A 63,002-nucleotide genomic window follows, 5' to 3' on the forward strand; every position below is an offset into this window, starting at 1 on the left:
CTGCCGTTCCAATCTGGCTCAGAACCGAGGGCTCTGGAACGGAGGATCGCGGACCGTCCCGCCGTGTCCAATCGCCTCACAATAACGGTCAGCCTTATCAGATTTGCTGGGGAGCAGTTTGGCTCGGCAGACGCGGCGACACTTTTCCATAGAAATGGTGACGGTAACTCTTCAGTGTGCCTGCTTAAATGTGCGGGAACACTGTGCTGGGCTGGGGCGTGTGTGTATGTGCGGAGCGAGTGGATGGAAGCACTCTGAAGAGTAATGGTGCAAATTCACTGCGGGGCATGTCCAGTTTCTGGTGGAGATTAGTATCACGTCCTGGCTGCGGTTTTTACCACCCTGCAAACTGCCATTACCCACCCGATGTTGCCTTCTTGCGTCCTGCTGCTGGGCGCCGACAGCTTTCGACCACAACTCGTCGCTTTGCACCTTACTTCTAAGAAAATTAACCGGAGTTGCGTAAATATGACATTTTGGGAGGGAATCATTATCCCCAAACCCATGTGCATGCCAGGTTGTCAATAACATGCAGTGTAAATGAACAGCCCTCATCTTTCTGGTCCCATACACACTGTTTACAGCAGCCCACCACCCCCTTCGTCCAAAGGTGTGCTGAAATGGGACGCCCCCATCGGGCCCTTAGTTAAGCTGGAAAGTACACTAATCACTGGCCCATACGCATGATCGTGGTATTAACTCTTTTAATTACCACTTTTAAAGGCAACCTTCATTCTGACTGCTCTGGTTGCCACGCCAGGCACAAGTAGCCAAGTTCAAATTTGAAATATTTATTTCAGTTCAGAGGTGACGGTTTTTTTGCATCTGCTACGCTGACTGTGTGGACGGTTGGTTGGGGGTGGGGGTGGAGCAAATGGATTGCAGTGATTGCACCTTGTTAAGAGTTTTTCCCCAGGGTGGAGGGGTATCTCGTGATGTCTGCTATGGCGGGGGATTTGGGTGTGTCGACTACAGTGTGCCACGACTTCAGAGCTGATGCTTCTTCAGGAACGTTTTATAGAAAACAACTCATTGCTTCGGATACAAGCGTGCAATAAATGAATGAAAAATGGAAAGTGAGTGCAGTCTAATTCGTCGTGTTCTTCAGCTGCCAGACGGTGAAACTAAAACCCTTCCTTTTAAGAGTTTGTTTTAAAGCAAAGAAGGTAAAGACCCTTTAAGTGTGTAGACCTAAAAACGTGCGCCTGTATTAAAGGCCTGGGTTCCGCGTTCTGGGTCTCCCGGACCAACAGCAGAGATGTCACAGTTGGCATCCCATCATGCACTTCACCCCCACGAGAACACAGCCGGTCACTGGCTAATCTATACCAGACAAATTAAGCCTGCAAACAAATAGTGAGAGAAAAGATTTACTCGGCGCAGGGTAATTACATCAGCTCATTAGGAGTCTTTAGGAGCCTCTGATTAGTGCTGTTTGTTCACTGTGCGTGCGTGTGAGTGTGTGTGTGTCTATGTGTCCCAGCTAATGGCACTAGGATGTTCCTGGCCTTTCACATGGGTCCAACGATGCATAATCAGCCTGTTGGAAATGATCAATAGGCTGCTAACAGGTACCCCTGACTGGAGACCCCCGGTGGGGCGAAGGCGGGGAGCGAGGCCCGGAAGCCCCCCTCCGCTGCCAGTGTGCTTTAGTGCATTATCCAGTCCAGCTGCGCAAGAGGTCCACCCTAGCAGGGTAACTGGAATGAGGATGGTATGAAACAGACACACACACACACACACACAGACACACAAGAAACCATTTTTCAAGGTTCGTTGTCTTTTTAGGGGCATCTCGCGCCACCTCACTTTACTCTGCCCCCTCGTGTGATTTTTAAGTTCTCGTGCGTTTATTTCAAGCATTTCTTCCTACTCTGTCCGCGATCATCACCTCGCACCGGAACCTGTTTAATCATTTCTATGTTTTACCAAAAAGTTGTGCGTGTCGATCTCCGCAGGCCGCTCTGCAGACAGACGCTCGCTCTCTCGCACAAGACACACCTGGAGAGGCGCCGAAGTTAGTGAACCTGGAGGTGAGACTCTCCCCCATTTCAGTGCCCCAACCCCCCCGGGACAGACGACCCGCTTCCGTCAACCCCCCCACCCCAACCGCCCCGCACCCCCTTTCCCCCTCCCTGCGGCGACACAACTTCCACAATGGAATGGAGTGCTTTGGGAAATGGAAGCCATTTATAACCGCCGCGCATCCCGTTCCGTCCCCCCAGTCCGGGGCGCGCGGAGACAAAGCGAGCCTTCTCCATGCTAATGTCACACAATTACCTCTTAACCGTTCAAACAAATAACGCAGGCAGGGAAAGTGACATCAAATCAAAACTGTCACAGGTGATCGAGTCGAGTCATCGAGGCAGGAGCCCGTCCGCCCGCCCGCCCGCCCGACGCCTGTCAGGGGATGATTATACCGGGGGGTGGGGGTGCCAACAAGAGGGGGTTCAGATTCACACTGATAAGTGACTGCTAATATTCTACCGGAACTCCTTTGTTTTTCGCTCTGTTCATTTAGGGGCTGGCGACAGGAAGGGATGAATAATATGCGCTGCCTTGTTGCGGACCCTCTCCTGTCTCTTCTCTCTCCTTCTCACTCCCTCGCTCCGTCCCTCTCTCGCTGTCTCTCGCTTTCTCTCCCTCTCTCTCTGGGGCTTTGGCAGGCAAGCATGGAAAATGGAGTGGTTTGGACTAATGATATTGAAAATGATGGAAAGGAGATTGAAAATTCCTTCCCCTCTGAACCATGCAGTGTGTGTACGTACCAAGGCACTGCTTTTAAATGGATTTCAAAAAAAAGGGGGCGGCGGGGGTGGTGGGAGTGCTGGTGGTGCTGGGGGCGGGGGGGGGGGGGGGGGGAGGGGGGACGCTCACACCAAACTATATCTGCCGTCAATGTCAATTTATCTTCTGCCCCTCTTGTAAGTTAATGGAGAGGAGATAACTTTTTTAAAAAGGCTACTGAAACAAATTTGTTTAATATTCAAATGAAGTCACGGCTCCGCTTGCCTTCTGATTGTGTTCAGTGGGAAAGAGGAGGCTCCCTCCGCGGCCGACGGTGGGCCGCGGTTAACGCTCTGTGCCGCGTTGGCGGGGGGCGACGTGTGCGTCGGGGGGGGGGACAGGTCCTCTCCCGTGATGTGTTCTGATGGCATCCCTTGCCAAGGACGCCTGCAGATCGTTTCGGCGCGAGGCCCAGAGTGAGTGTGTTTGAGGTGATTGTCACAGGGAACGCTGATAACTTGGAATTACAACGTTATTATCTCGCTGCGTGTCACCTCATAAATTCTGGACAGCGGCACCGCGTTCCCCTGCTATTCGCGGCCGGAGCTCATAACAGAGCCAGATTGCCTTCAATTGCTATGACGGTATCGAGGTATCAGTGACTTAGGGAAGTAGAGCTGAGGGTGCAGGCGACTCCCTCACAACCTCATCTTACACATTTGCAGGTGTGCTCTCATCTAAAAAAGCTGTTTTTTCCAGCAGATGTCATTTTTTTAAAAAAAGTTACATTTTCTGAGATTTATCTACGAAAATGTAGCTGTTTAATGCATTTGCATGAATCGATAATAGTCGATTAGTACCTCACTTATTTTACATTTTTTTTTGCCGGTGTGATATTTATATAACGCTAATTTGTTGAGTGTTTACCCTCTCTGGTTACCCTTTTGGAAACGAGCCTTTTCTTTGCCTTGAGTTAGAGGTTCGTCGTGAAGTTTGAACTTCATGGGGCTCAAATGGGATTCAAACTTAGGGCATCTGGTAGTGTATTGCTTAGAGCTGCTGCATTTAGACCTGAAGGTCACAGATCTGAATCTCACCTCCAACTGTAGTACCAACAAGCATGGTACTTACCCTAAATTGCTCCAGTATAATTAGCCTGCTGTATAAAAGTGTAAATAAATTAACATTGTAAGTCACTTTAGAGAAATGTTTAGGATGCATCTTGTAGGGAGGGCCAGTACCACTGAAAGAGACAGAAAGATGCTCAAATTTGTATGAAACTAGTTTCTCAGCAATAGTGAAAGTAAAAGGGTTGAACGTTTCACTCGGAGGAGTCGTCCAGCAGATGTTTCCGGGCCAGTGCATCGGTCTTTACCTCTGCCCCAGCGCGTATGCGGTGTCCCTGGAACATTTTGGTGACGATACAGCCATACCTCAGCAGAACGAGAAGTCTCTTTTGTCCGGTCTGGATCCTTCACGTGCCATCAGTCAAAAGTTGAGGAATAAAACAAAAAGCAAGGAGGACTGTGGAATCCTGGAGAGGAAACAGCCTGTCATTGTTAACTAGGCCTTTGTAAATGGCTCTGAAAGGTAGTGAGTCGCTGTCCCCTCGTCAATCAATTAGGCCCCCCGTGGTGTGCCAGTGGTGCTTACCCATCCATTTGTGAAGGCTCGTCTCTCTGTAGGGCCAGCCTTGGCACAGCGGTGGCCGGGCAGTGCTTTAATTGGCTGAGGGTGGTGATTAGAGCTGGGAGTTTGGGCCACATTGTGTGTGTGTGTGTGTGGAGGGTAATGTTGTGGGTGTTCGTTACAGTATTCAACCACACTGCTTGGCCGGTAGTGTGGTGTAAATGAGGTGCAGCTGGGCCACGCCATCTGGCCGTGGGGTGGCCGAGGGGGTGACGGTACGCTCTCTTGGAGTCGGAACCCGGAGCCAGGAGAGCTGTGAACGGAGCGGTCGCTCAGGCTGGGCACGGAGGCACGTCGTGCCAAATGGCCAATTCCCCCAAGCTCTTTTAACTTCTCCCCTCCTGCGGCAACACATAAAAAGAAAGAAGCGAAGGGGAATTTAGAGGAGGAGGGAAAAGGAGGGGGGAAAAACCATGCTAACGAGATGCTAATGACATGCAGATGAGGAGTTCAAGGAGGAAAACGGGTAAAGTTTGGTTAGGGAGCGTGCTGCGAGACAGCGGGCGAGGGGGAGACGGTCGGGTGAGCAGTGACTACGCGCTGTGCCGGCGGAGGGCCCCGGTTAGCAGAGAGAAAACAGCGTGGGCCGCCCGCAGGCTAATGGCTCCTGATTGATTTCCAAATTAAATTTCATGAGTGCTTCGCGCTCCCTGTTTCTTCTTTTTGTTTTATTTTTTCCAGGATCACATCCCCCCCCAATCCCCCATACTGATGCTCTGTGCGCAGCAGTCTTAAATACAGACTCGAGAACTGTTACAGCGGAGACATGGAACTCATTCTCCTTCCTGACTGCAGGGCGCGGGACGACTGATATGTCTTACATGATACTTTCAGCTTTATAAACTCTGTCCTTATGCTTGCACAAAAATGCCACAGATGTGGCTCTCGAAGAATGCAAGAAAAAAACCTTTTTTCCACTTAACCCGAGCAGGGTTGCAGCCAACTGGAGCCTAAACCAGCAACACAGGACGCAAGGCTGGAGGGGGAAGGGGACACACCCAGAACAGGACGCCAGTCCATTGCAAGGCACCCCAAGCAGGACTCAAACCCCAGACCTGCCGGAGAACAGGCCCTTGCCAAATCTGCTGCACCACCACATCCCCCATCCACTTAACTCTTCCATTTTTTTTAAACTTTATTCCACCATGTTCCACTGTTGGCCTTTGCACCCTTCACCTCTTTTAATAGTCATGTTAATAAATTCAGCATCGAAACTGGACTTCATTTCCCATCAGGCCCTCTGCCTACCATCTGAGGTGGCGGCATTAAGCACTGTCAGTTTCCAAAGTTCAAAATCTGAACCAGTGTCGAGGGCCCGAAAACACAGACACAGCTGAGCACAAATTCTTGTAATTCGCATCATTTGAAAATATTTGTATCCAGTGAAACGCAAGTGCATTATTTATTCATGTAGCTGACATCTTTCTCCAAAGCAACTTGCAATGAGACAATGTCTTTTGGTACACTAAGCTACTTAAAATGATTTGTCTATTTCAACGGTTCAGAAAGAGAAGAAGAAGAGTATTTCAACAGCTGTGTGATTTTTACTGTATCAGTAAAAATTGCTCAGTGGTACTACTGTAGAAAGGGGGTTTGAACCCACAACCTTCAGTTGCAAGATGACAGCTCTAAGTACTACGCTACCTACTGCCCCAGTATAACAGGATAGTTCATATTTAGTGTTTATGTAACATCGGCTGTCTCTTTTCCAGACGGCAGCATATGTGGGCATAATTTTTACGTCAAACTTAAAATCCAAGATCCCGTCTGAATTCTTTCGCCGGCAGTTTCTTTGCGGAGCAACGGTGACAGTGAGCCGATGGGAGAGCGCTTCAGTATCGGGGCCCCTTTGCTGAAATGGGCCGTTTTTGATAAAAAGAAAAAGGGACAGCTTTGCTACGCGTGTTTCCCTCCTCTTTTCTTTCGGTTTAATTTTTTTTTTAAATGAATTGTAAAATAAGACATTGCTTGGTGATGGCAGCATGTTAATGTCACCGCTTGTCTCCCACTCTACCAATTCTACCGCTGCCATCGTATCCATTTCAATTTTAAGGACCTTTTAGCAGGGACTGAAGAGGGGTCACATGTTTGTGTTTTTTTTTGGGTTTGGGGGGGCGGGGTGTCTAGGTGGGTGGGGGGGCAGTCTGGTCCCTAGTCGCCATAGAAACAAATGTAAAGGTGAGAGTGAGAGAGCGAGGTGATGAGATGAGAACAGGGACGGGGGGGCGGAAGACAACAAGTTGTGGAAATTCATTCTGGGTTTTTAAACGAAATATTAATGATCTTTCATTTGAGTTTCATTTACGAGGCGGGCGGAAGAAATTGCATTCTATTTGTAAGCCTGGAAAAGCACGGGCCTAGGTAATAGGTAATAGGTGTAGGAGAGAGCGGAGAGGAAGAGTTTCACTGCAAAGGGGTGCTGGGGGTGGGGGCCGGGGGGGGCGGAGTGGGGAGATTGGAAATTGAAATATATGACATTGAGAACGACGATGACAGAGACACTGAGCTCGGCTGTCTGTTTTTCTTTTCCTTTTTTTTTTTTTTTTTTTAAGAAATCATGCCAGCCAACCTTGCAATGAGGGCAAATCAAAGAAAAATAGGCTGTAGAGCGTACTGAGGGTAGAATGGCGGACGGGGGGGGTGGGGTGGGCGCAGAAGGACATTAGCGGGTAGATGATGTTGTCAGTGGCCGATGTAAATCGGAGCGCTACATAGTCAACAGACACAGGCGGCTGGATGTACGGGGCTGCAGTCAGGGCCTGGCACTGACAAATGGAATATTTTTGGAGGACTTAATCAGAGGAAATGGGGTTTCATCTGCGGGTGACACGTCTCCCCGCTCCAGCGCTTACAAAGAGAGAAATGATTGCCTGCCTCCCCTCGCCGCAGCCTCCCACCCCCACCCCCACGGTCCCACCCCTCGCTCGCTGAGCGTAGCCGCGGAACCCGGCGAAGGTTACAAAGGGGATGTAGCAGCTTCAGCCTTCAGATTTATAAAGGCGAGGGCAGCGAGAGACACAGTCAGGGTGTCCCGTAACGCTCTGCGCTCAGACTCGAGCACGCGCCGGGACGGTGCCTCCCCCCCGACTGACAGTGACTAACTGCGCCAGGGTTTTTCTTGTCCGTCTCCGATACGGGCCTCAAGTGCGCGCTCAATTTGAGCCCGGCTATTTGTCCGGCTGTTGCAAACTGCCATTTTGGTTTTGTTGGCTGAACATGTCAAAACCTTGGTCGCTTCAGTTCGGCGAGATAAAGTGGTCTGTCTGAAACCGAAGTGGTAACACTAAGCACATCAATTTTACGGCTGTGTGTCCTTTTAGACACGGGACTTTAGGAAGAAATGCAGCCCCACATTATGCTCGTAATAGCAGAGGACACTGTGCTCTTCCCGTAGACTCGCATGTTTCATGCATGTGCACCTACATGTCTTACCTTCTTGGCTTTGCAGAGATGTATAGGTGACAACGGTTAAGGCGCTGGGAGGCTACGGTGTCTCCCCTTGAAATACCAAGAGCGTGATGTACTGTTCTGGGTAACGAGACATACAAGGAGCTTTTTCCTTCGAGCAGTGTCTCTTATCAGCCTCTGAAATCACACACACACTGTCTGAAACCGCTTGTCCCAAGCAGGGTTGCAACCTAACCCGGTAACACAGGGCACAAGGCTGGAGGGGGAGATGGGGACGCACCCAGGACGGGACGCCAGTCCGTCACAAGGCTCCCCAAGCGGGACTCGAACCCCAGACCCACTGGAGAGCAGGATCCAGTTAAACTCACTGCACCACCCCACCCCCTGCGATCTCTGAAATGCAAAATGTAATCCATACGACATTAAAAAGGACAAAGGTTCCTACCGCTCTTCTCTAGCTTATACACTAACTCTGTATAATTAACACTGACACTGTTATTGTAGTATATACCATAAAGTTATACTGTATATCAATTGAGTGTCACCTATCACACCAGTTTGTACCTAATTCTGCTGCTGTTTTGACTTCCTTACTCAAATTACTCAGCTATACATATGAAGGACTCTTTTCAGTTATCGTGGTGTTTGCCAAATGTCCGTGAAAACATATGTGAAATGCAGTAAGTGGTTGAAACGGCAATAGGAAGACATCCATGTATGTAGAAAATCAGTTTTACCAGTAATTTGTTCCTTTAGCCATAAAAGTTTGTTTTCTGATTTCGTGCAGTTTCCTTATCAATTAAAAAAATTCCTATCTATCTATCTATCTATCTCTCATCAATTTGACAATGTAGTCTAAAACCTGGCAGGTTTCTCCCTTTGCTGTTTCATTGAACTTGACAGTGTCTGTATCAGTGTAGCACTGGGTACTTTTGGGTTCTGGTGGCTCGCAAAGACTGGCCATGGCCAAAAGTGACCTATCACCCACCAGTCAGAAAGTGCATTATGGGCCAAACCTGGTGAGGTATGCGCTGTGTATTGATATCCCCCTAGCTGGTCACACCAAATGCATGGGCATACACACATACACACAAACACACACACACACACACACACACACACACACACACAGAGCCAAGGTCTCTCTGCCGCAGGTGAGCACTGAGTGCTGGATAAACAGTAATAAATCTTCCTGGCCGCCCCAGCAATCAGTCATCTATCAACGCTCGACGAGGAGGGGTGGGGGCTGCTGGGGGGGGTTGGCGAGGGGTGCGGGAGTGGTTGCGAGAGCGGGTGGAGGCACGGAGTAAGGAGCTCAAACTCCATCCCCTCGCTGGGCAAGGACGGCTAAAGCCACGGAGCGACGCCCGCGGTGGAGGGCTTAATCTGGGCTGCCGTGCAGGGGAAAGTGCTGTGGATTTCATGAGGCCTAGCGGAACTCATTTAGGAGGAAGAGATTCGATAAGAGACCTCCAGTGCAGGCTTGCTTACACCACTGTGCCCCACGCCGTTCCGCACAGATGTTTAGGGCTACCAGTTCTGCTACGCTCAGACCAGAGCGCTTCGAGAAGACGGTGCACGCCACACGCTCTAGGCGGAGGTTTACTTGAGTTTGTGCATGAGCGTGATTTTGGTCATTATGCCTAAAGTCAGCCCCATCTACGTAAGCTTCAGCTCTCGGAGTTCAACAGATGTATCTGAAAAAGAATGAGTTTCAATGCATGAGAATCTATGATTTTATGGATTGATACGTTGTCAGTTTTCTACAAAACCTTCTTATCTGTTGAACTCTTGCCATATTTAATCAAGTACAATTCTTATCCCTCTGGCAATGTGCTTTCTGCTCAGCTTTCTCTTTGGGTACGGAACTTTCTAATTAGGCTCCGCTTAGTTTTGAGCCCATCTAGCGTGACGATTAAATTAAGGGATTTTGTATTTTAAATTTTGCCAAGATGGATTTTTCCACGAAGAAGTGCCTCCAGACCTGGACTGTAAATAGGTGTGTGAAACCTAGTCAGTTTTGCTTGAATCCTGAAGGAGAATTGCAGGTCCACATCTTGGTCCGCAGCTCTCCGATGTCCTTCCACCTGTGGAAGAACAAGGGTTTTGGTGACAGCCTCTGCTTTTGCCTTGATAAATGCTGCAGTCTTCTGCCTTGTTTCCCTGTCCAGCATATTTGTTTGACCTGCCAAAAGGTTGTTTCTTTCCCTCTTGGTCTTGGACTGAGGGGCCACAGCGAAAATACAAAGGCAATGTTGAAAAAATGCTGAAAGTCTTGCCAAGATACACCCAGAATATTGCTAAAGATTGCTTGTATATAGAGATGTGTGAAATAAAATGAATATATATTCATTTCTAAACATTACTGAGATATGGTCCTTGCCATTATACGTGTTATGGATTCATGACCATTCCAGCGATGGCTCATTATTACCAAGCGGCGGTCTGCTTCCATGGGCTGTTGAATCTGTCAGAGGTTAAATTAGTGTTGCTCCCAGTGACACCTTGTAGTGTGTGAACAGAAGAGCCACTTCACTGCTATCAGACCCCCAACACCACCCACCCAAAGGGTTAACAAGCAGAGTAAAACTCACGGGACCGAAGAGAAGAAACCAAGTCCGGTAAGTGGCGCCGCTCTGCAGCCCAACACTGGGGCATGAATTATGTGCCGTGACCATAAAATTTGTCACCGTTGCCGTGGATCAATGATAATTACCTCCCTGACACGAGTACAGTTATTACTTTACAGGATCAGGGACAGAAGAGGGAGGGCTAGCGGCAGTAGTCAGGCTGGAGGCTGGGGGTGGGTGCGTGGGGGTGCTGATCGATACCTGCTAAAATATGGCTCTCAGCGGCCCCTGGCTCGGTCTCCATGGCTAAACAAACCATTACAGCCACCGCACTTGACAGCTTAGCACTGGATATGCGCTCTAAGCCTCCCAGTCCTGGGCTCTCTGCCCTGGGAGCCCTAACCTTGGGTAATTGCCCCCCCGTCCTTTCCTCCCACCCATTCAGTGTTCCATCTTCTTTTGAAAGAGGGAGACAACAGACGCCCCCGGCCCTGGGACCTGGGATGGAGGGAACATTCGGTTTCATGACCGTTCAGTCCGATGGCCAAAGCAGCACACATCTGACACTTCAACACCTCGCACTTTCCTTCTTCTGTAAATCCGGGCATTGATCTCATTCAGAAGTTCCTAACCTTTTCTAGGCCATGGAGCCCCGTAAAAGTCTAATGAGAGCTAGGACCCCTTCTTGGGAAAAAAAAATCCAGAAATCCAGAAAATCTCCAAAAATTTTGTTCCTGAATTAATTCCACTGACACTTGGTTACCTTGACTTAGAATTATATCATGGCTAGAAATAGCATAGTAATGTTTATTTTCATTTGTACCTTTTATTTAGTTAGTGTTATATTCAAAGCAAGCCTGTCTTTCACAGCCCACCATGTAGCCCATCTGCGGATCCCCCAAGGGGTTCATGGGCTCCAGGTTTGGAACCCAAGATCCGACTAGAAACCGCAGGCTTCCTAGCTGGGCTTCGAACCTCTTCTAGAAATAATCAGCATCTCTTTCACTCGAGCGGAGCTGGCCTCCTGAGAGGTCCTACTTGCTTTTCATTGTTCACTTTTGATGATATGAACATTTCGGCCTCTTTATACAGCTCAAATGTTGCACTCTATCCTTCGCAGCGATGCCTCTTTTTGAGATTTGACCCGACACCGTCAAATAGATCACCTGATGTGCCCTTCTTGACTGTCCCAACACTCTCCTTGGCCTGAACGTGTGTGAACAACACACACCCTGATGCGGGACTAGTCAAAGTAGCCAAGGCTAATTGTGTGCGACTTGTCTTAGCGGCAGTTAGATAAACACTCCTTGTAGAAATCCCTCTGAGCTTTAGTCCGCACCTGAGCAGGCGCAAAGGAGCGGGCCAAGAAGCGACTGGAGGCTCGCCTTTGTGTCGGGGGAAATTAGCGTCTGAGGAACCCCTATTGTAGGGCTGTTGTTTCTAAATACTGCCAAGGGGACACAAAAGGAAATGCAAACCGTCCTCCTCCCCCAAACTCCTCTCATCCCAGCTAATCGGGGCCTTTGCTTGGAACAAACAACGCATTCAGGGGTCAAATTAAATCCCCAGCCAGCCTTTTGTATTCAGATTAGAGACTGAGGGGGGATTTGTGGAAGCCTGTAGTCTCTTGTTAAAAGGCTGCGTTCTCCACTTAACCTGCAATTTACCTGTCACTTACACCTCCGCCGCGATCGCACACCTCCGCGATGGGAGAGCTCGGATCCCACAGTCCGCTGGCTCGTTGAATGAGCGCTTTGTGTTCGCACAACGCAAGGCGGGGAAAAAGAAAAGCTTTGCGAATAAGCGCAACCTGTTATTCCGTTCCCTGCACAGCACGTAGAGAATAAAAGCGTATCTTTTCCTCCACCCTGGAGAGGGAAGGGAGGCAGGGGCAGTATGATAAGGTGAGAAATAACTGTCTGTGATTTTACCTTTTACCACATAGGACACTGCTCCAAATGGGTATCTAAGCTCCCGGGTCTCTAGTGAGCATGCAGGTGATGGGCTACGGGGGGTGGTCTCGATGCTCGAGGTGGTAGATTCCCCCCGATAACTCAACTCAATGGGCCTTGCAACTCATAAGACTGGTCCTGTGAAGTTCACCCTGAAGGAGGAACCCAGAGAGGCAGGGTCAGTCAAGGGGTCAAGCAGACACTGACCACCTGAGCGTGCAAATTTAATCCAGGTTGGTTTTTGGAAGCCACATCAGTGAAAGCCAATAGCTGCAGGGGAGAATGACAGTTTGGAAGGGACTTGCTTTTCCCCGTACAAACCCTTCTTTGTTCTTACTCGCTCTGCACTTGCATGCATGTGAACCTTTAGCGATGGTTTATCTTTCCATCTTGTCGGTGATTCCATCTGATACCAAACAAACATAGGCTCCAGGTCTCATTCGGCAAAGAAGATTTCCCAGAAGTGGTCTTCGCAGAGCTCCGGCTCGAGCCGCACAGAGCAGACTTAGAGAAGCCTCCTCTCAGAGACGCTGGATCAGCAGCATTCTGTGAGTCCCCTCTCAGAGACTGAAATAGGCTCTTGTGCCGACGCACAGCCATATGTACATCTGCCATTCGCCTGCGTCGCTTTTTCTCCCTTCCATTTATCCCATGTTAGGCTCTCTGGAGAAACCAGAAGCAGGTGTCTAATTCAGCTGGTCTGACCTGCCAGCAGTGGCTGTACCTGCCTTAAAAGGACCTGCTTGGATGCTTTGAGCGAGAAGCTGATGTCATCAGTCCCATTGTCAACGACTCCTATGCTTCTGCAACGGAGCAAGTGTGCGGACTCTTATAGATGCACGTTTTTCTCGGAAGGTCTTCTAGAGACAAGAAATACACACCCTGCTTACGGCACACGCGTGAAACACGTTGAAGTGGAGGTCATGACAGAAGGATCACCGAGCAACAATAATGTCCCGACTCTTTTGAGTTATGGGACTGGGTGGCTGAGGTTTTAGTGAATGTGCTGTGTCACGGGGGGGCTTTAAAAGGAGCTCCACATGCATGCTGCTCTACGTGCTTCCACTGAACTGACACAGATCTGCACTTCCTGAAGAAAGGCACACCAGCTGACTCCATTTCCCATTTAGCAGAGAGATGAGACCCTCACCACCTCAGCCCCCAAAGTCCAGGATGAATACATTAACAGGCGTGCTGCGGAAAGGGCTGTAACCCCACCCCCACACCTGCCTACTGATTCTCCAGAGTAATTTTCTACATTGTGGAGTTTCGGTTGCCTTGCGGTGAGATAGCTGTGGACGTTCTTCATGGGACCCACGACTCAATTTGTATTGTTAGCCTTTCTCATCTGCGAAGCGGGAAATCCTCAGGATTGGACGGCGGGAAACAGGCTACTCAGGGAGAGAGGTGGGGTTGGGGAGGGGGGGTTCACGTCCCTAAGCCTCTTGCCGAACAGGATGGAATTCAAAGCTCAAAACTCTGCACCGTTTTTCGAACCCTGCCCGTTTCTGTGCGCTCGCATCACGGCGTCCCATTTGACCTTCTAGTACAAAAGCTTTAAACTGGGACGCTGGTTCTGCTGGCAAGCGTGCAGATGTAACGTATACTGTGAGCAACTCGTGTCTTCGGCAGAACATCCAGCGGATGTGCTCCCTTTGCCCTGTTTTACACTATCTGCCAATCCAATTTACTGTCCCGTACTTCCATCTGAGCTTTAAACTAGCACTCGTTTGCTTTGCGTGCCGCTAATCCCTCTAACAGAATCCAAGCAGTTTTCTGCACCCATATGCTTTATCGTATCTTATAACTTAAGGGTCTTTTATTTACGGCCTTTGTTTTCCATTTTAATTCTTAAAACTTTAAGACTTAAAACACTTAGAGATTTGGCTGGGACTGAGTGCCGGGTGTTAACCGCGCGTGTTTGGCTGCTCGCTGGGTCTTGTGCTGCATGCCGCTCGGAGATGCGACAGCCGATCGCAGCAATTCCGGAATTCCTCTTTTACCCCTTCCAGCGTCCAACGTGTCTCCGTACGAGCCGGGTCCGTCGGTTCGACGTGTCCCATCGGCTCGCGCCCACCTGAATAACGCGCTGCTGCAAGTGACCCGTTCAGAATGCATGGCACCAAACAGTGCATCAACGCACATACACACTTGGTGTCATTACGCGCTTCCCTCAGTGGCTGAGGACATCGCAATCGCAACTCTCCCGGCCTTAAAGAATCATTTTTATTAAGCGCGTATGGCAAGTGTGATTTAAAGTACGCTCAGGCACGTGTGCATCTGGGCCCTTTCGGAGAGAACGGGAGCCTACGGCTAAGAGGACAGAAGACACAAAAAAATCAGGTCAGCCATCAGCTCTTGAACCGCGGTTTTATTTCCTCCTTCCATGACGCGGGATAAGATCTGCGGCCTGTGCGGTTTATTTTTAGCACCTCCCGTTTTCCTCCACGGCGCAGTTTTCTCCCCTGTTCTCTCCAGCACCGGAGCGAAGGTCCCTCTCCCTTTATTAAACGACCTGTCGGCCTGTGCATCAAGGCTGTCCCCTGGGGTGGGGGAGCGGACGCATGTTAAACTCCATCATTAAAACCCATTACTGAGCCATCAAAACCCCCTGTAATTCCGTCTAATGACCTCATTTCCCTAAGTGTCAGCCATGTCAGTCAGCTGGCTGTGCCGGGACGCCATGCACACGGGGGTCCTTGCCTGCGAGTAGACCGTTCCCTCCTTTCCGCCCCCTCCTCCCACGAAAAAAGAGGTTAAAGAAATCAATGGAGAAAAAAATGACAAGGCAAGTTGGCTTGGGACTCGGGGCGGTTTGGGGTAGTATGGGGGGGCTTTTCCGATGTTCCATTTGCCTTCCGCTCTATTAGTCCGTCTGCAGTCAATCAGGACCCCGCTTTGATTTGATGGAGGGCCAGCGAGAGGACCGAAGCACCAGTTGCAGCACTGCCGCCCCGGCTCAGCTGCATTAGTCATCAAGCGCAAAAATTGGTGACAGTAAAAATGGGTTACTTAAGGTGGGGGTTCGAAATGACTGCCCGCAATGTGCTCACTACTGGAGGACGGTGGGTAAGGACGACAAGCGGTGGAGGAACGGCCTAGATAGCCTAGATGGCAGAGTCGAGAAGGCTCGCACCGGGGTGGTGGTGGTGGTGGTGGTGGTAGTTGGGGGGGGGTACGTCAGGGAACGCCGCATGCCTCCTTCGCGCTCGACTCTCCCCGAGTCCCTCCATCCACTTCCCAGGAAATGATTCCGTAAATACGGCGGAGGCCCCCAGGCCACGCGAGTCCGGCTGCTCGTTTTTGGAGTGGATAATTGACTCCTTTCACTTGATAATTCATAGCTTGCATATGCGGCTAATACATCAGCAGGAGAGGGGCTGCCTACCGACACCCCCTGCGCCCCTACCCACCCCCCCTCCACCCCTCAATAGGCCGGGGCCGGTAGAGGAGAAGGAAAAGAAGTGGCAAGGCAAAAAAAAACCGAGATGATAGATGTGTGCATTGCGGGTTTATGAATGAATTATGTCTTCCAAATACCTTGAGCAGTGCGGACTGTCAGCCTGTATCTATACTAATCTGGGACGAAATATGGCTATTTTCACATTAAAAAGGAGGGGCTGCAGAATGAGGCGGGAAATTAATTGAGCAATCAGGCCATTAGAGAGGGTTGTCGGAGCAGGTTTTGCCGGCCGCCACCACATTCATCACTGCCGGCCACCGATTCCCGTAACCTCGGCTTCCTTTTAATGGAGCTCCTGTCAAGAAGCAGATTAGGATTATGCTGACAAGACAAAGGTGTCTTTTTTGCCTTTTCGATAGTGGTGTCGGCGCCCGCCGTATTTATCATGTGTTGCTGCAACGGAGCGGAAAACGCGGCCTTTCGTTTATTAATTTCATTTGTCAGTTTGCTTTTGGTGGCATTTTGTGTTGTAATAAGAGTAAAAACATAACAAAAACAGAAGAGCACATGTCAGTCACTCTTAAAGGTTCTCTTTTTAAGGTGATATTAAGACCAGTTAGTGGATGTAACATGGATTCCCACACTGAAACCAGATACCAGCGTAATCCAGCTGCCCCGTCGTTTCACCGCTTGCACAACGTGCAGCCCCTGGGAGACGGCACCTCACCGCTCATGGACTTTGGTTCGAATCCAGCTCAGTCTGTGCAGAATTTGCATGTCCTCCTCGTGTTCCTGTTGGTTTCCTCCAGGTGCTCCTGTCTCTTCACATTCCCAAAGAGATGTATTCCAGGTGAATTGGTGACTCTAAATTCCCTTAGTGTGTGATTGCAGTATGATAGACTGACATCCCAGTTCAGGTGTACCCTGCTTTACACCATAAATTTCTGGGTTAGGCTCCAGACCACTGTGATCCAGCTTTGGATAAGCGGTTATTGATAAACATTTATTCATTTATCTGATGTTTTTTCTTTCCAAAGCAACTTAAAGTGTAAAGCTACATACAGTTATTTACCCATTTATACAGCTTGGTAGTTTCTTTGTACTGGAGTAATTTTAAGGTAGGTATTTTGCTCAAGGGTACTACAGCTGGAGGTGGGAATCAAACCCACAATCCTCAGATCCAAAGGCAGCAGCTCTAACCTATCCAATGCTATTATCTGTCTTTCTCAAAGTGGTTTTTCTATTTTACTTCTCTACAAGCTATTCAGTTTTTATTTGCACTCCAGCTCCCGAATACAGTTTCAGTCTGGCAGCTTTCTCGGTGGTGTAAGGAATTGGACGCAGCAACCCTCAGTTTGCAAGGCAAGTTTCATCACATGATAAAAGTTTATTAAGAAAGATGGAGCTCTTTGCATCGCCTTCCTCCCCCCCCCCTCGTGCTATAGGAACCCCGGCACCTTCTCTGGACGGTCATCAGGGTCACAGCCTGTGCCCTGTCAGTCCCACATGTGGACAGAGGTTACCTTAGCTGTGTGTGTACATCTGCTTTGATCCAGTAACGAGAGATGTGTGTTTGCTTTTCTTTCGCTGGTGAGGGCATGGGGGGGGGGTCGGCCCTCACCCAGACTGTGTCTAATGCTTCACGAGTGGACACTTGAGAGGCCAAGAGCCCTTAAGAGCAGCGACTCTTCAGCCGAAGACAAGGACCATCGCGAGGGAGTAAAGCTTCCTCAGAAGTTGTTCATACGGAGAAGGACTTACTAATGTCTCACTAATATATATTCTTACTTTTGTCTCGAGACAGAGCACAAATGAAACGAAAGGCCTTCCGTTAAATTTAAGCAAGCCATCTGCTCAGAGAAGGTGCTCCAGAAGATGATTTAATGTTTAATTTTAGGTTCTTACAAAATTAAGTTGGCGCTCAGGAGCTGTGGAACACCTATCGCCGCCGCCGCCGGGCTTAATCCCTAAGTATGGAGTATACCTCGGTAAACCTGAGTAAACCTGCTCCGACGTCGCGCTTAATGGCGAGCTCTTTGTGCGCATGCCCACGCATGTTAATTAACCGCCCACGCGACAGCGGCGAGCGCGCGGAAGGTAAATCATGCTCGTGTCTTCTGACTGAAAATGTAGAGGAGACAAAGTCAGAGGTACGGGAGAAAGTGACACGGCACTGGGTAAAGCGCCGTTCCGCAAATTTATCCCGGGCAGGTAAATGTCGTGTTGACACAAAACCCAGTGTTCCGGGTACTACACGCTCACCCAGAAAACACATTACGGGGGGAAATATAATAATAATGTCGTCGGCGCGCTGGGAGCCGCGGTGCGTCAAAGACACCGTGTTAACCTTGCCGTCGTTCTCTTGTAATAATAGCGGGGCCCGCGCGCGTCCGGCGGGAACGGTGCTTCTCAACATCACAGGGACCCGCCGGGTCCTCGGGCCGCAGCGCTCGCGCTGCTGGTGGGAGTCAGTGGCTGGTGGGCCGCGTGCCCGTGCCCGTGCGCTGCGAACGGAACGGCACTGACTTACTTCCTTTTGTTCGCGTTTCAGCGGAAAAGCGAAGCTAAAGTTGTTCTTTTTGCGTGCGCCGTTGAGCCACGATTCAGCGCGATCTGGCATTTGCTCTCTTGACGTCTTATTTCATACGTGGAAAAACGGACGACGCGTGTGTGTTTTTGTTTTCTGAGTGTCCATTTCTTCGTGAGAAATAGTGCGAAGCGTGAAGAAGTGGACCCACGTAAAGCCATGCGGTTTGCCAGAAACTCGTAAAAAAGTGTGTGTCGCGTGGATATTGAGTTTTCTTATTAAAATAGAGACACGAGAACGGTTAACATCATCAGATGCGCCTGGTGGCTGTCAGTCAGTGTGTACGTGACATGTCTGCATATCTGAATGTGACGGGGGCTGCAATTTCCCACTTTACTAAATTGAATTAAAACTTTTTCTTTTAAAAAAAATGTTATGTACACTAGACAAGGACAGGCAGGTGCTGTTACAACTGAGCTGGAATATGACAGCTCGCGTGGCGTCGCTTATTTACTACTGCGTTGTTAACATTCATTGAATGTGCGGATCGATTGTGTGTGTGTGTGTGTGTGTGTATATACATAGTGCGGAGATAATGCATGAGATGGATACAATCAAACTGGAATTGCTGCGATCACTGCTTTGTGTGACCTCAGCTGTGAACATCATATGGCTTCAGAGGAAGGAAAGTTTGCTGGATCTTAGCCTTCTCCTCCCTTGGCACCGAAGCCCTTTATGTGTAAAGCTAATTGATTTTAATGCAGCTGTTATGATGGGGTCCCAGTGCATAGTTACACAACTCAGAGCTGCGAGCAGACCCCCCCCCCCCCCTGCTGTCTTTGTTCCAGAAACCGGGTGTAATAGCATGTAAAGAATAGTATAAGGAAGAGTCTCCCTCTAGTGGCCACAGCGGGGAACAGCAGAGGGACGTGATGGCCTTTCCTCTCCTGACCCTTTGCTGCTTTCTCACACACTGGATGATCATTCCAAGCCTTGCAGCACTACTCTTCCCCAAGGCCTCTGTCCCCTCCGTTCATACTCGTCCCTGATGCGCCTCCGCTCGGCTGGTCGGCGCGTTGCCCAGCTCCCGCTACCAAAGGTCCGCCGCTTGACCCGATTGCGTCTCCGGCGGGTCGCTGTCATCGCATGTTTGACAGCTGCCCGAGTTCTGCTCTTCCGTGCAGTAAGACAGAGGCAGCATATGTAGGCAGAAAGGAAAGATAATTATAAGAGAATAAAGATAAGGATTTGATCAAGGATTCGGTGTAATTAGATTAGACAAGGGAAAGGGATATTACTTTTGTCTTAGAAGTTGCGATAATGGGAAGTGGCTTCTGTAATTATTAGATCACTTATTTGTAACCTAAGGACACTGGTTTGGATCTACAGTCCTGCTGTAGTACCCTCGATCAAGGTACTTGCCCTAATCCGAGACAGTGAAAATGACCCAGTTGTGTAAATGGGTATAAAGAAATTGTAGGTGGCTAAACGCCGTAAGGTGCGTTTGAGAAAAGCATCAGCAAAATTAATAAATGTAAACTTTAACAGGAGGGAATAACTCGGTGCAGGTAACCAAATGATGGAACCATTCTTAATAAACATTTGTTCACTTGCTATGGTTAACTGCTTATCCAGTTCAGGGTCGCAGTGATCCGAAACCTTTCCAGGAAGTACGGAGTACAGGGATAGTCAGGGTACACCCTTGATGGGACCCTAGTCCATCTTAGGGTACCTTATTAAATACAAAAAAAAAGTTACAATGAATAACTTAAAAAGGTGGAATAATCATGTGAGAAAATGTCAGGTATGGTGTTGTGGCAGGTAGTGCTTCCACTTGAAATGTTTGGTCACAGGTTCAAATCTGGCTCAGTCTGTGTGGAGTTTGCATGTTCCATCATGTCTACATTGGTTTCCAACGGGTGCTCTGGTTTCCTCCCACAGTCCAAAGACATGTCGTTCACATGAATTGGTGATGCTGAATTGCCCTTAGGGTGTGTGTGTGTGTGTGTGTGTGTGTGTGTGTGTGTGTGTGTGAGAGAGAGAACCCTGGGATGGACTGGCACCCAATCCAGCCTTAGAATTCCTAGATTCCGGGATAGGCTGTGGACCCTGGCAGCCCTAATCAGGACAAATGGTTAATGGAAATGGATGGATGTAAAAAGTATGACAAATGCAAATTAAATTATTTATAATGGCACTGATAGGAATGTTAATTTCAATTTGTGTTGTTATGATTTGGGTTAGAAATTCTAAATGTCTATAGTACAAATGAGATAAATCCAGAGTTTAAATAAATACCTACCATCCGCCATGGACCGTGACACCAATTGAGAGCAATGTGTAGATATTGATAGTGCTGCAGTTTGTATAGTGGTTAAGGATCCCAACTCACTACCTGAAGAGGGTCCTGCTGAAGTACCACTGAGCTTAACCCCAGTTGCTCCACTAAATGATCCATGTGAACAAAAGTGTGAATTTCTAAGTCACTGTGAATAAAAGGATTGGCTACAGAACTGAAAAAATGAAATACCACAATAAATTTAACCGCATAAGAACACCATCCTGCTCAGCATCTGCTCCGCCTCCGTATGTGCAGCGGTTGTGAATTATCAGAACGTGGTTGAACTTCAGTGCGATTGGCACCCGTTTTAATTTTACACATGGTAAACTTTGCTCGGTACAGCTTGTCGTCATTTGTGCCATGTTTCATTCACTGGTTGGGAGGTCATTAAATCCTCTCACAATTCAAGGCAATGGCATTAATTGGGCCGCTGTGGTTCATTTAATACATCATAATTAGGCTCATTCTGAGTCTTCAATCTCTTCTCATCAAGGGAGATTTGATAATACCCCAACAGGATGATTAGAGCTCTGTGGTTCAAGACAGATTAGAGGCACGGCCTCATCGGAGACCAGGGTACACACGTGTATTGTCCTCCACGGAGCGCCGATTACATGCTAACCGCTGTTAATACGTCATAGTCGTTCTGCTGTATGTCTCTGAAAGAAAGAGTACCCAGCTCCCTTGGGAGTACTGGGTACGAGGAGTTGGGAAGGGTACTGTATATCTCTGACGTATCCTGTAGATGGAGCCACAGCACAACGAGCCTTCGTCACCCCCCACCCCCACATACACGCACCCACTTTTTTCCAACGTCATCCCTGCTCTTCAGAGTCAAGAAAGCTGACATCTAAGCACACTTCCTTTCCTTTATCATTGCTGGGCATGAATGAAGGCGCTGCCACTCACTTTCATATACTGAATGGCTAAAGAAAAAAACACTGGCGGCACTAAAATTGGCATCTAATAGCGTAGGCTTGAATCTGCGACCTTTGGGTCCAAACCAAACCCTGCGTCCCGTCTGTAAGGCGCAGGTTCAGGCATCACCTCCGTCTGTAGCACTGTTGTACTTCTGCTGAGATGTACGTCGCTTTGGACAAAAGTGTCTGCTAAATGAATAAATGTAAATGTAAGGTACTTGCCCTATAAATTGCTTTGGCAAAATCGCCCAGCTGTATAAATGGCTAAATAATGTAAGTACCTTAACATTGTAAATTGCTTTGGAGAAAAGCGTCAGCTAAATGGTTAAATTTAAAAATGGCCTAGTTTATGTGCGTACACATCTCCTTTTTAAAATCTTCCCCATTAAAAATCCATATACATTAATTTCATGTATGCAACATAAGACATAAATATGTCAGTCGAACTAGCAGTTTATAGAGAATGTACATATAGAGTCTTTGACTGTGATATACTTGTGACGACGCATGATGCATTGCGGTGTTACTCTTCCCCACGTGTACCCAACTTATGTTTATTTTTTAATTATTTTAACAAATTGTTTAATAGTTGAAAAGCCTATATGTGGCTACTCGTGTGACGCATTCAAATTTATGTGGATTTATGTGACAAATTGCACTCAAGAATCGCTTGTCTGCATCCACATCTCTCGTTCCGTTGATGTAATGACCTAAGGTATTGTTCTCTCCGAGATGCAGGTCGCCGTGGAAGAAAGCGTCTGCCCGATGAATAAATGTACTGTGAAAGTGTACACGTGAAGAAGTGCCCTCCCGGTTCTCGCGCGCTCCGTCGGCCGTGTCTTTGAGTCGAAGACCCTTTCGGGCTTTCTGCCACTAGCCGAAGCCCACGGCAAATTGAGGCCGGCAACAAGAATCGCGGGTGAAGGCCACGTGGTGCGCTGCGTCTCGGGGCGTCCCTGCTGGCTACACGTGACGCCGTGCAAGGGGAGAGGCTCTGGCACCGAGTCACGCGGTGTCACTCGCAAGCGCACGCTCGGCACGGCACCGCACGTGTTGCCTAGTAACACTAATTCTGACCCCCGCGCTGCGGTATGAATGCACGCTTCTGTGTGCGTGTCTATTCAAGCGCGGGCTTGGGAACCAGACATCCGCGCGGAGCACGGCCTTCTCCTGTCTTTCCTTCAGTCCTCGATGACAGAACGCTGACCACCCGGGACAGAACTCTCAAACGTAATTAAAGAGCAGCGCGCAGGATCTCTGCTGTCGTGCCAACGTGTGCGCATCGCCGCACGACCCGAAGCATCTCGGTGCATTTTAATTCAGATGAAGGCAGTAGCAACACAGTGGCATCCCTGCAAAAAAATTTTGCAAGCGAACGGATTCTGGTAAATATTTTTGATAGCGTCAACTTCCCGGGCATATAAGTTAGTAGTTAGTGATTAACGGTGCCGAAAGCCGCGCGATGCGGTCGGGGTGCGTGTGACACGAGGCCAGTATAGAAGAACACGGGCTCAAAGGAGAGCTCTGCCTCCATGCTGAGAGAGATTAATGGAAGAAATGAACCAGAGAAGAGAACACAGGAAACAGAGCAGCGGGCGGCAGGATTAGCAAGAATCGATGCGCCGTCTGCTTGAGAAATATGGTGCCGCTGCCATGCATCGAACATACGCGTCGCATCATGGCGGTGAATCTGTAGCACTGCTGCAGTAAGAGCAGTGTTAAAAATCGCTGATGCCAGTGAACTGCCTCGTGTTTACCTCTGTTGGAAAGCAGTGTACTCTCTCCTGCACCGATCAGCGAAAACATTAAAACCACCTGCCTAATATTATGTAGGTCCCTCTCACGCCTGACTCTCCATGTGATCTAAAAGAAAACGTGATTCGTCAGACCAGCCCACCTTCTTCTATTGCTCCATGGTCCAGTTCTGATGATCACGTGCCCATTGTAGGCACTTCTGCCAGTGGACGGGTCAGCACGGGCACTCTGACTGGTCTGTGGCTACGCAGCAAACTGCGATGCACTGTGTGTTCTGATACCTTTCTGTCATGGCCAGCATTCAGGTTTTCAGCAATTTGCGCTACGGTAGCTCTTCCGTGGGATCGGACCAAATCTGGGTAGCCTTCGCTCCTCGCCTGCGTCAGTGAGGCTTGGGCGATCGCGACCCCGTCGCCGGCTCACCCGTTGTCCTTCCTCGGACCGCTTTTGGTAGGTGCGAACCGGGAACGCCCCACGAGACCTGCCGTTTCGGAGATGCTCCGACCCAGTCATCTAGCCTTCGCAATTTGGCCCTTGTCAAAGTTGCTCAGGTCCTTACGCTTGCCCAGTTTTCCTGCTTCCAGCACATCAGATTCAAAAACTGACTGTTCACTTGCTGCCTGATATATTCCACCCATGACGGGTGCCAATGTAACGAGATAATCAATGTTATTCACTTTGCCTCTCGGTGGTTTTACACACTACAGCCCTTCTGAGAAAGTATCATTTAAAATTAAAAGTAGTCATGGGTGTTTTGAGTTGTTCCTCACTGACAGATATTATTGGAATCATTTAGTTAAAGCAAAGGTCCCCGTTTCCATTTAAAGATTAAAGGGTCTATGATGAAATATCCATGACCGTCACTTTCCAGCACTTTCCTCACGCCACTGCTGGCGCAGGCAGGTCCTGGGACACATGGAACACTAATCTGCTACGAATAACATCCAATGTCCTTTTACTTGGAGCCCAGTAGAGGGGCTGTGTCGTTGTCAAGGTTCTGGACTCGTGACTGAAAGAGCGACAATTTAATTTCCTCCACAGGGGGAAAAAAAAAATCACACATCATTTTACGAAGAACCTTCTGCTGTAGAACTGTCATCTTGGTGAAAAATTGGACATTCCTGTAAGGCGTTAGTTTTCCCCCCCCAACAGTGACCCTTATTTGGAAGGAGTATTTATTCTTTATTCCAATATACGCCCATGAGCTGATATGACAGCTCGTTTTACTAGAGCCTCTGTTCCTTTTCTATATCTGTTATGAATTCAGTCTGTTTCAATTCCTTTATTGGCACGACAAATTATATACACATGTATTGCCAAAGCATTGATTGAACAATTTTGTAACAGCATTTTGTTCTAATACTAAATGTTAAATTAAAAAAAAAGATAATCAAAGTCAAACAAACTGTTACCTGAGCCAGTATTGGAAGCAACAATAACAGTGTAATCATTGTGATTTCATTGGAATAATAATCTGTATTCATTGTGTGTGTGTGTGTGTGTGTGTGTGTGTGTGTGTGTACCAGTTTCACAGTATTCCTTTTCTCCCAATAGCTACGGCAGCAGGTCGCCGTCCTCGAAATTCTGGATTCTGTTATCTCCCTGTCGCTGCGGCTCTCGGTCGACTGTGCTCTTCCTATCAGCACCTGTTTATCAGGCCTGCGACTCTCTGCCCATGAAGGAAAAGAACAGACAAAGGTTCTCCGTCACGGGTGTGTATTTATCTTCCTTCACTGATGAATGGGAGAAACCGTATTTGAGTGTCTGTGATGAGGCCGTCCATGGTAACACACGCTAAATTGGTACTGCCACAGCTGACGTGATAGAAACGCACCTCAGGGGAAGCGCTGCGTTAAATCACGGAGACGCACGCACACACAGTGGCTGAAACCGCTTATCCCGAGCAGGGTTGAGAGGGGACGCACCCAGGATGGGACGCCAGTCCGTCACAAGGCAGCCCAAGTGGGAGTCGAACCACAGACCCACCACAGGCCAAACCCCCCCCCCCTTTAAATCACAGAGAATGAGCGAAATCAGAATTTATTATTTTTTTTTAAAAAAAAAAAAAAACTTTTGCATCCCTTTCTTTCAGTTGTTTCCAGGTTGCGTGAGTCTGCAGCTGCATGACCCAGACTCTGAAATCTCATTTCCAACATCCACCCTGCCTGTTTTCTGAGCAACTTGGGATGATGTTGCTCAGACACGGTCTGAGTGATGGAGGGTCTTTTCCAGGATGCGGACAATGCGGGATTCTGTGCGATTTTTGGTCTAAAACAGGGGTTCTTTAATCAGGGGATTTCAGGGGCTCTCTGAGCTTGCATGGGAAGAAATTTATTTTGTTTCCCCTATCTCTGTCTAAAATTTAGCATTATCTTCAATTATGGATGTAGGCAATATTACTATTTTCATGCCTTCGTTTCAGTACAACTGCTTTTCCTTTGTAATCCTATGTGTTTTATCCATTTGCATACATTTTTCTGAGAAGAGGTCCATTGGCTTCGACTGCCCAAAAGGTCTGTGGTGTAAGTAAGTTCAAGAACCCCTTGTGTAAATGATCTCCTGTACAACATGCTCAGGGCTTCCTTCACCTTCATGGACAAAGCTGCTCTCGTGGGTATTAATGAGCCTGCTCTTCTGCTTTTAAAAGGAGTCTTTGTTTCCAGCGATGGAACAAAAGTGTTCGTCCGCTGCCAGTCAGTTTACTGTGCCTGAAATTAATGAGAAATTAAGTGTTCCAACAATGCACAATGTATATTTAACTGTGTTTACTGTAACCGGAAACCTAGCAACAGCCCTCTGCCAATCTCAGCAACAGTTACTGCGGTAGTAAGAGTGAACCATCTACTCACCCCTACCTTACCTGTGCAACAGCATTTGAGCGAAACCCGATCCGTAGCCCTAACCCATTACCATAACTGTCACCCTGATAAAGCAGCTCTTCACTGTGTCGCTGTGACAAGGAGGGCTGGCGCGCCTATAGAGCCCTTCCATTCTGCGTTCTTGCGGAATGACAGCAAAGGGTGAGGGAACACAGGATCGGGATGAAGATCCTATTCTACGTTCCAACTAACATCCCATTCTGCATTTAATCCAGCTGTGCGAGTGTCCTCGTGTGCTTTCGTCTCCGCTGAGCTCTCCTGACAATTATTTTAGTTCTGCATCGCATGTCAACGTTCATACGGGCGGGATCAACACGCTCCAGCGGCTGCGGGTGTGTATGCAGCACGTCTGTGACTTTTTGCATTGTCGCTCATATGCACCGATCTGCCGACAGGTTGATATCTGCAATGTGACTCTGTACAAACAAATCACCCAGGCGTTGCCCCCATAAATGAGGCCCGACCCTGCGCCCTTTGCCCCGATTAGCTGGAGTGCAATGGATCCAGCTTTCTGGAGCCATGCTGACGATTAATGCTCGCGCTTATCGTTGACCGCCTTGCTAAGTGTCCTATCTGTCCGGGCTAGAGATAAACACCCTTCCTGAACCTCCGCCTGAGTGAATCAGGTTTTTCCTTCCTTTTCATGACTCTTACGCTGCTGGAATTGAGGCCCCCGCGTCTGAGTCAACACTCAAATGAAGTGTGTGGCTTTGTTAACCCATCACTTTTTTTTTTTTTTTTTACCTCTCAGGAGACGGCACAGCCTAACAAAAAAAAAAAAAAAAAAGCCCTTTTCCGTCACGCAATATTTAAGAGCCCCAGGAGCAATAGAAGTATTTCACTGCACTTTTTTTTTTTTTTCTCAGTGTCTTTATTCACGTAACACCTCTTTTGAGCAGCACCTCCTGGCAATGACCGCTAGATTAGGATATCATTGGGACGTTACAGGAGTGTCCTCTTCATTACACACACACACTGTTCTATTCAAAGGCCTCTACACTCAGTTTACATACAGACACGGTAAATTTGGTTGAGCGCATACATTTAGAGATACGAGTAACAAACATAGTTTCGTGGCTCAAAGGCCATGCTGCGAAGCGTAACAAATTATTCCTTATATATTATGCTACGTTTTTTACAAAAAAAAATGCAGTTACTGTAAGATATCTTGGGCGAAGTGTCAGCATAATAATAATACTAATGATAATACCATCATGTTACACTTCGGCCGCTGGAAATTTTGATGTACAAAGTCCACAAAGGATACAGAACCGCACTCAGCAGACACAGGGAAATACATGCCGTTTAAACAGTTTGCTTGGCAACACAAAAAGTGAGCAGTCCGCATAACAGAATCAAAAGATTACACACAACAATCAGTAATTTGGCTTCCAGGCTCTTTGAACACACTTCGAACACGCGCACGCTCTCGGATACAGACGCACGTGGCGGAGGATAGCCCTCAGTGAGTTTTACCCTGAGACCTTAGGTAGAGCAGCACCCCATTGTAGGAACGGTGGCCAACACTTGGCCTTACAGAACAAGGTCCCTTGACCACCCCTTCCCCCATGTACCAAATGGATCTCTTTCGACTTTCCTACATGAAAAATGTGAATTATCTAAATGTGGAACTCTTGAACATGTTGGGTACAAGTAAATAAAATACAGTTAGTGTTGTATTAACCAGTTTTAGTGCCAGTTACCTGTACAGCATTTCAGTCAATAACAATAATTGGTAACGTAGCATCTGGTCTAGTCACAGAAACAGGAAAATAAAGTGCAAAGAAATTGAATGTGAAAAAAACATGAATTGGTTGTTACAGAAGGGCTTCAGAATTGATCTCTGTTGTTTTGACTCAACTACTCACGAAGCTGGCAGTATTGACCGTCGACAGTCATCTGTAAGACCTTTCGGTCACCTTTAAAGCAACAGATATGCACAAATAGTGAAGTAAAGGCTCTGGAAAAGGAAATTATCAGCAAGATCGTGGACATTGGAGTCAAATGTCCATTTTAATGGACAAAGCAGCTCAATGAAATGGGGCAGTTTGGAGAGAAGATGCATTTAGACTATGGTTTCACCGAAGGAGCTCAATCCTCTGGATTAAACACTACGTGATACAGGAGTTGTATCTCCAACTGCTGTAGTCATGATTCTTAACAAGGTGGAGTCCTAACATTTTTATGTCATTGACTTTACAGTCTTATTCAGGAAAAAAAAATCACATGGGTCCAAATTTCTGTACTGTGCTTTTAAGAATAAAGGTCCCCTTGGACTCAGAACTTAATTTCGTAAATATATTTACTCTCTCAGCTCACACAAAACCAATTTGCGACTGATCATTGAAACATGGAATTAAATGTCACTGTAAATGTTGTTTTGAAGTTGGGTTTTTCGGTCTGGAGAGAAATGCGCCGCGTCCTGCTGCTCTTCCCAGGAGTGCCACGGTGCGATCCCAGTAAGACGCACGACTGGACCGATTAGCAAGTCCATCTCTCAGCGGAATTCCATTCCGGGAGGACATGATACTACACCGTGTTGAGCTGAGCAAGTCCTTCCGAAAGAGCCGGCCGAGCGCAGCGGTACAAGCAGAGCTGCCATCTGAACCCAGCTCCTCATCTAAAGGCACAGTCTAGATGAGACCGTGTTTGTATGTGAACCCAAGGCCTTCTGGTTACAAGGCTGCCTGTAGGTTGCCCTGTGCAACCCTGCATGTTCAGAAGCACAGTAGCCGAACCACAGACAGAATCAGTCTGATTGTTTTTCGGAAATTGTCTCCTTGTCCAGTCTACCACATTTGTCCAGTCTATTACCCTTGTCCAGCCTATCACCCTTGTTCCAAACTAACAACCTTATTTCTTGTCCAATCCATTATCTTTGTCCAGTCTTTTATACCTATCCAGTCCATAACCACTGTCAAGTCCATCACCTCTGCCTGTGCTACTCTGTCTCAGGCTTGGAACAAGCTGCATTTCAGCTGTTTTTTCTCACTCCCCTTTTTGTTATGCTCCATCCTGGAACTGACATTGCAGCAAGTTTTTTTTTTTTTATGTCAATACTTATATAATTTCTCCCTGTTGACATTTTGCGCTGTCGCTATTCCTTTGGGTAGCAGTGTTATTACCGGCAGTCCTGTGCGCTGTCTCTGAAATTGAGGGTGCCACGCCAGTGCACACAAGGCTTATTTTGGGGTTTCTGCTCGCACACTCAGGTCCACCCGTGGGAGAGTAACTTGAGAGGCGATCACACTGACCCCCGCTGCTCCCAAGCCCAGAGCAAGTCGCAGTTCGACCCTCTAGGATGCACTGGTGGGAAATTGTCCTGGAAAATGAGTAGGCAGCACGAGTGCAGTGGGTCTGACATGTGGGGACCTCCTTCCCAGGCTTGCACAGTAGACATCGAACACACATAAAGCAGGGCACCTTGGCTTTTCCTTTCATACACTGATCTCCCATCAGCGGTCATTTGGTGGTAAATGGAGTTCTTTTCAGCTGGTAGCACAGTGAAAAAGCAATAGAGAGGTATGCTGCACAACCAAAGTCTTCTGAATTCAGTTTTCATACATCTTTGTTCTAAATATGCCAAGCTCATCAGAAAATCTCAATGAATCTCCAAAAATATTGTCTGAATAAAAAAAAAAATATAAAGGTGAAAGCATATATATTATATAGTATAGCAAAAAATTACACCATTTAAGGATGAGAGCAAGAAGAAATTATAGGCTACAATATCTTGTAAAAATTTCATGTTTGAAGACCGCACAAGAAAACTGTTTTTGTCTCAAACACCTCCGTATACATCCTTTTGTAGGGCAGAATAAAAAAAAATCTCTTTGATGCCTCTCTGTGGCATTATTCCACTCTAATGATGCCCAAGCCTTTTCTGGGATATGAGTGGCTCACTCATTTGGCTGGGGTTTTTCCATTGTCTACCCCCAGGCCAAAAAACCTCTCAGCGGCGTTAAGGGATAGCAGACAAGGAGGCAGGAACATCATTACGAGTTATGGATGTGCGGAAAATTATGGATGTGCTTATGCTACCAATACGTGATGGGAATTTGCATTGCTTCATACCATGACAAATGAGACTACTGCAACCGGTTGTGCGAATTTTGCAACGCACCTAAGGCATCTATCAGACGCACCGCACCGCATATGACCCTAGTAATGGGCTGTGTGGCACAAAACGTGGAGGGAAATGACGGAATGCGTACCTGTCGCACCTGGAGTTTGCGATCATACGCACAACCCGAGCCGACGTGTCAAGCAACGTGCAATAAAACGTCGCGCTGTTCATTTAAATCAACTCGTGAATCGCAATTTTACGTGTCGGTGTTGGTGATTTAACCGGATGCAGGTCCACGCGTATTTCTGTCAAAATTGGCTGCTCTGTCATTTCGGCTAAAGCCAACTGTCAATCTTAACATCGGAAAGCCATTTCTAAAGTACATGCATATGCAGGGTTGGCAATTTTGAATTAATAGTTGAGAGAGAATTATTGAAACTGTAGCTGCTCTGATATTCCAAAGCCATGACTAGTATGTATGACTAGAATCCTGAGACTGGACCTACATCTGCCATAATATGATCAGCTGCTGTCTTTAATGCATCCATAAGCTTTATGCATTATCACACTGTAACATCACATTCATAGGACAGTAATACATAGTAAAAGGTGTAGTGTACAACTATATACATAATAAGTTGAGAAACAGTCATTTTTGCGTATGTTTACTAAGTGGGGGCCGCGGTGGCGCTCTCTGGCGGGTCTGGGGTTCAAGTTCTGCTCGGGGTGCCTTGCAATGGACTGGCGTTCCATCCTGGGTGTGTCCCCTCCCCTCAAGCCTTATGCCCTGTGTTGGCCGGTTAGGCTCCGGTTCACCTCACCGCAACCCCGCTCGGATCAAGCGGTTTCAGCCAGCGTGCGTGTTTTCTAATTATTATCTTGTATTTTAAGGATGGGGTGGGGTGTTATATGCCAGGGTTCGGGGGGTGGCCTCATACCATCATCTGTGGGTGTGTTCACACTAAACACCCCGGGGTGCCTTGCAAGGACAGGGACAGCACAAAGCGTGCACTGGAAATACGCAGGTGTCTTTGCATTTGAGCGGGTGATGCTCTGCGGTGTTTGGTGAGTCTTGTCCACATGTATTGTCCTGTTGCAGTCTTACTGACGGCGCTGGGCCTGAATAATGACTATGTGGAACATCTAGAACATAACACCATCATTAGACATCGCTCGCACTGCCGGCAACATAAAAATATTGGAATCAACACATACGGGCCAGGAAAACAATTAAAAGCAACATTTAGAGGCCCACTGGGCCCAGTTCAGTCATTTTCTACAATTTGCTGTTGTGATTTATCGTTTTTTTTTTGCAGGGAAAATCCAGGAACGATTCTCTCGCTATGTCGATGAATCCCGTAACGTGCATCTGCTTTATCACAGTTTCGGCACGTGAAATGCAACATACCAATTATTATGTTTTGCAGTGACTTCCTTTGCGAAAAATATTTCCGCATCTCCTTCAGATCAATAATTCATCTGCTGAAACGCAGCCAGAAATAGGGCTGTTTACTTTTTCGACGTCACATGATTGAGAGGCTATTAATATTGAAATGCACAACCGATGTAAACAATTTACCGCTAAAGCATTTCTGTTATTCATCTTTCTTGAAGTGGATTTAAATACCAGTGGGGGGAAATCATTCATATTTCATGGGGTTCCAAGAGGAAACATGTTATACAGGTGTATTCACAGATGCATGAGCCCAAGACATTTCTCGTATTACTGCGAGTTCGTACAGGCGCACTTTCGCCGGAACGTTTCTGTGACGCTGCATGAATATCGGGAGCTCAATCGCGGGCACGATGCCTTGGATATACAGGACGCTGCATGTTGTTCGCTGTACGGCCGTGACCAAAGCACCTCATTGCGTCTACATCAAGATCGTATTCCCACTGTGATCCTTCAGAGTTTCGTTTTTTCTCCGGATCCCGTTGAGAGGAGCTGGTATTTGACAGAAACTCGCGGGCGGCAAAAGCCTTCGTTTCCTGTTATCTGACAGCGCTGGGTCCTTCTCTTACAGACTGCGTTCTGGCGGGGATCTGAGGACGAGAGTATTTTCCTTCCACAAGGCCCTAGCGCTCTTCCTTCGCAGGTCGCCGCACGCTTCCGTTTGTCGAACAACTCCTTGGAGCCTCGTGCCAAATCTCAGAAGGGGCGGAGCTAAAGGAAACGTCTTCTTCCCCGTGGCCGTGGTCTGTAGTCAGACGTGCTGTCGGGTTGCGTGTGGGTCGGCTCAAACCGGGCTCTCCATGGCAACGGGGTAAAGTTGGAGCCGCCCGTGCAGAATGCGTTAGAGGGCAGCAGCGGGCGCCCCCTCTCCGCTAGGTGGCAGCGGCATCGCAGGGCAGGTTGAGCTGGACGGCTCCACCGCCGACGGAGGAGGCGGAGTAGCAGGCGGAGCTGGGTCCGTTCCCCTCCATGGTGAAAAGCTTGCAAGCCCGCTGCACGGGGACGGCGGCGGGGCCCTGGACGGGGATGGGGTTCGGGGCCTCGGGGGAGGGGCTGGAGGCACGGGAGGACCCCTGGGAGTTGGTGGGGCTTAGCTGCACGGCAGTAGTGTCCTGAAGGGTGTGTTCGCTAGTCTCGATCTCAAAGGCGGCGCCGCCCGCCCGGGCTAACCCGAGGCCGCCGCCCCCTTTGGGCCTGCGCGAGCCCTGCGCGGGCGGCCGGCGGCTGCACACGCAACACGCGCCGAAGAAGGCGAAGGCCACCAGCAGAAGGATGGGCCCGATGATGATGGGCGGGTTGCTGGCAGGGAGCAGCGTGCCGAAGGCGAAGGCCCCCACCAGGGTGATATTGATGCCCGCTAGCATGATGCACAGCCCGCAGGCGCAGCAGAGTGCAGGGGATGGAAGACCCTGCGGCCTGGTCTTCTTCTTGGCTGGCTTCTTGGGCACGGAGGTGCTGGAGTTCATGTCTGTGAACATCATTTCTGAACCGATTGTGTGGCGGGGCAGGAAGGGGCAGGAAGGGGCAGGATATGGGGTCTGACGTTGCCTCCCTACGCCCTACGGAGACAGAACCCTGCTCTCGGGGCTGAAACCTGTCGGGACGGACATGACCTCCTCGCAGGCACCTGAGACAGAGACAAACAGAGACCCACACTTGAGGAGAGTAATAAATCAAATCCAATTTGCACTTAATTAGAGCACCAATTACACTGACCTTACATTAGATGGCATTTTTCACAAGTTTGTTTTAAAGGAAAATGTGTCTCCGCCCCAGGGTGACATTCAGTCCTTTGGAAATTATGAAAAGTACTTTCCGCATCGCAAAGCCGTGCCGCCTGACGGTGCTATTTAATGATCGGGGAAGGCTTCCCTGCTGCGCCGAAAGTCGGGCGCGTTTGCTTCAAAGGGAAACAAGATCAGAACTGGCTTCTCTCGCCCGAGCCCCTGCAGGGGTCGCATACCGCAGTCCGCAGATCAAGGAGGCCTGGCTGCTTAACTCCGACCTCAGCAACGCCAGCACTAGCCGGAAGTAGCCGGGAGGTAGCATTGCAGAGACGGGGAGAGGGGTGCTGGGCACTGCTGAGCAACCAAATTGTGGAACAGACCATCTGCCTCCACCGAGCAGCCAGCTATGAAGAGGAAAAACTGAGATCAAGGTGCTTGGATATGGATTTCATTTTGACAGCTCTGATACGCTGACTAAAGCTGCTTGTTCCAAGCGGGGTCGCGGCAAACCGGAGCCTAGCCCTGCAACGCAAGGCGCGAGGCTGGAGGGGGAGGGGACGCACCCAGGACGGGACGCCAGTGGGTCGCAAGGCACCCCAAGCGGGACTCGAACCCCAGACCCACCGGAGAGAAGGACCTGGCGAAACCCGCCGCGCCACCGCACCCCCGCCAATAAGAATGATATATTTATTTATTTATAAGATAGCTGATCGTATTTTTCACTGGCGCAATTCAGGTTAAGTACCTCGCTCAAGGGGGGATCCTGGGAGCAAATTCAAAGGTGGGTTTGCAACGTGACAGCTCTAACCGCTGCGCCACCTGCTGTCCTGTGACACTTTTATCATTTGCTGCTGAACATGTTCCACAGAGTGCTGTTCCAGTACAGCACTTACATTCTCCTGCCCTCTGATTTTCGCTGTTAATATTATTATTAGCGCTGAATTGCTTCAGCAGCCCCAACCCTAACCCTAACCCTCACGGCCAAGTATGTGACGGTAAGCACCATGTTTTACCTGCTGCCCATTAAAAGACACAGTTTTTATTATTGGCTGTCAAGTATAGCTTTGGCAGAGCGTCTGGCCCATTGTTTGTTGAGGAGGACTGCTGGGTTCCCTGGTGCGATTATAAGTGAAAGGGAAATATTTTGAAACAGCGGCAGCAGGCAAATCTTTGTCTTTGGCAAGAAGCGCAGACCACAGACTGGCCAGGGCGCCACCACAATTACAGCCAGGCGACATGTTTACTGCCCGGTCCAGTAGAGATTAACGTGCGCCTTCCCTCATCACTATGGTTGAGTGTTGAGCGGTCGTTGGCGCGGGAAGACTCTATCCATCGACCTGCCTTCCCTCTCTTTAATTTCCTTCCAATAATATCACAGGAGCTCCGAATCTAATTCCTTTCATTCTGATTCTATCATCCATCATGGTAATTTCCAAATCTAATTGCGTTCGCTCTAATTCCATGTGTGACAGAAACTCCCATCATTCTATGTCTACATGCACACGCAGGGAACTCGAGAACTCCTTTGTCACACATTGAATTGGATATATTAAGTACTTTCTGGTGCATCCTAATACTCTTACCCTCTTCAGGAAAGTGACTAATTTGCTTCAGAAATCACCCAGCTATATGTATGGGAAAGCTTTGGTCAAGAAGGGGGTAACAGACACACACACACACACACACACACAGTCTGAGAACACTTGTCTCAAACAGGGTCGCAGCGAACCAGAGCCTAACCTGGCAACACAGGGCATAAGGCTGGAGAGAGAGGGATACGCCCAGGACAGGACGCCAGTCTACCACAAGGCACCCCAAGCAGGAGTCAAACCCCAGACCCACCAGAGAGCAGGACCCAGCCAAGCCTGCTGCACCACTCTGGCCATTAACATGATATGTACTTTAAAATTTTATGGAGGTGCAAGTTCTGCTACAAAGTGTCGGTCAACTGTAGGAGAAGATTGCTAAGCAAATGATCTTTTTAATGTCTGAAATGTAAGGTCTCAAAAAATCACAACGGTCAAGAGATCTGCAGGAAGTCTTACAAAACATTTTATTCCACACCACTACCTAAGACCTTAAAGCCTTTGACTGTGCTTGTGGGATATCCCTGAACATCACAGCAGCTTCCGCAATAAAACTGTGGCTGTTTGGTCTTTCACATGTGGATGTTAACTTTGGCAATTTTCCAAGAGTGGTGGGACAACGGAGCGCCACTGAGTTTTAGATTGCTTTATTCTATGTTTGGTATGTGCAGTTTCTCAGTGGATGAGCCACCAGGCATTGCTGCTTGGGTGAGATCAACAAATCAAAAAAAAAAAAAAACCTGACTTTTTCAGCTTGACCTAGAGGCTTGTTGGTTTTTCAGCTCTCCTTCAACCCCTAAGAGCAGAGGACTCATTGCCAGCAGCAGGTCAGGTGTACAAGTCTAGGACACTTCCCTTGACAATCTATAGATATCACACTCTAGATCTTCCCCTGTGGACTTTCTTTTCTTGAACTTCCAGTTGTTCAACTGGCAAAAACACCTCCAGATTCCACTTTATTGTCCTACCCTCATCCTATCACTCCTAACTCTGATGGAGGAAAGCACACACAAATTTTCAGAACCACTTGTCCCAGACAGGGTCGCGGGGAACTGGAGCCTACCCGGCAACACAGGGCATAAGGTCGGAGAGGGAGGGGACACACCCAGGACGGGACGCCAGTCCGTCACAAGGCACCCCAAGCGGGACTCGAACCCCAGACCCACCAGAGAGCAAGACCCCGCTCCAACCCACCGCGCCACCGCGCCACCGCACCCCCTGGAGGGAAGCAAACCTGGATAAATATGAATAAATGCATAAATGGTACATCCTCTCCAACCTTCCACCTTCCCCATGATCATCCTAGATGTGGGTCTCCTACAGTTTCTCAATGTCCGGGAATGCACAGTTTTACTGGAGCTCGAATTCATCAGTCAGGCTGCAAGGCCAGAAAAGTCTGTGCAGAAGAAAAAAATTGTCATTTTTCAGAGGTAGTCTTTAAACTGCCAAAGTTTAACTTGAGAATCCAGCAATATTTTTAATAGGTCAGGATGGGTCTTATTAGAATTACGAGAGTGCTGGGATTGCTGTGCCTTCGGGATGCAAATGTCACTCATTTTCGGATTAGGAGGCTATACAGCTTTGGGAAACCAGGAGTATCACACTGCATTATTCCTCCCCTGGGCCTGTCTATGGTTACTGCAGAAAAAATAAATTGAAGGAAAACAAAACATTAATTCACCTTTGCCGCTTCAAGCACATTTCCATATGCCGTTCTTGCAACTCGTGCGACTGTCACAGTGCACTCAATATAAAGTGATGCACAAAAAATAGGGAAAGGTATTTGTTTCCTCTTCCTTTGACCCAGGATTTCTTTTCAGCTCGACTTGCCTGCTCCAGGTACGTTTTCTCATTAAACCCTGCTCAGCCCACCTTCTTTTTAACTTCATTTTGCTGAGGTTTCATTCTTGATGTTAACTCAAAAATTGTTTCTTCCCAATCTAGAATACATTATCAGTTGGAAAGAGAGACTCCTGCAGAATCTGCGACACTCTACAGCCTGGTGCTTTGGGTCTTGGTAGGAGCGGAGGAAATCAGGTCAAGTGTAGCACTTGGCCAAGCATCAGACATCAGATGTTAGGGGTATCTAAGACACCAGTTTGGTCCCTTCTACACCACTTTAGGCAGATAATTAACAGCGGTCACAAGGCACATTACGTGATCTAAGGGTTTTGGTGCAAAGGACATCACCCTCACGCTTTTACACTGGACCAATCAGCCGGCAAAATGTGGAAAGGGGTGACAAACGCCAGGTGCACAAGTGCATAATCCCTCCTCTTAATTCCTGCGTGGAAGTAAAAACTTGTCAAACCGTCTCACCCTTTCCTCCAGCTATTCGACTCGAGTTTACGATTTAATACGTTTCATCTGTTTATGCAGATGGATGTTTACAAAACTAATTCAGTTTAAGTACATGTTAGGGATGCAAACAGCTGTTACCCTCGCGGAATTTGATCGCACGGCCATTGAATCAGCAGTCGGAGCCATCTGCTGCCAGCGACAGTTCCCTCGCTCGCCGGGAAGTCTCGTGCTGATGCAAGGCCTCAACTGGTTAAGACCTTAAGTCTGGCTCTCGAGGTAATTTATTTTATACACTCGTAACTGTTCTCACAAGTGATGATCCATTATGATTGCCACCAAAAAGCAGATCACCCGCTAAACTCTCCAGCCTCCTGCCTTCTGGAGCCGATATTTCAAACTGAACGGAGCCCTGGGAAATACTTTTGGAAATACTGGGGATTCCTGCTTAGGCTAAATCCCCGTCCCTTAGCTATTAGTACAGCTTATGGATGGAACACATGATGTTTTCCAGCACAACTCGCACTGTTTCCAAGTTATGAACTCATGATGTTCATAAATATTAAATGTAAAAAATATTAATTCAAGCTCTTTAAGTGTTTAAACTATATATTCCATTCGTTCAAAGAACCACCTCTGCTGCAAGAATTCCAGTTTTTGTTACTGTCACCCGCAGGGGGCGTGATGGTGCAGTGGGTTGGACTGGGTTCTGCTCTCCAGTGGGTCTGGGGTTCAAGTCCTGCTTGGGGTGCCTTGTGACAGACTGGTGTCCCGTCCTGGGTGCATCCCCTCCCCCTCCAGCCTCACGCCCTGTGTTGCTGGGTTATGCTCCAGCTCCCTGCGACCCCATATGGGAAAAGCGGTTCTCACAATGTGTGTGTGTGTGTGTGTGTGTGTGTGTTACTGTCACCCTGAAGTTCTCACCTGATCACAGGAGCTCGGCATCACAGAAAGCCACGTTGTCCTCGGAGGACAAAGCGAGCCAAATGCTTTAAGTCCTATGATTTTCCCACACTGGCCTTACTTTTGGGTGTAAAGGAGGGAACGTGGCCTTGCGGACACATGGAGGAGACCCGTCGCGTGTTGCGGTTCCGCGGTCCGCCGCGCGCATCCAGGCACATGGTGGGGTGTGGGGGGGGGGGGGGGGGCTCTCAGACAACTACTGCCACACGGTTCGGTTCTGCTTACCAAGCTCTTCTTCTGGGTCACTGGAGTTCCCAGCTCCCAGACCCTCGAGGGCAGGAGGAGGGTGTCCTCCCCGCAACCCCTTCCTCCACCCCCACCCCTCACCGCGTCTCTTCCAGACCCAGCCAGACGAGCCGCGTCCTCCGCGGTGCTGAAACGAAACGGAGCGACACGCGCAGCCGGATCCGAGGCGAAGCGAGTCCTCGGACGACGCCTCAGGAAGACGCTCCTTGAAACCTGCGCGAGACATAAATCAGAGCAGAGGCAGGGTGCGTTACCTCGGCTCCTGGGCGGGTGCGGCGAGGGCAGCGCTGCTCGGCGGGACTCGCGGGGACGCCGAGACCCTTCATCATCCTGCGGGAAGCGCAGCCGGCTTGCGCGCGCGCGCACGTGACGCGCTCTGGCAGCTCCGTGGTGGAGGCGGCGCGGGACCGACCGAGCGCGTTCCCAGGCGATGCGGCTTGGATGTCCACTCGAGCGCAGCTGAGCGAGCCGAGAGATGTGGAGGACTTGCCAAAAACTGTCCTCCTCGTTCGTCTTCGGCCGGACTGAGTCCGCGCCGCTCAGCGTCTCGTTCCGTCTTCGAGAAGAGACTCCATCGCAGCGCTGTCAAAGTCGGGAGCGCGGCTGTGTCGGAGGTGTTCAGGGACAGAGCGGACTTCTCGACGCTTTCTTTCCACCCCCCTCCCTCCCCTCGTCCCCCTCCCCCGCCAACACACAGAGTCTCTCAGCTCCCCTGCGCGCTCCCGTGCCGCTTTGCCGCGAACGCGCGACCGAGGCGAGAGCTCCGGGTGCTGAAACACAAAGACTCCGCTCTTAGTCATCAAGTCATTTCACATTGGGCAAAACCATCTTTTTCTCTCCATCCAATAGAAATACAAATCTTAAATAACCCCCCGGGATGAATAATCTATATTTCATATCACCCCAGTGCAATCCGATCCACTGAGGAAAAATTGTTAGACGGGCAGCGCGTGAAAGCAGGGACCGAATCTGAGACCAAGGAGAGCAGTTTACATTCGAGTCATAGCTAACGTACGGAATTTTGATATAGAATTCTGAAACTATGAGTATGATGTGCTCGAAAATACCCGGTGATCCTATTCCCCCCGGCTGACATACACTTGGGCATCGGACCAAAGGCGCACACCTGTGGTGCTGATGCTGGTTCCTTACGGTTGTACCGTTAGAGAAAACACTGAGTTCAGTATATTGGTGACCTGCCCTCATCCTCCTCTCACTCATTCAATTCATTGTCTTGTGGGAAGCAAGTTTTACCCCCCTCCGCTATGGGCCTAGGTCAAAGCTCACGAGTAAGAGTCGGTAAATTGGAGAATCTCGTCTTTTTTTTTTTTTTTTTTTTTTTTTCCAATCGACACAATGCTGCACGTTTTATTCATGGTCTCCCGTTGGCTGCACATCAGGAACACAGGGATCCTTTCCCGCTCGGTGGAAGCAGCCTTTCCTATTGTGCTCCTTTGAATATTTACCCACACACACATATAATACAGATACACACCTGGGCAACCGAGTTATCTGCGTTTCCTTGGGGGAAACGGTATCGTGTTTGCCGAAATTAAAATGTAGGCCGTAAGGGTTTGTTGGGATTGGGGGAGTTGCGGGGAAGAACGTGGCGGAAGAGGTGATGGTCCAACTAGAGGCCCCCTCCCCGAGCCATGCAGATGCAGGAATAATCTGTTTTGTGAATATGCATGTGCGTTAGCGTGTGGGTGCCTGCGTGGGCCTCCAGACTCTGCAGCTGCTGAAGAAAGTGGCGGAAGCTCCTGTTTGTTCTCCACCGAAGGAGGTTGTATCGCCTTACTATGACTTCATTCATCAGTATCCGTGTTCATTCATCCCGCCCGCGTGGTTAGGTGACTCAGTAGGTGTTTTCTTGGTGCGTCAGCGTCCTGTGTTTGCGGAACACGCTGATCTTTGCCGGGATCCCCGAGTCTCCCCTTTGCGACGTGCCTCTGAAGTACTTTTTGCTTATTGACATCAGTTGTATAACTCGGAAATTACTAGGAAATCAAGGTGTTTTGTGTTTCCCGAAGTTTCTAAACGACTGCATGTTTTTTAGAGCTCAGGGACTATATGAAAACTTCAGTATTAGTCATTTGTCAATATTTTGGTATGATCTGAAGTTGCGCTATAGCCAGAGTCTCCCTTTTTTATGTCAGTGTAAATGGATATCTACTGTTTTTTTTTTTTTTTGGAAAAGTTTTCAATCCAAACAGCTTCATTATATACAATAGTCAAAATACACACACATCGACTGAAGCCGCTTATCCCGGGGGGGGGGGTCGCCGCGGCGAGCCGGAGCCTAACCCAGTAACACAGGGCACAAGGCTGGAAGGGGAGGGCATGCACCCAGGATGGGACGCCAGTCCATCGCAAGGCACCCCAAGCAGGACTTGAACCCCAGACCCACCAGAGAGCGTGTGCAGGCCAAACCCACCGTGCCCCCGTACTTGAACTAATTGTATGAAATATAAAATAGTTTTTGCAAGTTACATGCCGCTAAATTTATCCATAAAATAAATCCATTTCAGTGGCGCTATGTTGGGAAAATATGTTGAATTTATGGAATTTGATTAGATAGTTACAGGGGGCACAGTGGCGCAGCGGGTTTGGCTGAGTCCTGCTCTCTGGTGGGTCTGGGGTTCGAGTCCCGCTTGGGGTGCCTTGCAATGGCCTAGCGTCCCATCCTGGGTGTGTGCCCTCCCCCTCTATCCCTATGCCCTGTGTTGTCAGTTTATGCTCCAGTTCCCTGCGACCCTGCTTGGGATACGTGGTTTCAGATGTGTGTGTGTGTGTGTGATCAAATAGTTTCCAAGTAAATAACTATGCACCTGTCCTGAAAGCAAAAGTGTCCTTTCAATCCGCAGCACTGTTGTAAAGGTACATATTAACATGACTGTCCATAAAGTACAAAACACTAGATCAGACACTTGAAACAAAAGATTTTACATAAGGGACAATATCATTCTTTCTGTCCATACATCAAGTATCTATAACCGCTGGTGACACCTTGAATGAGACGCCAGTCCATCACCGTCGTTCTTTTCTCTTGGGCTGAATTAAGACAAGTGCAGCAGAGACATGCAAATGTATGCATGCATGATGGTGGGTATCTGATGAGAAGTGCACATCTGTGATGGATAACATCTGGCGACGGCTTTAATAAACCAACTTTTCAAGCGCCTTGTGCCTTGTTATCGAAAACACCGAAGAACCTCGAACTGAAAAAAGAAAAGTTCCAACAGCGAAATGACATTCTTGCTCATCCACGTGCAACAAAAGCCGTGCCGTGCATCTTCCAACCATTTCTTGTAATCGTAACAGAGAAATTAGAGTGGTTCAGAACAAGTCCTCCATCATCTTCTGTGTTTTTCAAGGGCATGGTGTAAAGCTTTTTGGCCGGTGAAGGTTTGTGTGAATTTTCAGTGGCTCTTCTTCTCTCTCTCCTCTTTCTCTTTCATCCTTTGACATGTCGCTACCTCTCAGTACCATCGCACATTGTGAGCCCGTAAGAGATTCTCTCCGTTCTATTTGCAGCTTCAATGACGTTCACTGTCCATAATAAATCAGTGAATGAACTGTATGTTTAAGTTGTTACAAAACCGTTTTACATCATATATTTAAGATTAGGCTTCGGTTGCTTTGGTTGTCTTTGTCTGCCGGTTCTTTCCGAAGGTCCCGTCACTATAAAATAGAGCTAAGGGAAGCTGTATTACTTCCACACTTGAAGTTGCCGAACTAAAATTACAGCCCATTGCTCCGATACTGCAGTGCTGAAGCCAGACTCATCTTCTCCGGCCTGCTGTTGCCATGGCAACTCCCAATTCAAAACTCTTCCTTATTTCCCTATTTGTAACAGTGTTCATTCATGAAACGTGCGCCCGTCTCTTGTAGTGTCATCATGACCACTGCTTTTACAGATCCTGGTTTTGTGTCAAAATGGGACATTGAGCCCCACGACTTCCTTTATCAATTTACCTTCTTTGTCTAATGTTCTGTCTCTTATGTTTGTGGTACCCATCCCCACACTTTCATGAATCAATTATTCACCTTTTTCAAATCAGCTAAGCAGGACAAAAAAAAAAAAAGTTGTCCTCTTTTTCATTTTTAACATTTTTATTTCTAATACTTGCAGTCACATCTATTAACATTTGGAGTAATACCTCCAGTCTGTGATTTTTAACATTTTCCATATGTCTTGCTACAGACATGCAATGACAAATCAAAGTCCCTCTACTGTAGGATGTTCATGATGAAGTTTTTAATGTGCGTCTCAGAGGGGCTGGATCAACACTGGAGGTGGTAATATGGGTTTGATTGCAGACGCTTGATATCCAACACATAACGTTCAAGTGCTCCGCTATAAAGACTTGAATCAAGTGGAAAAAGCAGAGACCCTCAACCAAAGTCAGTTATCCCCTCTGTAATGAGCCTGTGATGAGATAATTAGTTGCCGACTGAAAACAGGAAAAGACAACGCTGTCTGCTTTCAATACAAATCAGATGTAGGGGGATCCCACTATCCGATCTCTAAAATCGGTATCTGCAGAATATCTGTAAGACTGGGAGCACCTCAGAAGAGTGGGAGTACAGGAAGAATTGAAATATTATGGGTTGTCTCGGTCAGGTGAAGGCTGCTTGACCTTCCGCCTGGCAATGATGTCTGGAACATCTGACGAGGGCCTGCGAGAAAGAGAGAGGGAGAGTATAGCGTGAAGTCCGTGCCACCAAACTTTCGGTGCGGTGACTGAAATGATTTTACGAATAATTTTTCAATTAGCCAGCTGGTGGGACTTCGGCGAACTGCCAGCGATTCTTCAAAAACTCCATTAGCCAACAAGTGTAAATGTAGAGGACGCTTGAGTGTTAATGCTGCGTGTTTGCGCCTGTGTGCATGTGTGGAGGGGTATCGCAGTCACTCTTCCGTGGCCGATGGGCACATCTCTCCCCAAACTGTTATGAATGACACATATGAATGGCAGAGGCGGTCTCAGTAACCAAGGAAACAAAATCCACAGCTGTCAACTGGGTACTTGCGCTGAACAGGAATCCTTATTGTGACTTTCTGTAGTTTTCCTTCGGAAATATTACTTGGTTTTACATTTTTATGTAGAAACAAAATTAGACCAAACCAAAAAAGCAATTAATATAATGTTTGAAATTAAAATGATCAAGAAAATTTTTCTTTGTATGGTATGTTATACAAGACATGAAATTAAACTTAAAATACTCTGTAGATGTATTATTATAATATATATATATATATATATATATATATATATATATATATATATATTATATATAGATAAGTTATATTGAAAATAATTTGCACCCAACTTTTACTGGTCACCAGTGTCCTCGGTATTTACCAGTAAAATGAGCCGAGGTCTTAACATCAAACGAAGCCCCAAGTCAAGATCGGAAAATTAATGTCACTAAAATTTTGAGACAAGCAGAAAATCTCATGATCTGAATGCGGTAAATTGAACTGAAGAGAGAAACAATCAGAGCTTCAACAAGGGAGGAAATAATATCAGCAAGGCAATCATGCCAAGACTCATAAATACTGAGTATAATAAACATTTAGCCGTTTCCTAGCAGATCAAAAGGTAGAAAACATAACCTGATTAAGACCCTAATGTGTTCCCCAGAAATACCACGTGAAACATGATTATATATTTCTGCAGAAACAAAATTCACTTTCCATTTCTTTATTATGTTACCGAGTTCATGACTTTACTGCTCTCTCTCTCAATTCTGCGGGAAGTTTTTGACCCCAAATGTCACGATTTTTACATCACTGTTTGTCCACAGGAGATACGAGATGCCTTGCTTGAAAAGTGGGTTTATAGGCGTACGATACTAAGCCGCATTTTTGAATTCCTCCCTACGGATCAAAACAAAATGTGGTTCTTGGTGTTTGGTAGTTCAGAGAAGCGTATCGCGGGCCTTTGGCTATCTTTTATTGAGAACTGCGTGTGTCTCGGGGTGAGTAGTTCCGTCGTTCTCATCCCGTGCAAGGCTGCATCAACAGCACAAAACACCCCTGTTATGTGATGATACTGAGCTTTTAGTTTTGAACTCCAATAAAGAATATTTTGGCCCTTCATTTTTCATTGCATATCCCAGAAAAAAATGTTTAATGGGTAAAGACCTTTTCACGGTGTGGGTTTTGTGCTGGGGATTATCTTTGACCTTCAAATCTTAATTCTTCCTTTATGAGTAATATAAATATACTTGGACAGTGCCTTCAGAAATAAATGAATAATATAATTACAGACAAAGCTAAACAGCACCATGGCCGCAGTGTCGTTTGGTGCTGAAATTGCGCACGCCGTTGCTCAACAGGAATGAAGTCTTGCCAAGTAGACTGAGACAGATATCGAACCACCACCACGACTTTGTGTCATAATTCGGACCGATCCCTTCTACTAGGAGAATCATTCAAATGGGTTAAACGCAATCTGCAGATGGTTACCTCATGTGGTTAAACGTTCTGGCGAAATGAAGCCATCCGGCTCCGGGCCGATTTGAAATTTCCTATCCACTTTCCATCCTAATCCTCTTCTGCCTTCAGCTGCAGTGTACTCAACAGGGCTCTTACTCCACAAGTGTCCTTGACGTTCTTGTTGCTGTATTTTTATTTTTTCCGCATAAAGCAGCTAAATTGCCAAAAACGCATCTAGTAACGGAACACTACGGAGCTAAAATTGGATGCATGCATGATATTTTTTTGTCGTAAAGTACGTGTTTAAAATCGTGCTCTAAAGCCACTGGGTGAATTTGTGAGGAGAAGAAGAAGAGCTTGGTGTTGGAGTTTGTGCTTTGAAAGCTGGGGAGATAGAAGACGATTTTACCCCTCTTCCGGTGATGCTTCGGCTCCCATCGTCTCCTGAAATGTCCCCATTCTGCTCTTTGATCGTTCCAGGTTTAGCTGGCTTTGGGTTGCTGGGGAAAGTTAGCAACGGTAAGCAGAAGCCAGCAAGCCCACCGCAGCACCTACCCCAGGCCTTCAGGCCAAAGAGGGCCCACCAGTGGAGTGGCTAACCCAGGTTTGTCCAAGCCTGAGAGAGCAGGTGCTTGATGTGTAAATAAAATGTAAATGTAAATTATGTAAGTAGCTTAGCATACAAACCTAACATTGAAAGTTGCATAAGAGAAAAGTGTTAGATAAATGGATTAGAGGCAGCTGGTAGTGTAGTGGTTAGAGCTACTGCCTTTGCACCCACAGGTTTGATTCCCACCTCTGACTGTAATATCCTTGAGCAAGGTACCTCCCCTATATTGCTCCAGTAAAATTATCCAGTTGTATAAATGGGTAAGTAATTGTAATTAAATTAACACTATAAGTCATAACACATCAGATTTACATTTATTTGGCAGATGAGTTTTTTCTCCAAAGCAACTTCCAGTGAACTCTAGTGTTACCAGCGCACACATCTTATTCACCAAGGTGACTTACACTGGGTCACTCTTCCTTCCATCAGTGAAACACACTCTCTCTCTCTGTCACTCACACACTATGGGGGGAAACCTGAACCACATGTCTTTGGACTATGGGAGGAAACCAGAGCACCCAGAGGAAACCCACATAGACACTGGGAGAACATGCAGACTCCACACAGACCAAGCAGGGATTGAACCCACATCCTCTTACACCACCCAGGCATTGTGAGACAGCAGCACTACTCACTGTGCCACCCAGATAAATGTAAGTAACAATAATTTATTGACAAGCTTTTCAAGAAGAACGACCAAATGAGCAAAGCTTAAAGCCTCCATTATTCTGATGTGGTTTGTCAGCCTTAATGGCCCTTCCCTTTCAGTGACCATCTCGCAAGCATACAGTGTCCAGTACTACAGTACCATGTTTCTCCGCTTATGGAGTGCACCTGCCGCATGGATGCAGCTACATCTGAGGGTAGCAGATTTCAGCGTTACGGCACTTTCTGTTTGCTGAAACTGGCACTATCTGTGTGGCTTTCGCCTTATCTTGCTTTCCTTTTCTTCAGTTAAACCATTTGTTCTGCATCCTTATCAGACAAACCACTCAGTGGAAACAACACTTCGAGGAAATGGCTTAAATTGGTTTGTCGCTGGTCAGCTTAGTGTGCTCGGGGTTATGGGGGGCAGTGCTTTTTTCTGGAAGCAACGGAAGTACAAGTAATTGAGTTGCTTAGAGGAGTGTTTCAGCAATGGCTTGCAGCACACATTATCTGGTTGCGGCTAAATAAGGTCACAATTTACAGTCACAGCGACGAGCCACCGTCATCCAGGTCGCACCCGGAGTCAGAGAGCCGAGGAAGGGGAACATAGCGGCTCAGTTTCTCTTGTACTTATTCTAGGGACGCCAACTTCAGCACCTGTTTCCCGTGGTGGAAGACCTGTGTCCGTACCTTATGTGTCAGCAAACACGGCCAACTGGCTTTGGTTGAGCTTTGGTTATAGCTTCATAGAGGTGAAGATGAAGGAATGACTGTACCGTTGATGAGCGTAATGTCAAGGACGGTCGGCGCGTTGACCGATAGGAGGAGAAAGTGGGATGTATTGCAAGTTGAGAGAGTATTTTTGGAAAAGAACGGGATGTTTCGAGCGCACTCACCTTCCCGTTTCATCGCCTCAACTGGCTGCTCAGCGGCTAGGTTGGGTGCCATGGGATGAACCCTGACGTTCCCTGAGAAGGAGAGGATGTTACAGCTTGTGAAATTTTGGACAAAGGCTTTTTGGGTTAAAAAAAAAACTGCTTTTGCAAATTCCAGTATAAAGGAAACATTGCAGGTTAAGTAGAGATCAGAAGGCGAAACTGTTCTTGCCTTTTTTCATATGTGTTCATTCACTTTCTGTTTTGAGTTTCCAGATTCTTTGTTAGCATTAAATATGTTGGGACACCAGCTCTCAAGAAATCCATGCCTGATGAGTATACCGCTTGTCCCATACAGGGTCACAGGGAGCCAGAGCCTAACCTGGCAACACAGGGCACAAGGCTGGAGGGGGAGGGGACGCACCCAGGATGGGATGCCAGTCTGTCGCAAGGCACCCCAAATGGGACTCGAACTCCAGGCCCACCGGAGAGCAGGACCTGGTCCAACCCACTGTGCCACTGTGCCACTGCACCCCCCTGCCTGACCAGTAATGAAAGATTAATAATCCTTCCATGCAGTGGCATCCCATGCATGCAGGGCTTCTGGGTACTTTATAATTTTCTATTAAATAAACCGGACAACTTCGTTTCCTCCATCGCCTTGGAAACCATCCATGCGGTCGCTATGAGTCAGCCCCAACCCAACAGCACTTCCATCCATCCTTTAAACAAGCACAAAGTTACATTTGCAAATTGGGCATAGGCCATGCAAATCCTGGACTAAAACGCAAAAGTTCTTCAAACTCTTGCTCGGGTTGTACGTGTATGGGTAGCTAGACGAAGCACTATTTTTCCCGTAAGCTGATATAGTAAATAATTTATATCAAATATGTATTAATTCAACTTCAAGTTCAAGTGCAGCCTGAAAAAGGCTTAGTCATGACAGACATTTAAACTGAGTGCAACTGAGGAGAGAGTTAATGCATATGTGCTTGCATGTGTCTTTTTTAGAATGACTCTACTATGAATTAGCACCCAGGCTAAATAGGTTTGTCTGCGGTGAGAACACCACGAGGACGAACTGGAAGTCCAGACAGAAAGACTTGATCTCAGCACCATCTTAGCTGCGCTGCTAGAGTATTTTCGCAGGTCTCTTGGCCGTGGCTTTTCAGAAGCCAATTCCTTGGGGGCTCCTTGGAGGGAAAATCAACTTTAACCTCTCCCATTACTGCTCTGTAGATCAGCAGTGTCCAGGAATGAGAGAGATCACTTTGTGGGAATCGTTGGAACTGGTTCCGCATCATGGCCAGGTGAGCCTTGTAATCGCCTCCGAAGCTGGGAAACGTGCCCCTGCCGTTCCAAGCCACGGCCGCAAATTCGTGCTATTTCACCTTAGAACTGAACAAGGGTGACAATAAACACGTCTTATTTCTTCCTTGTGAATTCATCGTCAAACGGCAGCTTGCTCGGGACGTTTTTTCCGTGACTGAGTGCTTTAATTTTCTTTTTCTCATTGCTTCTCTTCTTTCAAAGCAGCCTGCTTTATTACTGTGTCCATGAGCGAATCGGGCAAAGTTATTATGCACAAAAAATGTGTCTTGTGCGCACTTGGGTTTTGTATGTCACAGAGCGTCGTGGGGTGTCTGATCGGTGCGTTCCAAAAAGCAGCAGGACCCTGGAGAGCCTTGGAACAAGTACCTGCAGAAGGTCTAGGGGGTGGCGAGAGCTGAGCCAGAATTCTCAAACCAGGGGTCAGGGACTCTGAATGGAATCAATATACGACAAATTCAGACAAGGGCAGGGCCAGGGGCCATGGGCATGTGACTCCTGAAGAAACCCCAAATCCCACACATGAGCATGCTTATATGTTTCTTTGTGTGTGAGCAAGACAGCCTTTGTCTCGGTGTACATGAGTGTGTGTGTGTGTGTGTGTGTGTGTGTGTGTGTGTGTGTGTGTGTGTGTGTGTGTGTGTGTGCGTGTGTCCGTCCATCAGAATACTCAGCCCTGATTAGAATGTCAGACAGCTGGAGGGCAGAACAATTTGCCTTGGCATGTTTTCCATTATAGCTGTTGATTCTTCAGAGCTGCCTGCTGTCAATATTTACACTGCAAGTGGAGACAAAAGCAGCCCAGGGTTCACATGGCAGCCAATTTAAGGGCGCCGCAGCTAAGCAGCCCAGTTTGGCACCTTAAAGGTCTCATAGACCACCATCAGAGAGCACTTACTCCTGTTCTGTTTGCATACTACTACTAGTCTTATTATTATTATTATTATTATTATTATAACCAGGGTATGTGAATTGCAGCCATGCCTATTGAAATACTGAGCAAAAATTAGATGACTTGACAGGAATCGTTTCCTATATATTTTATGCGCATGTCAGCGGTTCCATGAATTTCACACTGATTTTGAAATGTTTGTAGTCTGAATTTCCACATTTGGGAATGAAACAGTTACTGCTAAATTAATTACATTTGATTGCCTGCTGAAGGCTGGAATATGTGTTTACCTTAGTTGGGTGCTGGGAGGAAGGAGAGTGACCCCCGTTATATAGATTACACACATACCGAAACTGCTTGTCCCAAGTGGGGTTGCGGCAAGCCAGAGCCTAACCCAGCAGCATGGGGCGTGAGGCCGGAGGGGGAGGGGACACACCCAGGACAGGACACCAGTCCGTCACAGGGCACCCCAAGCGGCACTCGAACCCCAGACCCACCAGAGAGCAGGCACAGGTCAAACCTACTGTGCCACCACACCCCTGTTACATAATTACTCCACGTGAATTGAAATGAGGACATCTTTTGATACAATGTAACTGTACTCATGTGCAGAGTAATATTAGAGTTCTCTCTTCCTGGGACTTTCTCTCTATGTCATTAATTTCAGATCGTTTCCTCTTCCTCCATTCTTAGCATAGTGTGGTCAGAAACATGGTGTTGCTCTAGGGACTCCATCCATCCAATTTCAAGAATCGCTTGTCTTGAGCAGAGTCGCGGAGAACCAGAGCTTATACCACAAGCATTGGGCGTAAGGGTAAAGGGGGTACACCCTGGATGGAAGGTGTTCCAGGGAATATTTGACAAAAGTGAGAAACTCTGTTCAACTGAATTGGCCATGCTGAATTGCCGTTGGTGTGCATGGGTTTACACTACTATGGACTGGACAATTTCTTTCCAACCTTTGCACCCAGTGATTCAAGCGTAGGTTCTGGACCAGTGAGTGAGTGGGTGACACTGGATTCACCTGGTACGTGTATTCTTGCACCTCTTGTTTTTCACCATCTTAAGTCTGGATCATCAGTATCAACCACAGGCAAAGTGGTTGGTTAATGCAATCTGATTTTAAGCAAAAGAATTTCGTCTTCTTCTTCAACCATTCTTTGGGCACTGGGCAATGTGGCTCCATCCTTAGAACTAGAGTCCATATGGACCCCCGGTGGCCCAGCCTATTTAACATGACTTTTTCATACCAGGTCACATTGAGTTCCACCAGGTTCATGCTGGTCTTACCCAGGGAAGGCAGGATGTGGTTGAAGTTGAGCCAAGCACGTATGAAGGGGTAGACAGAGATGAGGAGCCCTGCAATGAAAATAGTTAAATCTTCAGCCAGCATCTGTAGGAAACACACACACACACGCTGTCTGAAACTGCTTGTCCTGAGTAGGGTCGTAGCAAAACGGAGCCTAACCTGACATCACGGGGCACAATGTTGGAGGGGGAGGGGGAGGGGCACACCCAGGACAGGACACCAGTCCATTGCAAGGCACCCCAAGCAGGACTTGAACCCCAGACCCACCAGAGAGCAGGACCCAGTCAAACCCTCTGTGCCACTGCACCCCTCCCATACCAAACAATTTCACTAAATATTTCGTGATTCCAGTGCACGGTTCCTAAGCTTCCTCACCTTAGCCTCTTGATACACCCACAGCTTCCCATGTCAACAGATCTTTCACAATCAGTTTCTACGTCTTGACAAAATGCTTGTTTGGTTGCTCAAGTTAAAAGCGTGAGTACATTTGTTAGTATTCTGCACATCAATGTACACAACGCGGGCCCTCAGGGGCTGAACACTTCTTGGTTTCATTTGCTTTTCTTTAAATTGGCAACTCATTAATAAGGCCAAGGGTCTTCCGTGATTTGCCTACCTATGCAAATGAGGACTTCAAATAAACAACAGAAATGTGAGGTGGAAATGAAAGAGCAGGCCAATCAAACCCCCGAAGAGATGCTGTAACCCCTGAGGAGTGAAGAATCGCTATTTTCTGTTTACCTGATGATCTTTCCAGGCCAACAGTCACTGACAGCCAGACTGAAATTATTATTATTATAAACTAGTATTACTAAACTGTTGTCCTGATCTCTGTTCAGTTGGTCAAACTTTCGTATCATTGAAGGCGTCGGTAAAAAAATTTGATGATACAGCAAACAAAAAGCAGTCTGAGTCAAAATAATGCATAATGCAAAGTAAAGTTGGTCCTCTCAGTTAAAACGATGTTTTGTTAATACGCATGCATCCTTCCTCTCGTTTGCATTTCAGACTAGGAAAAAGAATTTACATTTTTTTAATGAGCATTTTGCAATGAACAGATGATAGTGACTTTACAGTTTGGAACACAGTAAGAAATACCCTAAGCTGTCAAACCACGAGGTCCTGTTGGGTCATGTGCAGTCAGCCCAGTTCGCTGTGATTTTTGTATGTTGTTGCCTAGTAGAATCATACAGGTGGTTTGAACAGATTAATTAATTAGGTTAATGGTTCGTTTTGAGCTCTGCAATTCCTCGCCTCTTGAAAAATGGCCTCTAACCTTATTTTTTTGTCGGCTGCATTGCACATTTCCACCTCACTGTCTACTCCATGTGACTCAGGCTGAATTTGGGACCAAGATCATTGAAATTCATTGGAGTGGCACTTGCAGAAGCAGCCTGGCCATCGATTTCTTTCCGACGCACACTGGAGCTAGCGGCACTCGGATGCTCAGAAACCCGATACGCCAAGACGGGATGAGGTTGCTCGCGTGAGCCAACGAGCCAGACCGATAGGAAGTCTTCTCGTTGGAAGTCAAGCGAAACATGGCAGATGAAAACAAATATAATTGATTACATGAGCATGGCACAATTTTCATGAGGAATGCATGTAGGAAAGAAGTACCATTGAGTTCTTTTTCTGGTGGAAAACAATTTCTTCCATTCCCAGCAAACTGAATTAGTGTGACACACAAGATCCTTTCAGAACACGAGAGCTCTCCATCGCTATTACCTACCTACGCTCTTAATTTAGAAAGGATGTTCATTTCCTTGCATATTCAGTTTTGACCCGTTTCAACTGTCTGGTCCGAGGGCTGCTATCATGTTTTGACTCCTACGGTCTGATAAAGCCTGTCTAAATTACTCGCTTTCCTTGTCGCTGCCATCCTAAGATTACATACCTGGATCAAATGATCAACAATCTTGTAATGTGCCTGGACGGAAAACGGCACGGGTAGCCGAACTTTCATTCAGACACCCTTCTATTAGGCATCGGCGCATTGCAGCCGGCATGTCAGGTACTTTAGAAACGAGAGTTTGCCCTCTTGCTATTTTCAAAGAGAGCTGATACGCAGAGACCTCAACTCCATCTGTTCCCCTTTCCATTTAAAGCAGCAGCAGAAAACTAAAAAAGTTGTTAAATCAAAACTTTCTTGTTCTACAGTACTTATTTTTCTGCTGTACAACATCATTACCCTCGCGTTACCTTTTTCTCCGTATGCATTTTTACATGTATTGTCATATTCATGTACTCATGTTTTACAAAGCAGCAGGTGCTTTGCTGGTAATGTTTTTCTTAACGAATTTGTACGATTTCCTTTCGTTATCAACGCACATTATGATCCTCTGCGCTTCTCACTCACCCAGACCTCCAGCACCCAGGAAGATGCCCCCCACGGCGTCAACATCACATTCTCTGGACACCCCGATGATGATGCATCCTGCCACGATGCTGAGCAGGGCAGAGCATACTCGCAGGCCGTGGTACTCCCCGATGCTGACAGCATTCATCCAGGAACAATGCGCCCCCGCCTCTGCTGCCGGCCCACCGTGTCCGGGACCCAAAAACGACCGCCGGCACAGGAGACCCGGCTCCCATTCCAGCCGGCGCTGCGCTTCCACCTCCATGATCCTGCATCCTCATGCATCTTTAAACATGTGGATCTGATTTCCACCACCATGTGAGGTTCCTGGATTAGTTGTTCTGGGCCTTGGTCTGCACTTTTGCTCTGTCTGGGCCACACTGAGGATACAAGGACTTGGGCAGCATCGCACCGAGCCAGGTGGCGCAATGACGTCCGCGTGATGAATCATCAGCTGAGGTCAGTTATGGAGGTCTGTAACCAGGCTAAAATTAACATTCCTGTAGAGTGATTGGGCTAGCGTGTAAATACAGTATATTCCATCAGGTAAAGAGAAGAGCTTGGCTGGTTACACCGGGCGGCAGATGCAGCACTGTTGCGGTGCTCGTTCAGAAGCGGGCAAACTAATTCCGCACGTCATGTGTCCCCTAAAGAGGGCGGAAGCTCAGTTGGTGCTTGTTACTGGAGCCCTTGGAGCACCTGCCATTCATCGTTATAGAGATGTCTTGCCCCGGACATGTCCTGCCACCGCCCATCCATGGGAACCTTGACAGCACGAGCCCCCTAGCAGCAGGCATAAACAGGCCCCCGAAAGCAGCCGCTGAGATTTGCAATCGACAGCCAACTTTACTCCCGGGAGGAGAAATGGCCTTCCCAACAAGCTGATCTGTGTTGTCGAGCACTTGCCAATCTCCTAACGCAGACCCTCTCCTTCTTTCCGTCTCTCAGTCTACCTCGAGTTGCAAAGGGCCCGAACAATAGGCTCTGTGTCACCGCGACATTCATTTCGGGATTAGGTAATTCGACAGTTCGTCAGCATACCCAAGCACAATGCCACGATGGCCCAGATCCACGGGAAGCTGACGTTTTCATGTCGTGTCCTTTCAAGTCTCTGCCTGACAACAGAAGGACAAAGGACAGAGCGGCGTCAAAACGTGAAAAGCAGAAATAGGATGCCTTGCCAACGATTCATCACCTCTCCTCATTGTACACACCCTTAGTTCAGATGATGACTGAACAGGGCAGAATACAGTGCTAAAAAGAAGCACCGTTAACGTATATTTTGCAAAGAATTAATGCTTTACTCTTCCTTTGCCTTTAAGCAAAAAAAAAAGAAAAAAGGTCTGCACAGGTGTTTGGGAAATTGGCAAAATACCAGAGCTGCAGAATTGATGCGTCTAACAGAAATTCCTCAATTTCCCTCTTTAAGCAGAATCGCTTACTTTGAAAAAAATAATTTTATACCTTTGAAATTGCATGCTTAGGAATAATATTAAATAGTCCACTCCACAAACTTGACCGGTGGAACGGAAGTGTGTCTTAATTACATTCATTTGGAAAAACTCAAAAAGACCTTTCATTGTGTAAAAAAAAAAAACAGGAATAATGCAAAACAGCGCAGAGGCGTATCCTTCAGAAAACAGCCCAAACACAAAGCTGCGGACCGTGGCGCTGCAGTGACTGCACTTGCGGAAATACCCTCTTTTTAACTTTTGTTTTTTGTGTGCTCCAAACGTAACTTATGTCACCATACGGAATGAACTCGTGCTTTGCATGTCTGCGTTGCTGAACAAAAAAACGTGAGAAACCTGCGGTCACTGTTTCGACTCTACTTGAAGGGAATACGTGCTATCAAGAGCTTTCGATGTGTTGTTCTGTTGGGCCTGTGGCCGTCTGGGAAGGCTCTTAGTTGCTATAGGGATGGGGTAACCATGGCAACTAGCTGAGATGCGGGTGCGTGAGATTTACACCAGAGGAGGCTCACAAATGAAGTTAAAAAGCTGAAGAAAATAAGTAACGGCTCCCCTGTCGGCACACCCGGCGTTCACATGGCCCCGCTTCTTGAATGGTGACTTATTCATTAAATCACTTCCAATACGACCAAAAATTTGTATCAGTTCACAGAATTTAAAAAACTAAAGCGGAATCTTTGTGCATTAGAAGAACCAGCAGTCATATTTCTCAGCTTGAAAGAAAAAAATATTTATAATACTCTATATGCTGTCATATGTACAGATAATAAATATAGGCAATAAATAATAATAAATATAGGCAACTTGGAAAACATATCGACTTGTTACTTGGTGACAGTTTAACCAAAGCAAACAGTGTCTGACCAATTTATACAGGTGGATCATTTCTACTGCATCAATTCAAGGTAAAAATCTGGGACAATGGTACCATAGTAAGGCAGGGAGCGAGACCTGAACCGGGCCACCTTTTCATGACACATCTGAGTACTTCTCTGCTGTGCTTCCTGCCGCTCCATCTAACCCATGGAATTTAAAACAACTTTTTTTGAGTATATTCCACAGTGTGCACCTAAAACGTTCACTTCCTGAAAGCTCCAATATATTGATATTGTTTTCAAACCAAACTACTTCAGATCAGTGTTTATTATTACCAAGTACAGTATAAGTAAATATGCTTACACTTCTTTCATAGTGAGAAAAATGCAAGAAATAGAGGACTAGTTATTTCAGACTGTTGTTCACAATTTTTTTTCTTTTTGCATTTTTATTTGTTCACTTAGCAGATACTTTTCTCCAAAGCAACTTACAAAGGATATTATGTAGGGAAACCAGAGCACCCAAAGACTTACACTGCTAGATACACTACTTACACTGGGTCACTTATCCATACATCAGTGGAACACACTCTCTCTCTCTCACACACTATAGGGGACCTGAACAGCATGTCTTTAGACTGTGTGAGGAAACCAGAGCACCTGGAGGAAACCTACACAGAGAACATGCAAACTCCACACAGAGCAAGCAGGGATCAAACCCACAATCTCTCACACCACCCAGGTGCTGTGAGACAGCAGCGCTACTCACTGTGCCACCATTTACTTTTACCTTTACAGTTGTTCATTTAGCAGACATTTTTCCCCGGAGTGACGCACATCTCAGAGAGCAATTAAAAAAGTGCATCACACAAACAGGAATCACATTTATTAAGCAGACATTTTTCTTCAAAGCAACTTTTAAGCCTCTTACAATTATTGAAACTTTTATACATATGGGTAATTCAATTAATCAGCTTAGAGTAACTACCGTGATCAAAGGTACCGAAGAAGGGAGTGGAACTAAAACCTGGGTCTTTCTGCTCCTAAGGCGGAGGCTCTAACCACTGTACTATATGCTATCATGCATATGCAGGAATATTTTTAGAAATAATATATGAAAAAGAATAAGAATAAGAATGCATTACATCGCTGAAAACTTTCTTGACAACTGATTTCAGTACTCCAGAATGAGAGCATATTATGAACATGCGCAGCCATATCGCAGCTCCACAGTGCTTTGTTAAATAATTCAAGGAGTGACTTTTTCCTTCCTCAAAACCTTTGCAAAGATGGTAGAGACATGATCCTGCATGTAGGAACAATGCATATTGAATGAAGAGCTCTAGTGTTACAGGAGAAAGCTAATGTTCGGTAATGATTGCTTGCTCGTCTCTGTCTGGAGGAGCTTATAATGGGATTTATAGCTCCATATGAAGCCCGGGATCAGTTTCGTTGCTCAGTTTCTGCCACGGTTTTGTGTGCAAATTTGGAAATGTCCATTAAGCAACCAGCTTATTAATAGCACGACTTATTACATTCTTGACACGAAATACGCACTAATAGGGGAACCCTGATACAGTCCAAGGAATAATTCAATGTGTGGGATCCTATGAGGGTAGATCTATAGATCTAACTATAGATCCAGTCATTCGGTGGAGGGAATGAAGAGCCGTATTGAGCTATCCGGCTTCCAGCTGCCTGTTGGAGCGGAAGGTCTGGCAAATGAGAAGCAGGCCCACTTGGTGCTCCTTAATCGCTACGTTCCGACATAAAGGGAAACTCACGCAGCACCTACAAATTGCCTTTGTCGCAAACATTATTGTCTCGCCATTACCAGGCTGCATTTATTGGAGCTACAGAGATGTTCATTGGCCTCGGTGCTCACGATTCCCCCGACGCGGCGGTCCAGAAATGAAAGGTGCTTGTCGTATCAGTCGTCCTCCTGCAAACTGCAAGCCCGCCCCGTTCACATCTCCCCATCAGCATCATTATTGCACAAATCCAAGGTAACGAGAGCACCAGAGCCCTGTGATCTTGCTGCAGGATGAAAAAGAATCGCGCTGTCTGTCGGCACCATTCCGCCTCCCGCTGCTCACAAACAAATGACTGGCTGCATGGAGGACCAGGTTGTACCAGATGGGTTACAAAAACATGTTCTTCCTGCATCCATGGCATTCCCAGGCAACAGAGCCCACACATAGCACCATTGATTCATTTTACATCTATTAACTTACAGTTCAGCAAAATGCACAAGAGCTCAAAGCGTTAGTGAAGTCCATTAGAGATGATGGGCTTTGCCATCAGAGTTGGCGGAGTTGAAGATGTGGTATTGACTAACTCACCGAAACTTGCTCTAACACAGCAGGGACCAGATCGGACCACAAAGAGGGCACAGACAAAGAAAGTGGTGGAAAGAGGCGGGCTTCCGTCGCCGCCGTTCGATTTAATGCAATTCTTAACGCACGGCTGCTCGTGTCTGAATCTAATTATGACTTTTAATTATTGATGGCTTTCGCCTGCAGCCTTAGTCTGCGCTGGAGAGTTTAGGATGTTATACCTGCTGTAACTATTGCAGTTGCAAGGGACTTTCTGTGCTTTTTTTCTGTTAATTTAAAGAATGGCTAAATGTGGAAAATATACGTGGAACCACAATTAGGCGTTATTCACAGTAAGAAGTTATAACGTTGTCTCATGGGTGAAATTGTGGGTCCACGCTGGTGACACAGATTAATGTACTGTGAAATACCACACTAAGTGCACGCCTAGATTTGCATTGCATTTATTCATTTAGCTGATGCTTTTGTCCAAAGCAAGTTACAATTATCACACACACATTGTCTTAAACCGCTTGTCCCATACGGGGTTGCGGGGAGCCGGAACCTAACCTGGCAACACAGGGCATGAGTCTGGAGGGGGAGGGGACACACCCAGGATGGGACGCCAGTCCATCGCAAGGCACCCCAAGGGGGACTTGAACCCCAGACCCACCAGAGAGCATAACCCCAGTCCAACCCACCATGCCACCACACCCCCTCAACTTACAATTATTTACCCATTTAAACAGCTAGGTAATATTTAGCATTGAAATTTAGAGTAAGTACCTTTCTCAAGGGTACTGCAGCTGGAGGTGAGATTCAAACCTGCAATCTTTGGTTCCAGAGGCAGCAGCACTAACCACTATGCTTTTAGATGAATCTGAAAGTCCATGCTAGTAGTATTTTAAGGGTAAACAAGCTTAACCCATGTCAAGCGGAATAATCACAGATCAAAAATACATTAGAAAATCATTTTAACTCCCCATTCAAGCCTTGTATACTTATTCGGTTCATCAGCATAGCCCCATAAGAAAGGCACTAAAAGATCATAATGCTGATCATCACATGCATGGATGGAGTCCAGATGAAAAGCATAATCTTTGGGCTGAAGATGAAGAACATTTAATTTCCCATTCACCAGATCATTGACTGGTCCAGGTTGGGCTGCCATCGGAAGTGCAGACAACCGTCACTTCGCCATCTTCCCTGGCCGTAAAAATCCCAGAGTTTCACCTTTGAGGCTCAAAACCAGCAAAGTCTCTAAAACCAGGTGCCAAGTTTCCTGTGCGGTAGGAGATGTTTCATGGTGTCGCCCTGTTACGTGTGACGGATCCTGAAGCAGTTTGGGGAACTATCCAAAAAATGTCACTTAGTGGACAAATCCTCTGTCCACAAAAACAGAAAGAACAGCAGATGACTTTGATTCTTGTGACAATTTCACTGAAATTATTCTAACCAGAGACAGAGATGCAGCTTTAACAGAGAGAAATGCATTGTTATTTCTAAACGGGGCAGTTTGCTACTTCTGTGAAATCCCTTAAACGCTTTACTGAGTGTTAAACAGCTTAGGGTTATGACTGAGTTGCTAAGCCAAATACAACATTTTTAAGGAATGGCATTCCCTTCAGGGGTGGTACAGTGGGTTGGACCGGGTCCTGCTCTCTGGTGGGTCTGGGGTTCGAGTCCCACTGGGGGTGCCTTCTGATGGACTGGTGGCCCATCCTGGGTGTGTGCCCTCCCCCTCCGGCCTTGACCCCTGTGCTGCTGGGTTAGGCTCTGGTTTGCTGTGACAATGCTTGGGAGAAGTGGGTTCAGATGGTGTGTGTGTGTGTGCTTTCCATTCACTTCTAAGAAAATAAAAGCACAGCTGCCTCTAAATGAGATTATAGAAATTGTACTCGAAATGAATAACATTACCAGAATTTGCTATAAATGTTGATGACAGATATATAACAAAAACTGACTAGAGCTTTTAAAGAAGAACCCATGAAAAAGCAATTTCAAGGAAAAATGTTCTAATTTTTCACTCGCTATATGATTTATTACTCTTGAAACACGACACGAGAAAGATCAGAAACGCAAAGAAATCAGATTTCTATGCAAAGAAGCTGCATGAAAGTAATACGGGAAAAGTGACTAGATCAGCGCCAAAACTCTGCGGGTTGAGTCCCAAGAGGAAAACTATTATTGCTTCAGTGAATATGAAGTTGCACATAAACATGTGATCTTGTATACATGAGTTGCTCAGAATAGAAGCACTTGGCAAGATGAACGTTGTGCAAACTCAGCACAGGAATCCTTCACTGATACCTCCTACAGATGGGGAACACCAAGCCTGCTCGCTGTCTTTTATTCTGATTTATGTCATTTACAATATTTACATTACATTTACATTTATTTAGCAGATACTTTTCTCCAAAGTGATTTCTGATGAACACTATGTAGTGTTATCAGCCCACACACCTTATTCACCATGGTGACTTACACTGCTGGATACACTACTTACAATGGGTCACTCATCCACACATCAGTGCAACACACTCTCTCTCTCTGTCACTCACTCACTAGGGGTGAACCTTAACAGCATGTCTTTGGAGTGTGGGAGGAAACCAGAGCACTCAAAGACTTACACTGCTAGATACACTACTTACACTCTGTCACTCATCCATACATCAGTGGAACACACTCTCTCCGTGTCACTCACACACAGTATCTCTCACTTTTTGTAGCTCTGTGTACAGTATGCTATAGATCTGAAATTCCTGACAAGGTACGATATCCACAACTATAAATGAATGGCGTCTTAAAGGGTAAATAAAGGAATGAAAAGGACCCTAATCCTGTCCCATTCAAAGCAGACCTCACTTGTTCTCTTTCTTCCACGTAATGTACGTATTTCTAGAACAGTCTCCGCTTTTTTTTTTTTTCCCACGTATGATGTCTTTAATTCCAATAAAAAGTATTGTACAAATAAAACATAAAGCCACTTGGGCTTTATTTGAAACGGCAGCAACGCAGTGGCCTTGTTGTGGTGATCTAGCAAGTGTGACAAAATGAATGAGGAAAAGCTGTGATATTTTTTATTGAATACCATGTAACAGTGAGCATAGGTTTTTAGTTGTCATGGGATTCTCAGTTTACTTTTCAAGAGTGACTGTGACTGCGGCTGTTGCCTTGGTACTAAGAATGGTTAGAAAATCACAGCCGTTGCAATGACATGTTCAATGTGGCTTGTTACTCTATACACATTTCTGCAGTATTTCATCATGATACTTTGTTATTCTGTTTATTCACTCTATGTCTTATGGGTTAACTGGGGTAATGAGGCCAGCTAGTATTTCAGTAGAAAAACATAAATTGTAATATTCTACACAGTGGTGCCGGAAAGTTTGTGAACCCTTTAGAAATGTCTCGATTTCTGTATGAATTTGACCTAAAATGTGAACAGATCTTCATCTAAGTCATAAAAATAAAGAAAATCGGATAAAATGTCGAACGGACGCGAGGTTATAGTTCTGCATTCATTTGTTGACCGAAACGATCGCACATTAACCGTCTTTGCTGTGAAAAGTATTCGAACCGCTAAGATCACCAGTTCAGTTAAGGGGATAATTAGAGTCAGGAATGTCAATCAATGGGATCGATAGGTACTTTCTAGCACCACTGTATATGAAAAAACTAAAACCTCTTTAATCATTTCAACCTCCATGAGTTCTAATCCTCATCATACTAAATAATATGAACTTTTTTGTATGCAAAATTAAACTTCTGTATATTCATAACAATAAATAATAAAGTGATTCAAATCTGACTGGTCCATTTAAATTTACAAGAGGATTAATACACAGAGTAACTGCAACTAACACTGACCACTACTTGGGTTATTGTGGTAAATGAGGGTACATAAGCGGTTTACAACCTCCGTCTTCAGTGCGTGGCTTCGGATTGCAAACACAGGGAACGCATCCAAACTCCACGCTCCCTCGGTGTTAATCACTGTGCCGCCATATCAGTGTCTGGTTACAAATGCTTATAAGTTCATTTGTTTCCAAAATTGTTGAATGTATTAAGTCATCATTAACTGTTCGAGAATCCAAGTGGGGGTGTTTGTGGACCAAACACCAAGAATTCAGTTTTTTCAATAAGCAAGTCTGAAAATACTTGTCACTTTATGTCCGTTTTGAAAAGACATTATTACAATGTTTATGCCAACGATAATGACAATTGCAGCTGTCAAGAAGAGAAAACATTTCCAAGGCAGAAAAACCAGCAGACAATGAAAGCCAATCTGTAAAACATGAAGAAAATAAGGCTCTTCCAACAGGAAAAATGAACTTGGGGAGAAATTTGACGGTTTGTGAGTCCAATGGATCAGTAAGAAGAGAACTAGTAGAACCGGTATCAAGAAGAGGAAACAGCCCAGGCAACAACGGTATCTCCGAACCTGGGTTCCCCCGACACTGAGAGCAAACCGTTTTCCGAGACTGAGCAAACGGAACGCTTTTCCCTCGCGTCAAGCAAATACGACTTAGAAAACACATGAGGTGGATTTAGGCCATTTTTACTGGAGCTTACAGATATTTGAACAAGGGTTGCGCTTTTCATTTTGTTTTGACGTAGAACCACGTCTTTCTTCTCACTAGGTGGGGGGGGGGTTAACTTGGGAATTGACCGTCACGAAAAAATGCAATCCCGGCCTCTCGCCGCAACTGCTCGCAAATGAAAAGACACAGAGAGATAGTGCATATATCGTTGGACAGAGGAAGGAGCACCGCATCGAACGAGATATGAACGGCCGCTGCCGGTTCAGCCTGAGCGAGCCGGCAACGTTGCGGAAATGTCCCGCATTTGGCTCGTTATGGAGTTGCCGCACGTTGCACGACATGTCATCACGTTCAAATCACGTCATGGCGTTGATGTCAGCGCCTCGGTTCATCTCTAGAGAGCCGCGCTATCGGACACGTATCGCGCCAGGAAGAAAACCTTCATTTAGACCGAGGCAGGGGGCCCGAAAGGCGGATCATCGAATTAAACGTTTCAAAGATGCCAAACAAACACGACGCAAAGTGCTATCGCGACCGACGAGCTGCAGTAAGTCTTAGTGAGGAAACCGAGGCCTCTGGGATTCGAAAGGCACCGGCCAAGACTCCGGCTCAGCGAAAGCGTGAGCAGCGTGCGCGGGAGGCTGCAAAATCGGCTCGGGCGGCCTCGGAGCCTCAACCACCGACTTCTCGCGCGCCCGACATCGCCGTGCGGCACGAGTCCACGGACGCGGATGCAGCGGCGACCGACCTGATATTTGGCCGAGCGGGTCGGGGCTCACCACCCACGCGTAGTTCTACATAAAGACATGCAGCATAGGAAAGCTATGCACCTGTGATTTTTGATCATTTCACTGCCCCCCGAAGTGTCACCTTGAAGGG

General features: G+C 47.1%; 2 protein-coding genes across 3 annotated transcripts; both read right to left on the reverse strand.

Annotated features, from left to right (window-relative positions):
• Positions 1 to 31,041: 31,041 nt before the first annotated feature.
• On the reverse strand, positions 31,042 to 39,137 carry tmem275a (transmembrane protein 275a). Of its 2 annotated transcripts, none has more exons than XM_029250539.1 (2): positions 38,765 to 39,137; positions 31,042 to 33,317 (listed from the first exon to the last, which is right to left on the reverse strand). In XM_029250539.1, exon 2 carries the CDS (start codon positions 33,169 to 33,171, stop codon positions 32,563 to 32,565), a length of 609 nt encoding a protein of 202 aa, XP_029106372.1. In that variant the 5' UTR covers positions 33,172 to 33,317; positions 38,765 to 39,137; the 3' UTR covers positions 31,042 to 32,562. The 2 variants fall into 2 exon arrangements, with proteins under 2 accessions (XP_029106372.1, XP_029106373.1); XM_029250540.1 differs by lacking the exon at positions 38,765 to 39,137 and adding an exon at positions 38,490 to 38,566.
• Positions 39,138 to 42,744: 3,607 nt separating this feature from the next.
• On the reverse strand, positions 42,745 to 53,340 carry kncn (kinocilin). The gene is made up of 5 exons (XM_018734729.2): positions 52,978 to 53,340; positions 50,600 to 50,668; positions 47,110 to 47,181; positions 45,365 to 45,455; positions 42,745 to 43,190 (listed from the first exon to the last, which is right to left on the reverse strand). Exons 1-5 carry the CDS (start codon positions 53,240 to 53,242, stop codon positions 43,115 to 43,117), a joined length of 573 nt encoding a protein of 190 aa, XP_018590245.1. The 5' UTR covers positions 53,243 to 53,340; the 3' UTR covers positions 42,745 to 43,114.
• Positions 53,341 to 63,002: the final 9,662 nt, after the last annotated feature.

The sequence above is a fragment of the Scleropages formosus genome, chromosome 3, assembly GCF_900964775.1.
Source record: "Scleropages formosus chromosome 3, fSclFor1.1, whole genome shotgun sequence".
Lineage (NCBI taxonomy): Eukaryota > Metazoa > Chordata > Actinopteri > Osteoglossiformes > Osteoglossidae > Scleropages > Scleropages formosus.

What these genes read in the sequence shown, in the direction of transcription:
- tmem275a (XM_029250539.1), bottom strand. Translation starts at nt 33,171, where the DNA reads ATGATGTTCACAGACATGAACTCCAGCACCTCCGTGCCCAAGAAGCCA.
- kncn (XM_018734729.2), bottom strand. Translation starts at nt 53,242, where the DNA reads ATGGAGGTGGAAGCGCAGCGCCGGCTGGAATGGGAGCCGGGTCTCCTG. An exon ending in CCTGGGTGCTGGAGGTCTGG is followed by an intron (nt 50,669 to 52,977) that starts GTGAGTGAGAAG and finishes TTTTCATTGCAG; the next exon opens with GGCTCCTCATCTCTGTCTAC. An exon ending in CCACATCCTGCCTTCCCTGG is followed by an intron (nt 47,182 to 50,599) that starts GTAAGACCAGCA and finishes TCTCCTTCTCAG; the next exon opens with GGAACGTCAGGGTTCATCCC.